This window comes from Nothobranchius furzeri, chromosome 4, assembly GCF_043380555.1.
Source record: "Nothobranchius furzeri strain GRZ-AD chromosome 4, NfurGRZ-RIMD1, whole genome shotgun sequence".
NCBI lineage: Eukaryota > Metazoa > Chordata > Actinopteri > Cyprinodontiformes > Nothobranchiidae > Nothobranchius > Nothobranchius furzeri.
In genome coordinates this window covers 18,659,774-18,731,862 of record NC_091744.1, presented here as the reverse complement: position 1 = coordinate 18,731,862, position 72,089 = coordinate 18,659,774, and the positions used below count along the sequence as shown (strand labels likewise).

At 45.1% G+C, this 72,089-nt stretch overlaps 1 protein-coding gene and 1 long non-coding RNA gene across 2 annotated transcripts; both read right to left on the bottom strand.

Annotated features, from left to right (window-relative positions):
• Positions 1-26,287: 26,287 nt before the first annotated feature.
• Positions 26,288-29,006, bottom strand: LOC129164269 (uncharacterized). Its single transcript, XM_054743799.2, has 8 exons — positions 28,905-29,006; positions 28,716-28,820; positions 28,608-28,640; positions 27,629-27,676; positions 27,425-27,516; positions 27,034-27,344; positions 26,727-26,939; positions 26,288-26,644 (listed from the first exon to the last, which is right to left on the bottom strand). Exons 2-8 carry the CDS (start codon positions 28,746-28,748, stop codon positions 26,580-26,582), a joined length of 795 nt encoding a protein of 264 aa, XP_054599774.1. The 5' UTR covers positions 28,749-28,820; positions 28,905-29,006; the 3' UTR covers positions 26,288-26,579.
• Positions 29,007-29,088: 82 nt separating this feature from the next.
• LOC139069607 (uncharacterized) lies at positions 29,089-31,236 on the bottom strand. The gene is made up of 3 exons (XR_011520279.1): positions 30,714-31,236; positions 29,379-29,501; positions 29,089-29,225 (listed from the first exon to the last, which is right to left on the bottom strand). It is a non-coding gene; the product is annotated as an uncharacterized lncRNA (long non-coding RNA).
• Between the last annotated feature and the right edge of the window lie 40,853 nt (positions 31,237-72,089).

The following is a 72,089-nucleotide window of genomic DNA, read 5'->3' as shown; positions in this document are numbered from 1 at the left end:
TGGTTAAGACAAAAAAGTGAGGAATAATCATTTACAAGTTATTTGTACAACAGGCCCATTTTAAATCCCAACAGTTTCTTAGCAGCCAATAGAAATGTGTTCTTTACTAACTTTACTTGGTTTAAAATCTTACTAAAATAAACAGAGTGCCGTATTAGCAAAACCCAATCATACTTGTTATGTAAACATTAGCTTTGTAGATATTTGTGTGCAACAAAAACCAAACGTAAGTAATTAGTCATTCTTTATTGAAAAACAACAAAATACAGGTATACAGAAAGTGTTGGAAAATGATAATGTGAAAGTATTGCTCTTTAAATGTAATCCTATTTATCTTTAAAAAGAAAAACTCTAAAAATGTCCTGTACAGCAACATGACAGAAGAATGGTGGTCTGTCTGTCAGAATGTGCTGAACAGATTTGCTCTATCAAGAGGAGCCTTAATGTGTACGAGGTTCCCCTTGAGTAATATTGGTTTGGGTTATGTATCGCCACATCAGTATGTAAATGCTGAACCAATCTGGAATAAAGACTGCTGACAGAGGATAAACAAGTAAATAAGAGAAAAATTAATACAACTAGGAAACCAACATAAAAACAGCAACCAGCAGCTGCACCTGTGAAGAAACATTTCTAAGAATCATCAAGAAAATGTGGGATGAACAACTATAAACATGTAAAGCATGAACCACAAACATCAGGAACAACAAACATCAACAAGCATGTGTTCGTACGTGTGCTGGGATGTGAAGTGTTAGACCGCCAAGGATCAGGTGCACTCTGGAATGGCCCCAACTGGAAAAAATGGCCCTCCAAAAATAAGTAAAAAAAATAAATAAAAACAAGATATTTTCCCTAGAAATAAGTAAAAAATCTGCCAATGGAACAAGTACAAATTATCTTGACAAGATTTCTTGAAATAAGATAATATAATAACCCTTACAATATCTTGAAATTAGAAAAATTGTCTCATTTTAAGCTATATTATACGTTTATTCTGAAAATGTGTGTGTCATAAGAAGTTTATGGAGCTAAAAACAAGTATTTCCTCCCCCAAAAGTAGCATTCTCTTTTAATCCTTTCATCATCACCATCCTTGTTTTAAGTGCATTTGGCTTTTTTTTTTCCAGTTTTAACACTGTGACACTGTTCTAGATTTAAGTTCAACATCACTTAAAACAAGATTAAGTTTGTGAAGCTATGGCACCACTGTTCTTGTTTTAAGTGTATATAACTTGTTGTTTTCAGTTCTAAATGTAATACTGTGCTTGTTTTAAGTGCAAAACCTTACTTGATATGAGATTAAAAATTGGAATTTTTAGTCAAAATTCTCCATTTCTAGAGCATTCACCATTCTATATGTGGCAAGGTGGAGAAATAAGGGCCTGGGTGGGATTCAATCCCCAGACTTCCGAGTGAGAGTCACGCGCGCTAACCAGTCAGCCAATGGGACATCTCCTTGGCCAAGTAGCCAGGGCACATGATCAATCGGGACACTGTGACAGGACGTTCACACTGCCACATATAGGCCATATAGCAGTAATACTGGACTGGATTCAAGTCATTTACCTGCGGCTTGGAAAACAAATAACTTGAAAACAAACCAAATTTAAGGCACATGAGGACTGCAAGAAATTTTCGCTGCCACTTTTATTTCTGACTAATCAGCGTTTCAATGCACCTGTAAAATCAATGCATTGCACAAGTACAGCCAAAACACAAGAACTGCTAGGCATAATGAAATAGCTCAACTTTTTACTTTTTCATTAAGTGCTTTTAACCTCTAAATTAAGGTTTTATGACAACATTACATGTGACCACATTCCTCACACATTTTAACATGGTAAAATTAACATTAAGGATGTAACTGGATTTTTCATCAATATCCAATATTTCACTGTGGTATCCAATAAAGCAATTCTCATAAACACATTACTTATTCAGTTTACTTTTTCACTGTAGCACTTCTGCCGAGTACACCATCTAAAGTCAATAGCAACAGAAAACTTAAAAATGAATAAAAGAAATTGGCAGTATCTTCACAAGAAAAATCAATCACAAAATATTTGCATGTTAGCAGATACTATGGTGAACCCTTAACACTTGGCAAACCTGGCCAAAACAGAAAGCAACATGGCCTGCATAGGAGCTTTGGAGTGAGGAACTGTTTACTCCACATCTGACCAGACTTGTTTTACTGGCCAATAAAGACATTCCACTCAGTCATGCTCTTTTTGTAAGAAGATGTGAGGTCTCTCTCATGAATTTCGTCCAAGAGAACCTCTGTCTGAATAACTGAAAGCAGAGTGGCTACACACTTTGGGTATGTAAGATGTAGGGTGTAATAGTATGCCATAAGATATAAAACACCGTTAATAACTTCATTTTTAGGAAACGTAGTGATTGGCACATCTCCTACCGCTAGTAGGCAGTTGGACAGACTCACGATGAGGACTGGGCAGGAGAGAGGATGTTTCATCAAGTATCCATTAGGGTCTTCTTTGTCCTTTAACACAGACATACTTTTGTAAGAACAAAGCACTTTTGTTTCAAACACAAAGATAAATTATAACAAACTTTGGATGTTATAAACTAGATAAAAAATTGTTGCTTTTATTATTCTCAATGCGTTCACTGTGCATGTGTACTCTCCCTGAAAAATTTTTAAAAACCAAGGCTATAAATAATTCACATTTGAGATGTTAAAATCTGCCACATAATGCATTAAAGTTTGTACATACTGGCCGGAGATATAAAACTCCTGATTCCAAAATCATGTTTTAGGTACTTAAGAATGCTTACAGCATAAAGTATATGAATATGAAATACTTTTGCACTCATGAAAACTCATCAGAAGAAGCACCTTGAGTTATACATTTTCTTTCAGCACTGTTGTTAAAGACTGCTCCGTTTTTGCATAGCTCACCTCAAGAACATGCACCAAAGCCTCACTCGGATCTCGTGACCTCTTTGGAGGGGCAGAGGTGGATGGGAACAAGGATGGCAGCACACATAGAATTTCAAGAGCTTGTTCAGCTGAACAGACAAAAAGGAAAAATTATTATCCCATTAACACAGTAGAAGAAAATGCACAAGGTCAAAGGTCAACAAAAAGTCAAACAATACACATATGCTTTTAAAACACATTTGGCCAGTGATGGAAACCATCGTAGATGGAACGACAAGAGGATACGTTAATTAAAGCTAAAATGTGACAGTCTGACCATGTAGGTTTTTATTTTCATGCTTTTGTACTGTTGACGGTTTTCCTTATGCGTTAACTGTAGGAGGTGTGGCTTTCAGCTTCATCCCAAAAGACAGGGGGAGTGAGCAACAATCCTTAACATTTTATAACCTCCTACTTAATGGTATCACTTTATGGACTACTGCTTAACATGCCTGAAGATCCAAACTATACTCTGATGACTAATAACACCAAAACTCATTGCTTACCTTTATCCATTCCCATTGGGGGTTTCAGCATCTTTTTCCATACACCATAAAACTGCACCTTCTGGCAGAACTCGTCCCATCTTCCATTCAGTTCATTGATGAAGTTGCAATTATCTTTATCCAAAATGCGATGAAGCTCCTCCATAACCTGTAAAATATTCAGAAAGCAAATAATACATATAAATTCATCACTAAGGAGGAAGATAAACTTTGTGTTTGGTTTTAATCTCATTCAATAACAGCTTACATGTCCTATTTCTTTGAAACAAAGATATGCTTCCAGAACCTTGTTGCATCTGTCCTCCTCACGAATAGCATCAGAATCAATAAATGCTCTTCTTGCAGAAAATTCCAAATCTAGGAGATGGGAGACATCCTGGTGGTTTGGATTTTTTCTTTTAAACAAAGTTTGTAGGGTCTTGTAGTGCTTGGCCATGGTTGCTGGACTGTTGGTATCTGGACTGTCAATATCTGCAGGCTTGTTTTCTGTAAGAGGCTATACATAACTAATGTTCCTCACTTAAAAATAAACTCATTGTTAAAATGAAATGTCAGAGGTCTGCCATCACAAAATATAGGCACTACTTTGATTTAGTTTAATCTAAAACTTCAACCCTGATCTTACCTTCAAAATAAAAGTTCATACTTCAGAATTTTAACCATTTAAATCCTAATTTACGTAATGCAAAAAGATCTAAGCTGTTATGGACACGTAATCACATACAATTGCATGTTGAACGAACTTAATAACGATCGATAACTATCAGAAAAGAAATTCCTTTAAGTGCAGTAAGGAATTATATTATTGAAACTCACCTTCTATATCACTTGTTTTACTGCCCAAGTCTTGGCTGCTACTCCCATCTGAGGACTGATCTAGAATGATTGTCGAGTCACTTGAATCCATTTCTTCACATTCACTTGGCTGCTCTAGACGGCGCTTCTTTTTAGAACTGCAAAGTAATTAGTTTTAGTCAGTTAATCGATTAGTTGTCAACTATAAAACCAACCAACGTCTTTATTTACATATTTTACCAACCTATGGCCTGCATTTGTACAGTTCTTTATCTAGTCCTTGAGGACGTCAAAGTGCTTCACACTACATTTGTACATACCGGTATGTAAAAAGTGTAACAAAAGGTTTTCTTTAAATCAAAACCAATACCCCCTCATTCAGATTATGAAAAGTAGGTCCTGGTAAACTGCTATCACAAGTGAGGAAACTTAAGGCAGGTCACCTAGTCATGACCGCTCATTTTGAACCGCTTCTTTTATGTTTATATACAAAATGTTCAAATATAATTTCAGCTTCTCAAATGATTACTTCCCAAGCTTGTTTGTCCTCCATGACAGTTAAATGAAAATCTTTAGGTTGTCTACAAAAAAAAAAAAGACATTTGAGGCAAACGTTTCACAATTTTATGAAGTCTTAAAGAGATAAAACAGCTGATTGATAAATTTGAAAAGTACAATAACGAATTGTTTTTGATCAACTAAATTATTAATTACAGTCTTACCTCTTTAAATGTCTTCCATCTGGAGTGTTTTTTTGAGGGGATCTCACATTTTGCAGTCTTTTGTTTAGCTGTGTGTACACGGTGACCTGTACAGATTGTTTAATACATTTTTACAACCACTACATAAATGCACATGAAAAACTTTGGTGAAAAACTGCATGCATTTCACTTACCCATGTATTCTTGATGCCCTGGTCCTGTAGCATGGGGTAGTACTTTACTATTCTCTTTGCCATTGCTGTGATTTCTGGTTTTGTTGGGTATTTATGTGAATCTCCATTCCCTTTTGCCCTCAGGATCGCAATCATGCTAGTCATAGTGTTTCTGATGAGACGGCATCTGAGCTCTTTGGACATTTTGCAGCTGCGTTCTTCACCTTTCTTTGCCAACTCAAAGAATTGTTTGCGGACTTGCTCAAGCTCAGTGACAGTGTGCAGTACATATTCAGGAGAGGATAACTTCACAACCTTTTCAGGGCTTGTGTAGTTTGCAGAAGTTGTCTGTCGCATCGGTGATTCAGTAATGGAGGAGCTACATGAAGATTTTGAGTCCTCTAGGCCAGACCCCTGTAAAACAAAGAACAACATTAAAATGCAACTTTGTTTTTGCCATCCGACACTGCCCATGATTGCCTCAAAACACCTGTAATTTTGACAGCCTGCATTAAAATAGATGTTCCTTGATAACCATCCCATTATTCTGTTTTTTTTTTTATTATTATTATTTTATGTTAGGCTACATCAACTTTAAAATACTTAACAGCCTACAGTAAAAGGAATGGAGATAAAAATAGTTTTAATACCTTATCTGGCATTAAAAACAAAAATTAACAGAAAAAATACAAATGGAACACAAAAATGCTGATCCCAATTTCAATTGGTGTTGAGTTAAAGCTCCTTCTCTAACCTCCAGTACACCCTGACAGGCAGACCAGACCTCTTTTCTTCGTGAAAAGTTCTCTGGGCCTGGGAATAGATCCTGCAAGTCTTCACGAGACAGGGTACCCATCATTGTCTCGCTGATGTTTGCAGCTAAGGAAGACAAACATAGCAATGCACTGTCATCGAACCAGACATGGAGAAAACAAAGGGAAAATTGCTGTAAGTTCAGCAAACTTTAAATCCTTCCTTCAGGAGGAAAGAACCACCATAAATATGGCCATATGGTATATAGCAACTACACTAGGGGAGAGGAGATTATGTGGTGATGTCACATATGCTACGTGCTGATGTAGTCATGCTAATTATGAACTTTTACAAGCTGATGAATCTCAAAGTATGTGACGTGACTAGCGTGGTCAAATCACACTTCATTACTTTTCATTTAAATTAAAAAACAACATATCCATCCAGGGCATAAGGCAAAACGGATTAGAAGATAGCTCTTTTATCCCCATTGACTAGATTATTTTTTCTTTCTTTCTTCCGGGGAACGTGGGCTGACCGGAAAGGGAGGAGACTTAGGCTCCCTATGTAACAAACCTTGTCACTGTCATGATTCTCTAGGAGACTCTGGAGCGAACACACCCGGACACAGGAGAAAGTTTAACAGTTTTATTGAAAGATCATCTCAGATGGGATGCCATGTAGTCGGACCACGTGGAGAAACAAAAGTCGAGCGGTAGTAGCAGCTGAGGGTAGTTTGGACAGCGGGACCAGGTGACATGCCTTAGAAAAACGATCCACTATAGTGAGGACGACTGACTTGCCTTTGGAGATGGGGAGACCTGTTACAAAATCCAGCGCGATGTGGGACCATGGTCAGGCTGGAACTGGAAGAGGCTGCAGGAGCCCAGCAGGTGGACGGTGAGAGTTCTTACTGCGAATGCAAGTAGTGCAGGCAGTAACATAGCTCATGACATCCTTATTCAGGCCAGGCCACCAGAAGTAACGGCGAACAAAGGCTATGGTACGACTCACCCCTGGGTGGCAGGAGAACCTGGAGCAGTGCGACCACCGGATGACCTGGGACCGGACACTTGTGGGGACATAGAGTCGGTTAGGGGGACCCCCACCCGGGTCTTGTTCAGTCTCCTGGGCCTTGTGGATCTGCCTCTCAATGTCCCAGGTGAGGCTGCCCACAAAACATGTGGCCGGTAAGATGGGTTCTGGGGCTTCAGAGGGATCGTCGGGTGAAAACTGGCATGAAAGAGCGTCTGGCTTGACATTTCGGGTGCCTGGCCTGTAAGTGATAACAAAATTAAAATGGGAGAAGAACAGTGACCAACGAAACTGTCGGGGATTTAGACGCTTGGCCGATTGTAGATATGTCAAATCTTTGTGGTCAGTCCAAACGATTACTGGTAACTCGGTACCTTCGAGCCAATGTCTCCACTCCTCAAAGGAAAGCTTGATGGCCAGAAGCTCTCGATCCCCTATGTCATACCGGCCTTCAGTGGGGGTGAAACGCTTGGAGTAGAAGGCACAGGGGTGGAGCTTCTGATCAGCAGATGATCGTTGAGACAAGACTGCCCCCACGCCAGTGTTGGAGGCATCCACCTCCAGAATGAACTGGGCCTTGCTGTCAGGTGTAACCAGAATAGGAGCATCAACAAATTTCTGCTTAAGGGACAGAAAAGCCTGGTCTGCGTCTTTGGTCCAACGGAAAATCTGCTTAGTGGAGGTGAGAGCAGTTAATGGGGCTGCCAGAATGCTGAAATTGCGAATGAACCGCCTATAAAACTTAGCAAAACCCAAAAATCGCTGCAGTTGTTTTCTCGACTCTGGAATGGGCCAATCCTTGACTGCCTTGATCTTTTCTGGATCTGTCTTCACCTGCCCACCCCTGAGGACGTAACCAAGGAAAGTGATGGAACAAGTGTGAAACTCACATTTCTCAGCTTTCACAAAGAGGTTGTTTTCCAGGAGGCGTTGTAGGACTCGGCGGACGTGGACCTGGTGGTCTGAGAATGATTTGGAGAAGATTAGAATGTCGTCCAGATAGACAAAAACAAAGATATTCAAAAAATCCCAGAGTACATCATTTATCAGATTTTGGAATATTGCTGGGGCGTTGCAAAGGCCGAAGGGCATGACCAGGTACTCAAAATGTCCAATGTGTGTTTTAAACGCTGTTTTCCACTCATCCCCTTCCTTGATCCGGACCAAATGGTAAGTGTTCCTGAGATCAAGCTTGGTAAAAAATAGAGCTTCCTGGACAGGCTCGAAAGCAGAAGCAATTAAAGGGAGGAAGTACCTGTTCTTTATGGTGATGTTGTTCAGGGCACGATAGTCAATGCAGGGCCTCAGGGTTCCATCTTTTTTCCCCACGAAGAAAAAGCCTGCTCCCATGGGGGAAGTGGAGTGTCGGATGATGCCTGCTTTTAATGATTTGTTAATGTATTCCTCCATAGTCTCACGTTCTTGTTTTGAGAGGCTAAACAGATGACCGGAGGGAAGAGGGGCCCCTGGGAGAAGGTCTATGGAACAGTCATAGGGTCGATGAGGCGGAAGGGAGAGGGCACGCTCCTTACTAAAAACCCTGTGAAGATCATGGTATTCTGTGGGGACGTTAGTGAGATCAGTGGGCTCAGAATGTTCTGGGACGGAGGAAACCTGACTGGGAACGGCAGAATGGAGGCATTCGCGAATGCAGGTAGGGCTCCAAGATTCCACACGGGCCTGGGACCAGTTGATGGAGGGGTTGTGCTGAGACAACCAGGGGTAACCTAAAACTACAGGTGAATCATTGACTGGGAAAACTAAAAATGTAATTTTTTCACAGTGGTTACCAGAAACCACTAGGTTAACTGTTTCAGTCTGATGGGTGATGGTAGTAAGAGAACAACCATCTAATACAGAAACCTGCACCGGATGATCGAGCTCTAGGATGGGAATGCAATGTTGTTGAACAAAACCAGCACTAATTAAATTTTGCTCTGAACCAGAATCTATGAGGGCGCTAGTTTGGACCTGAAGACAACTAATTTGGATGGTGGCGGAAAGCGTGAGGCGAAGATTTCTTTTGTTGAGGTCACCCGTCAGTACCCCCACTTTTACTGACGAGTGAACCCTTTTGGGCGGAGCTGGCAGGCTGCAATAAAATGATCAGGGGAACCGCAATATAGGCAACAACGAGCTTCAATACGGCACTGCCTCTCCGCCGGAGAAAGCCAAGCACGGCCGATCTGCATGGGCTCAGGGGAAGGCAAATTTGGCGGTGCGCTGGAGACAGGGGGCGGAGCCGAAAACCCGAGAGGAGACGGCGGTGCAGTTAGTTCAACCCGACGCGGAGCAGGGAATCGGGGACCCGGACCTCTAAGTTTTGCTCGCTCTCTAAGACGGTTGTCGATCCTTATAGCGAGATTGATTAATTCATCCAAGGTGTCGGGCTCGTCTCTGCTGGCCAACTCGTCTTTCAGATTCTCATTAAGCGCATGTTGAAACGCCCCTTTCAGCGTGGGACTGTTCCAACCTGATTCCGCAGCCAAAATGCGGAAATCGACTGTCATCTCAGCTACTGATCTATTACCCTGTCTTAGATTCCATAATTTCTTGGTGGCTTGTTCCTCGCTAATCTTTGAGCAGAAAGTCTGCTTAAATTGTTCGAGAAAATAGTCAAATGAGTGATCTGAAAGACTGTCGGAGCCAAGAGTAGCCTGGGCCCAAAGCAGAGCCTTGTCATTAAGGAGGGAGATGACATATGAAATTTTACTCTCATCTGTCTGAAAAGAGTGGGGACTGTGGTCAAAAGCTAAGTAACATTGCAATAGAAAGCCTTTTGCCTTACCTAACTCGCCAGAGAACGGATTAGGAGTCGGAGAAACCGCATCACGGAAACTGGACGATGCTGAAGGATCACGGCGGACCGGGACTGGTGCCGACGATTGTGGATCAGATGAGGGGAGCCTAGAACTCAGATCATGAAAGAGTTTAGTGAGATGATTCATTTCTTGGAGTAACGTATCCTGTTGCTGAGACATGTTCTGGAGAGCCGTTTCGTGTCGGCCCAGCAGGATGCCTTGTTCGGACAGAGCAGTGCGCAGGTGTGCAGCAGAGTCTGAATGGCCAGATGATTCTGTCATGATTCTCTAGGAGACTCTGGAGCGAACACACCCGGACACAGGAGAAAGTTTAACAGTTTTATTGAAAGTTCAGCGGGTTCTCAGAATGGTGGAGGAACTCTGGACGGGTTCGTAGAGGCGGTTCTGAAGGGGAAACAGAAGGTGAGTCGAGGAGCAAGGAGACTGTTCTGATAATAGAATTGAAGGGGGTGAGTGTAACCATACCAGCCCTGGTACTGGTAGGTTCAGTTCTTTATTAACTCTGCGTTGTGTTGTACAAAGAGTCTTGAGACGAAGTTTTAGCTGACACCAGCATTTAATCTGTCAACACAGGAATGCTGGTCAGAAACCTAGCTTTTGGTAGGATTGGTAGGATCAAACAGCACACTCTCGATCGGCTCCGTCTTAAAACTGACTAACGTCCGTTAAACACATAACTTTAACAATTACCTGTCAACACAGGAATGCTGGTCAGAAACCTAGCTTTTGGTAGGATTGGTAGGATCAAACAGCACACTCTGTTGGAATAAAAATACTGACATAAGTATTAAATAACTTTGAAAGTTTTCTTCACATACGTGCTCTGATAGAACCCAACCTACCTCGATCGGCTCCGTCTTAAAACTGACTAACCGCCAGCGCAGCTGGACACGTTAGTACGTAATGCACGTAAACGGTTTCAACTGTTTTACTGATGGCAAGTGGAATGACACTATTTACTCTGTTACATTGCCCCCTGCCAAATTCCACTTGCCCATGAAAACAAAAAGAGGAGAAAGAAAAAAAAAGAAAAAAAATCAAACATGACCAGCATCCTTTCACATAACCAAGACAGAAAACCAACAATGTAAAAAAAGTTTTTTACATAGAACCTTGCACCTTTTTATCACTGAGGTAACACACAGATGGGCACAGCTGCTCAGTCAAAAAGACCCCCCAAGGGATAGCATGAAGAAGAGGATGGCCAAACCCCAACCCACACATTGAGCCGAAAAATGCCGAACACATATAACATATACCATGTCCCATAAGATACCTCAGCACAACTACACAACCAGCGTGCAAGACATACATATAACAAAAAAATGAAACATCCTCCCCAAAAAAATACAATTAAAGCTTTTTTTTCTTTTTTTTTTTAGTTCAAAACAGCATTTCAACTGAAATCATTTCACATAACATACATAAATATATCTTATGATGCTATTTCCAACCTCTGATGCATCATTTCTATCAAACGATTGACTGGCTTAAACAACCTGCCCGCTCGAGACATCACACGACCCCTAGTCTCTTGAACAGTCACAGCCTCCAAGCCCATCCCAACAGCATCCTTATCCTCCATTCTGGGTCCACCTGACCCCTCCTCTGCAGATCCAACAGATCCATGACTCTGTCCAGGTTCCTCCATGGACTCCAAGCCATCAGACGCAGATGGCGTATCAGGCTGGGGGACGTCACTACCAACTCCCAATGGAACCTTAGCAGTGACTGGGTGCAGCTCTTCGGCTACAGACTGTCCAGTTGATACAGATGGCAATCCAGACACCCACATTCTGGTCCTATAATCAGACGAATCCACTGACATGTCCACAGATACCTCATCCAGATCAGTAACAGACAAGTTCTCAACCTCGTCCTCTGGGACCGGAACATCCAACGGGAGAAAGTTTACTGGCATGATCAAATTGCGGTGGACCACCTTCTCTCGGCCAGTGGATGGGTCCTGGATCCTGAACGTGTGGCTTTCCTCTTGTACTCCAGTCACCACATAGACCACATCCTCCCAGCGGTCGGCGAGTTTTCTTTTACCACGTTCTCCTTTGTTTGCCAGCAACACTCTGTCACCAGTCTCAACGGGAGCCCCCCTTATTTTTCTATTGTACAGCTCAGCATGACGCTGTAATTGCTTTGACGCCGTTGTCTGTACCACGTCAATGGCCTCTTTCAGGTCTGACCGCAACGACTGGATGTAGCGGTCATAATCTTTGACATCTGGGACATCCAGAACAGACCCAAAGATCAGATCCACAGGTAGCCTGGGGACCCGTCCGAACATCAGCAGAAAGGGTGGGTAACCTGTGGTCTCGTGAACTGTACAGTTGTAGGCGAATGTGAGGGACTTCAGCGCAGTGGGCCATCTCTGCTTGGACTTTGGTGGTAAGGTTCGAATCAAATTCCCCAGAGTTCGATTCATCCTTTCACAGGAACCATTGCCCATGTGGTGATAAGGTGTTGTGTGTGACTTCTCAACCCCAGCAACTTCCAATAGTTCAGCAATGAGGGAACTTTCAAAATTGGCTCCCTGGTCTGAACGAAGCCTCTTGGGGAACCCATAGATGGAGAAAAAGTTGTTCCACAGCTGGTACGCCACTGCTTTTGCTGACTGATTGGGGCATAGAAATGCATGAGCCATCTTAGTAAAGTGATCGGTGACCACCAACACATCCAGTGACCTATTGGAAGAGTCTTCTGCGGACCAGAAGTCTACGCAAACCAACTCCAGTGGCTCAGATGTCCTTATGCTCTCCAATGGAGCTTTGGCTTCTGGATCTGGTGACTTAGCCACAACACATCGCCTACAGCGGCGCACATACTCCACCACATCCCTGTACAGTCCAAGCCAGTAGAACCTCTGGCGTGCGAGATACACTGTTCGTTGTTGGCCCTGGTGTCCCGCCTCGTCATGAACTCCTTTCAGGACACTCAGTCGCAACGACGATGGCACCACATACAGGAATGTTTTGTTCTTTGTTATTCCACTCTTCGCCACCCGATACAGTATGCCGTCCCTGACGGTCAGTTTGTCCCAATCCTTAAGAAGTTTGTTGATCTCTGCTGGTTCCTTGGCTCGTTCTCTCCGAGAGGGTCTCCGTCCCCTCTGCACATAATATAGCAGTCTACACAACACACTGTCAGCACCTTGCTTCTCCAGCAGCTCCTCACGAGGGATTACTGTCTGTCCTGAACAATCTGGCAACTGCACTGTTTGTGGAAAATGGGGCAAGAGAAGTGCTTGCCGGCACAGCCTTGGCTCCTGCTGCTCACATGCCTGGAGGACCGCAGAGACTTCCTCAGCTGCTAGCGATCCCGTCACCACAGCAGCTACGCTCCCTGATGTTGCTGGGTCGCCCTTCTCCATGCCATTTTCTCCAGGATGGGCTGAACAACGAAAAGCTTCCTGCACCCCATAAGCACACACCGCTGCCGCTTCCGCCAAGAGATCTTTGTATGCCACCCTAATCAACTTCCGAGACATTGTTCTGTGAACAAATGGTTCCCGGCTGAGGGCATCAGCCACAATGTTTTGGGGACCGGGGATGTACCTGATGTCAAAACTGAAAGGCGCCAGCTTTGCAATCCACCGCTGTTCACAGGCATCTAGACGGGGCTTAGACAGGATATATGTCAGGGGATTATTATCTGTCCAGACTGTGAAGGGATGCCCTCTCAGCCAATGGTGGAATTTATCACACACCGCCCACTTTAGTGCAAAAAACTCCAGCCTGTGCGCTGGGTATTTAGACTGTGCGTGACTGAGGGACTTGCTTGCGAAAGCAATGGGTCTGGCAGTCGAGCCCTCTTCTGGTATTTGTGATAATACAGCCCCAAGACCGCTCGTCGATGCATCTACAGACAACAAGAAGGGCTTCTCGAAGTCTGGATGCGCCAAAATGACTTGGTCCAACAAAGTCTGCTTCAGCTTAACGAATGACTGCCGACACTCCTCTGTCCAGTCACTTGCTTGTAGTGCTTTCCGCTCTTTGCAACGTTTCCTTCGTCTTCCACGGGGACCCTTCACACCAGAAACTAACCCAATGAGCGGCTTGGCCAGGGAAGAGCACCCCTCAATAAACTGCTGGTAGAACACTACCATTCCCAAAAAGGACCTGATCTTTTGTGGCGATGGGATGCTTGATTGGCCCTCCATCACATCGGCTTCAGTCAACGATGTGATCGCAGCTACTTTCTCTGGATCTGAGGTGATGCCATCTGCAGTCACAACGTGCCCCAGAAATTTCACCGATCGCCTCAGAAAATGACATTTCTTTGGGGCTAGTTTTAAGTTGTTAATACTGAGCCGCCTGAAGACCATCTCAAGTCTTTCCAGCGCCAGAGTCTCAGTGGGGGCAAACACCAACACGTCATCCAGGTAGCACAGGAGACTAAGGAAGTTCTGATCTCCAAACACGCTCAGCATCATCCTCATAAACGTCGCCGAGCTGTTGCATAAACCCTGCGGCATCCTGTTGTACTCATACAGCCCGAAAGGAGACGTGAACGCGGTGTATTTCCTGTCATCCTCGTGCACCTCAATGTTGTAATATCCTGACGTGAGATCCATAGTTGAGAAAAAGGCGTTGCCACCCAGTGCTGCGAGGGCATCTGCAGGATGAGGTAGTGGGTGTGCATCTTTGACTGTCCTTGCATTGAGCCAACGAAAGTCATTGCAAACTCTTAGCTCCCCTGACTTTTTCCAGACCAGCACGAGCGGAGAAGCAAACTCGCTACTGGACTTCTGGATGATATCTTTCTCCTCCATTTCATCCAACACCTGCCGCAGCTTTTCATACTGTGTGGGTGGTACACGCCTGCATGGGAGCCTAAACGGCTTTCCATCCACCACTCGGATCCGGTGAAGATAGCCAGCAGCTTTCCCACAGTCGAGCTTGTCTTTTGAAAAGATTGCTTGGTACTTTGTGATGAGACCCACTAGCTCCTCACGGCCAGCTTGTGATGCCTCACACGATTCAATGTCAATGTCTGACAGACCAAGTGCATGAAGGGACACATGCAATGGATCAGTATGTTTATCCAGTCCTCTTGAGACATGACGATCAGGGAGAGTGGAGGCATCCGACACCAGACTCTGATCATCCACATCCACCTCTGAACTTGCAACTGGCATCTGCACATTTTGTCTGAAGGTAGTATCACTCGAATTTTCTGGATCGCTCAGGCTCTCTAGCGCTGCACATACACATGCGTCGGCCAGTATGGCATTTCTTTTCAGGGTCATGCATTTATTAAATGGGTTGACTACTTTTACCGGCAGCCACCCGTCACTCCTCAGTACAGTCACTGTCCTGCCCACCATTACTGATCTTGGACCCCCTCTTGTGCTGGTTGGTTCAGTCATCACGGTGCTGCCGACAATTGTGTCATTTGTCCCTTGCAGTTTACCCCACACCAGGTGTTCAGTGAGTGGCTCCAGCGTCACAGCTCTTTTTGTTCTGACAGTTCCTACTCTGTGTGATGGTTCCTCTGCACATTTCTCCACACCAGCCAACAGACAGAAAAGCTTTTCCTCTCGGCTGCATTTGTCCGCTTGGTTAGAGAGACACTCAGTCCGTCTACTCCCCTTTGCTTTCAACTGGTGAACTAAATGGCGCAGCATGTTACTCCCCAGGATGATGTCATCGTTCTGGTTGTCAACCACTAGAGTCGGGACAATCATCCTGCACCGATAGAGTTCCACCTCCAACTCACACATGCCAGCTGGAACTGTCTTGGAACCACCGCAGCCCACAAGTACCACATCAGTGGGGCTCAACACATTTTCTGGTAGAACATTACAGTTATACAGTTGGGAGAAAACTACAGAGCTTAATGTGCAGACCATGGAACCACTATCTATCATTGCTCTCACCGGTAATTTGCCCCCCACCAATACAGTTTCATAAAACAGTTCGTCTTGTGATTTCAACCTTTGCGTGTATTGGAGAGCCGGTCTATGTCCCAGATTTCTCTCCGCATACAGTCCGGTAGACCGATTCTAAATCCTCATCATTCTCAGTGCACACTGGGGGATCACTTTTCGGCCCAACACTGTCCCCCTCTGAATGTAGGCCGTTTAGTTTTCCATCTGCCGAGCCGCGGAACCCGTGGTCGTCTGGGTACTTTGCAGGGCTCCCGGACAGGCAGCACGTGTATGATCAGGTGAGTGGCATCCAAAGCACAGCCAGTTCATCTTACAGTGGTAATGGGTCGTGTGTTCTTTATCACCACAGATGACGCAGGGGGTAACAGTCCTGCCTCTCATTACTTGCGTCTGGCGAGGATGTGCTCCACCTCTTCCTGATGTCATGTCTCTCCATGGCTGCTGGTCCAGCATCCGCTCCAACAAGCACATGATGCGCTCAAGCCGGTCAGCAGAGACATCAGCAGGCTGTGCTTCTTGCAGTTGCGTTGAGGCCACCATCGACGGCACCTGCTGCATACACAACTTCACATTTGGTTGTTGGGCAGTGTGTGGGGCACACGTTTTCGCTTGAAGAAACCTTGCACCACTCCCACGGTGCTCCACTAGTCGGTCATGAACCTCCGTCACCGACCACTGAGCCAAAGGTTTGCATTTAAAAATCAATGACAGTTCTGGGTCAGGGCAGTGTCTAATAAACATGGCTGTCAGGTCGCGTGACAGGTACTCAAATGCCTTACTTTGTCTCTTAAGGCCATCCTCAGTCATGTCCATTGCTCTGTTCAGTCGCAGCCAATAATCAAAGGGGTCCTCCCTTTCCTTTGGTAAAGTTGCATAAAAATCAGCCAAGGGCATGCCAGAAGAGACTGTATCACTGAAGTGCTGCTTTAAAATCTCAAAGATGGGACCTGGGCCACTAGACAGAGATATCAGTGGTTTACTACGAATTCCCACTTTAACCACTTCCCTTGCCCTCCCCCCAAGTTTAACCAGCACTTCCTCAGCCTGTTCAGTAACTGGAACCCCTTTTCTTTTTAGAAATGCCAACATCAGCTCCTCCCACTCCTGCACAGTGAGACCATCTTGCCCATCCCCTTTAAACCCAGTGGGCTCTTTAGCTTCAGAGTGTACCACTACATTTAGTAGAGATGGATCTACAACTGTGTTAACAGCAGGGTTTCTGGAGATAGACCCTAGCCCAGTACTTAAACGAGATTCCAGACACGAGGCAATGGACTCGCCAATGGACAAGCCGATTCGGGCAGCCATATCAGCCATGTAACTTTCTGAAGCCCCTCCCTCTTGTGAAACCTGAGCTTGACACACATCATGACTAGCACACCCCGATGTATCAACACCCTCCACCAGATCCCTAACTGCAGGTCCTGGAGTGGATGACTCTTGAAAGGGCAAAAACATGGCCCTGCCCCTGCCAAACCCTGGGAGATGAGTAGATGTTGCTGTCCCCCTCCCACGACCCAAAACTCTGGTAATGTCCATCATGAGCACCAAAAAAAATAAAAATAAAAATGAACACCCAACTACTGCATACAATGAAAGATCTGAAAATTCCCCAGCAAAAAAATTGAAGTGGCTGATGAAAAATAAAAATAAATTATTTCTCTTATTAATCCACTTTCTTATTTTTATAAATCTTTCATACCATATAGTTTTTTTTTAGCCACCCAACAACAAAAAGAAAAAAATAAAATAAAAAGACAAATCAAATCTTTCTGATCATTTCAGTCAAAACACATTCAGAAACAGGTCAGCTCAGCCATCAAGAAGGATATTGCGTCACTTAGCAACCAGAGCTCTACCAAGGTCCCGGTCACCCATCCAAGATGGCGGCCGTATTCAGTCACAGATAGCTGCAGGCTGCAGTTCACCACACGGCCGCTGCGTCACCGCCACCGTCCAATGCAGCAGGCAGACGAGGCTCTGAAGGTCCCCACTGCGCCAGTAGCGGATGCCCCCCCTCCTGCAGCGTAGCTCCGTTACCACAGCGACAGCACCAGGCAATAGACGCGTCCCACTCCGGCGATGGACGAAGGATCCGGGTCACGGCGCCAGTGTAACCATACCAGCCCTGGTACTGGTAGGTTCAGTTCTTTATTAACTCTGCGTTGTGTTGTACAAAGAGTCTTGAGACGAAGTTTTAGCTGACACCAGCATTTAATCTGTCAACACAGGAATGCTGGTCAGAAACCTAGCTTTTGGTAGGATTGGTAGGATCAAACAGCACACTCTCGATCGGCTCCGTCTTAAAACTGACTAACGTCCGTTAAACACATAACTTTAACAATTACCTGTCAACACAGGAATGCTGGTCAGAAACCTAGCTTTTGGTAGGATTGGTAGGATCAAACAGCACACTCTGTTGGAATAAAAATACTGACATAAGTATTAAATAACTTTGAAAGTTTTCCTCACATACGTGCGCTGATAGAACCCGACCTACCTCGATCGGCTCCGTCTTAAAACTGACTAACCGCCAGCGCAGCTGGACACGTTAGTACGTAACGCACGTAAACGGTTTCAACTGTTTTACTGATGGCAAGTGGAATGACACTATTTACTCTGTTACATGAGCTTACTGGTCTGCGTGGCGAGGAGCAGTGGCAGCTGGCCAGTAGAGGGCGATAGGGCGCCGTCCTCCCAGTTTCCCCTGTGTTTTTAATTTTTATTTAAAAAAAGCCGGTCTCTGCCGAGCGGTGGAGGCTGTGTGCTGTTTTTCAATCGCCCAAACAAGACGGGACCAGTTGTCCAATTGCTTACAAGAAAATCAAAGGGTAGGAATGGGAATGTATGCAATCAGCGTCGACGTTGTTTCAGAACATTTCAGAAGCATGATGGGCGATGGAGCTACCGCCAAGGCTTTCGTTGGTGTTCGGTAGAACTCGGAGAGTCTCGACTCCAGCACGTTTATGGTCGTGACTCGTGACGGTCATGACGCAGACGTAGACATGGACGCCAGTGCGCCTACAACATGGATACCGGATCTCAGCAGCCACTGAATTCAGTTCGGTCTCTTCTCCAGTATCCGTTCGAGAGGAGAACTATGGTGGAAAAACTTAATGTCAAAGAGCTTGGACCAGATCAGCCCAATGTAAATATAAGCCAGCAGGACAAGGAGAAGGGTAAACTGTACACACGGCGCTTCTCCCAAAATTGGTACACCAGGAAGCAGTGGCTAGCTGGATGCAATCACGCTAATGCGTTATTTTGCTTTCTGTGTTTGTTATTCAAAATGGCTGGGATCCACAGAAGGTGGATGTGGAACTTGTGTCTCATTGGGGACTCCATTCATTCTCTGACCGAGGAATGCAGCGCATCAGTGCAGCAGCCAACAAAGAAACGGAGGACGTTTGGACAGGGAGAACAGCAGTTGGGTGCAGAGGTAAGCTGTACATTACATTTCTGTAAACAAGACAATCAGAATCAGAAATCCTTGGTTGTCCCACAAACCGGGACATTTGTTTAATAACATGTACATTGTTTAATGTGCAATAACTGTAAAAACTAATTTCAACACACATACTGTACCTATTATACATATTTAATTGTGTAAAGGTGTATTTCAAGTAAATTTGTACATACATCAATCTGATTCCATTTTACTTGTTACACTTCTGCTGCAGCAAACAAATTTCCCAGCTTTTGGGACAATAAAACATTTCTGATACTCAATGAGATGTTTTTACATTTGAAGTAAAAACATCTCATTGAGAACCAGAAATGTTTTATTGTCCCAAAAAGTGGGAAATATGACATTTGTAAGAGGATACTGATGACATTATTTCCTATGAAAGTGTTTCCACTTTCCATTAGTCCTAACAGTGTAAATTTCTGGCATTTTGTCTAAGTAGTGTTTACTACCATTACTGTAACAGTGACCTGCTCATAATTTTTCGTGTTCACTCAAATGTTGAAATTAAACAAAATGTTTTTGTTACTTGCCTCTTGCATTGCCTATTTACCATTTATTGTCATGTTATTTTATGTGCAATTTAATGCAGTATTTTTCAACCTTGGTCCGCAAGGCAGCGTGCCAATAGTCAGACACACCTGGATTAATCAGTTTGTCCAATGATGTAAGACAGGAAATAAAAGAGCTGTGCTTAATTCAGGAAATAGTGGAGTTGTGCACAAAGCTCAGAAAGCACAAGTTTGTTTAAAAAAAATAGCACAGCCCCACCAAAAATAATTTTCACCAGCCGCCACTGGCGAGGAGTGTTTGGAGAGGAGGTGAGGTCCAGTGTGGGAGTGTGGCAGGCTGAGGTTGAGATTTCGCTGGAGGCTCGAGGGTGGACAGGCAGATGGAGAAGAGGAGGATCCAACAGGGCATGGATGAAAAGGCTGAAGCACTGCAGCCAGGAGGAGCACTGGGTGAAGCAGACACCACGGTTCAGGGAAGACGCTGGGAGATCCTGGGAACTCAGAAAGTCGGGCCGGCTGCGAGACAAAACATTACTCGTGAGAAAAACACTGGGAAGCGCAAGGAAGCACAGAGCTGACCTGATTACCAAGCTGTGTGGCTTAATCATCTGGCATCTGCTTTCCTCCTCCGGCCAGCTTTAAGTGCTCCACCTTAATTGCCTCTGTTCGATGGCACCTGGTGCGGCCTGCCTGTCACACCTGAGGAGAAGAGGTGAGGAACCACACACACACACACACACACAGAACCTCACAGTCACAGACTAAAACACTGATTGCAGATACTAAAACACTGGAAAACTTTATTGGACAGAATTTTTATCAAATTTGAATAATTCATAAAGTGTGTTAGTTATTCTTAATAAGATGTATGTCACAATATCTATAGTCTTAGAAGTACCCCTCCCGCAAATTGAATTTTATGTAGAAAATAATACTGAGATGTACCCACGTCTGATGAATAAATGTGCCTGCATAGGTAACAAAGATGTTCCTAGAATCAGAGACTCACGTGCAATGTAAGGTCAAATTTGACTTAAAACTGTAGAGCATATTATTCGTAAAATACATTAATACATTTACACACTTATATAACATGTAAAAAAATAAGTCAACTGAATCAGTTCAAACGTAAAATTGGCATACATTACCTCTTAAAATTGACAATGCGACTTCGTCTAGTTCTTCCATACTGTTAGCTAACTTAGCTTTCCTATTAACTCTGCTAGCATTAGCTCGCCTCGTGCTGACTCTGGCTGTGTCCGAATCCAGGGGTAGGATGCTTGTGAGTACGGGTCCTCGCCGGTGTAGCAAGGCCTGGTCCTTGCAAGACCGCTAAAACCGGAAGTCAGCGGCTCTGAATTCGGACAGTACTAGCCTCGTTGTTATTCCCGCCCCCAGGTCAAGTTGCCTAGCTACCGTGACGGCGGCAAACAGGCTAACAAGCTAGTAGCGACGTTGAAAATGGATCCACAGCAATATTTCATTTTATTTGTGGTTTTTGAGGAGCTGCGACGGCTCAATAAACGTCACCGGCCTTTGTATTTAAAGTTTAAAAATCATTTAGTCCTGTTATCTGCTAGAGTTACAAGTATTATACTCATAATCTCCTTTTTTGCATATATCTGAATGTTAGTGATGTGACAGCCGTCGATTGAGCCAGCCCAGCAAACCCTTTTGATGGACAATGCAGTGGACAGTGAGATAAGGCATCCAGAAGCACCCTCTGCAGACCACTCTGTCTGATGTTCCACTTGCCAACCAGAAACGTTCAGCCACGGATCTCGGTTCCTGCACTCCATCCACCTCGATCCATCATGTTTAGTAGATTTAGCAACACCACCAAAGACTCCCTGCTTTCCAAGTTTACTGTATATATTTTACTTTTATCTTTACTTTTATTCCTTACAGTGTTCCCTTACAATTTATTTACTATGTTGTTACTTGTTAAAAACTGAATAATAAAACTGTTAATGATCAAAAAAGAGTTATCAATTAATAGAAATTTTATTACATTTAAACAAATAACAAAAACATTCAAACACATATATAGAACCTGAACCAGAAGAAACTAAAAGAAAAAAAAAACATTTCTCTGCCATCCTTTCCATCAATGCTAAAAATCTGTCCATCCTTCTTTCTCTCCTCTCCTCCGCTTCCCTCTGTTGTCTCATGTCCTCCCTGATCAGGTCAAGGAGCTCATCAGCCCTTCTCCTTTTTCTCCCTGATGAGGAGTCCGGCTTCCTTCCACCACTCTCCCTGTCCTCTGTCTCACCCACTGCTGCACTAAGCCCTGGAGTGTCCTCGGGAATGGAAGCAATAAGGACAGGAGGCATAGTGGAAGGCCTCTGTCCCAACACCTCGTCCATGGGGACAAACCAGGGCCAGGTTTCAGCAGTGGGCTTTCCGCTGACTCCCTCTCCTGACCCTGGATACTTGCAGTCCTACAGACAAAGGGAATTGGAATTACAAGGCTTTATTGTCATTTAACAACAGAGAACACTGTGGGCATAATGAAATTACAGATGCTCCTTAAAGGTACTGGTTCTGGATGAGAACAGAGAGGAATAGAAGAACAAAGTCAGATTATAAATCATAGTTGACAAAAACATGCAATAAACAATATTGTAATTTATCAACATGGGAGATGAAAATTGTGTTCTGTGTTTTTTTCCGCCTAAAATGAAATTAAAAACATTAAATCAGTAATGTGGTTTCTTAAAAATTAACTTAAATAAACAATAAACTTAGTATTCGTTATTTTTGGCGTTGGTTACATGATTACATAAGATGCAAGCTCTTTTACGGTGAGTTTTTTCCTATTAGACTTTCAAGCAAGTTTACGGTGGGGTGTTAACCTTAAAACAAATGATGAGAAGCATTATTCGCTAAATAAACACACACACACGGGAATTATGACGGGACCACCATACAAGCTCGTTCTCGCTGATTTCTGCTTAAAATGTACTTATACAAACGAAAAATGTCTATAAACAGAACCGCTTTCAGCTTAGTTTTCTACCGCTATTTTCTTTTAAAAAGCCTGCTGGGATCAAGCTAGTTTACGGTGGGTTTTTTCCTATTAAACATTCAAGCTGGTTTTCGGTGGGGCATGTTTTAGCCTTAAATTACATGAAAAAAAACAATTTGCGGTATTAGATCGTATATAAAAAACAAACCAAAAGTGCCCAAACACGTATTTTATTTTTTTGACCGCTATTTTTTTTAACTAACTTACATTTTAAGCTGTACTGCTGTCCCGCTCCGTCCGCCGTTGTTGCGAGTGTCGAGTCCAGCGGCCGGCGTGCAAAGCATGCTGGGATACCCTTGCTCCTGTGAGGATCCATCAGACCCATCCTCGAAATGTGGGTGGAGCGAGGACGCGTTTGAGGACGCGAGAATGAGTATTCTTGGAATTCGGACAGTACTCGTCGCTGCGCTTTGACGTCATCGACCTCAAAATGCGCACTCACAAGCATCCTACCCCTGGATTCGGACACAGCCTCTGTTTAGCTGAAATATCACACAAAACGAAGACACAGAACGTTTAAAACATTCGAAAGAAGTGTAATATATAAAAAAAGAATTAGCACCATGATATGCATTTTAACTTACTTTCAATGAAACACAGGTGGAGATAACTCTTGTAGGGGAAAAGAAAGTGGCGCGTTCATCAGCAGCGTCAACTGCGTCATTTGCGTAACCTACGACAGTCTCTCTCTGTATTTCCCTTTTCTTTTCTTTGGCCCAAGAAATCTTAAAATAAAGATTGGCTTGTTTTTGATAAAAATCGCCTCCAGGCATTGTAAACTAACGTTAATTATTCTAGACATATAGAACTTCGTGTAATTTATTATACAGTATGTTTCACAAAATATTTACGACAATTTAGCAGGGGCCTGTAACCATGGTAACGACTTTTTATTATGGCAGCCACTACAGAAGTCTGACGCTATCGACTTGAAACGGCAGACGTGTTCTTGTTGATTATACACCATATTATTATGTAAACTTTAACAACACCAAGTACATTCCAATAAAGCATGACCTCACAGACGTGCTCAAACATCATTCTTGTGTCTTATAATGTTTATAAGCACTAAATGAATTTTTTGCATTTTTATTTTATTTTATTTTTTTGCAAATGATTGTTTACTTCTGGTGTGATTTGGTGCTGGCCAAATCATACAACAGAGAAGGAAACATAGTTTCAGCTTTTCCCTATTTTTCAGTGTCACTTTAAAATGTAAGAGCAGAATAAAGAAGATTTTATGTCTAAGTTTAAGTTCTTTTCTTGAAACAAGACAATTCATCTTTTCCAAATACCACAGTAGCCAAAAAACTTCATGAAATGTCAAAAAATCTGGTTTCATGTGAGATATGACTCAAAACAATATGTTTTTAAGACTTTTTCGCTTAACAAGATATCCTAGATATATTGTCTAAAAATAAGTTCCTTTATCTCAAAGAAATTTAACTCTTTAGGCGTTTGTGTCTTATTTTAAGTATGATTAGATATTTTTACTCAAAATTAGACAAATGCACTTGACAAGATTTTGAGTTTTTGCAGTCCAGAACCGGGCTGACACAGGTCATGGGCCACATGGCACAGGGATCACACAGCATTTCCACCTGAAACAGAATCATTAAAATTAGAATCAAATACAACAGTTGTTCAGTATGACATCGAATGGATTTTTAAAGAAGGCAATTGGACTTCTTTGGTTTCATGAATATAGGAGGAATGATCTTAAGCCTGGTTCATGCTTCTCCTGCGTCAGTGCGGAGCATAGACTGTACATACTGGACAAACGGATTCCATTGGCTTCAATAACACGTTTGTTGTCTATAATGGGAGGTGGCCACCACCGCCATTTTGACCGTGTCACAGGTTCCGTCCAGCCCAGACAATTCCATAAAAGGGAAGAGAGGAGGAGATGAGGGTGGGGCTGTAAGGCTGGGCTCGAGTGACGACACCCAGGCGAACTAGCTACGAGCTAACCTGAAGCTAACCCTGGCTAACCCAAAGCTAAAGCGGAGGTGGGAGCCGAGCTAACGGATGTAGCCACCTAGCTTCAACCCAACCGGAGCTAACTGGAACACCCATCGACCTGAACCTTACACGGAGTTTAGGTGGAGGTTTTCTGCGCCTGTTCGTGAGAAGTACCTGTATTAAAAAAGTTTTAAATCGGTAAGTTTATAATTTATTTCCGTAATGAAAACATTTTGCTTTGAGCAAGTTTTCAGTACAGTTTTTTTCGGCGCTATCACTCCTGAGTCGCACCAGCCATTAAATGTATCATGAATAAGAGAAAATATATTTAAGTCGTATTTTGGGGGGACATTTTATTATCTTTCTTACAAAATCTGAGACCAAGCGTTTCACATTGCAACACAAGCACCGGTAACCATAACAGAATGAACAACAGCCAGCAGAGGAGAGGATGGCGGTGTTTCAAACCCTCCCGGCCGGCGAGGAGAGCTCATTCCTGGGCTGGAGCCGGCCCTCAGCACCCCGCCACAGGCTCTAACAGATGCTGGGGGTGTTTGAAACCCTCCCAGCGGGACAGGGGAACTCATTCTTGTGTGGGTCGGAGTCGGCCCGCAGCAGCGTGGTGTAGCCTACATATTTTGTTATATAAGTCGCTCCGGAGTATAAGTAGCAGGACCAGCCAGAAAATGTAAAAAAGTGCGAGTTATAGTCCGGAAAATATGGCAGTTATTAGTATTCGAGCTAAATTAGCAGCGTAAATACATTTCATATATTTCCAAAATGTTATACTTGTTTGTATCTTGTACAGCCAACTAGTCTTTATTCTGGACTCAGTACAATTTACCAAAAGTAAAGAGACATTCTACAGATGAAGTAAGCACAAGATAACTTACTGGAAGACACGGAATTATCATCAGAACCAGAACAAGAGAGCCTGATAACAGTCATGTGAAAATAACAGTTAAAAAGTATGTATGTATAATAGAAATAAAATATATTAGAATTAGTGTAACTCACTGTGATCCAAACAATAAATCAGCCATAGCTGATTAGTAAATATGACATGAGGTCTTGGAGTTTTTAATTTTCATTTTTTTCTTAGATCTGTTTCAATGTCACCATGGCAGCCTGTGTGTCTCCAACATCAGCTACACAACGCAGCAAGTGTAAGTTCCACATACCTGTCTCACCACTTCATGTATGGTTTTGTACTTTAAACAATTATGACAAACCTGTTATTTTTTCTCCATAGCCATTTGGATAATTGGAGACAGCTACGTGAGGCGTGGTGCCCAGAGAGCTGCAGAGACAACCTTGGCCTCCCTGACGTCTGTCTCCTGGTTCGGTTGGGGCGGACCATCGACATACATACATGTGCCGACACTTTGCGCCCTGTTTTATAAAATGTAGTGTTAAAAATAAATGTTTTTGCTCAATTACTGGAATTTCTTTGGTTAAGACAAAAGTGAGGAATAATCATTTACAAGTTATTTGTACAACAGGCCCATTTTAAATCCCAACAGTTTCTTAGCAGACAATAGAAATGTGTTCTTTACTAACTTTACTTGGTTTAAAAATCTTACTAAAATAGTGCCGTATTGCAAAACCCAATCATACTTGTTATGTAAACATTAGCTTTGTAGATATTTTTTACAGATATGTATTTGTGTGCAACAAATCCAAACTTAAATAATTTGTCATTCTTTATTGAAAAACAACAAAATACAGTTATACAGAAGTGTGGGAAAATGATAATGTGAAAGTATTGCTATTTAAATGTAATCCTATTTATCTTTAAAAAGAAAAACTCTAAAAATGTCCTGTACAGCATCATGACAGAAGAATGGTGGTCTGTCTGTCAGAATGTGCTGAACAGATTTGCTCTTTGAAGAGGAGTGTCATGTTTGGAGGAAGGTACTTAACCCAAGGCATGCAGAATACAACACTGACCAAAAACTGATGGAAAAAATGATTTATTTATAAGGAGGAACTTAAGGTGCACAGATAAGTCTGTGGTTGGAACTGCAACAACAGCTCAGCATCTGGAGGAGGAAGAACACAGGTGAGCATAGGTTCTGGTTTCAAAATCCATTGTAGGCAGGCAGAGGTGTTCAGCAGACTTACTGTGGTGGGTGTATGTGTTGGCTGGAGGAGGGAGAGGTAGAGAGCCGGGGGAAGCGCAGGAGAGGGAGCAGAGGTGGAGAGAAGCGGGGCGTCCTGGTGGATGGGGCACTGGGTGAGATGAGAGGTGGGTTATGGAGGGTGGTGATAAGGTCCGTGTGTTGAATATCCAAATCCTGGAGTAGAGTTCAGTATCCAATGAGGTCGACAGGAATCCTGAAGAATGGTAAATCCAATATAAGAGCAAAAACACTACGAAATAACATTAATCCTAGGAACACTAGAGGTAACACGAGTGGCTGGTTACTACCAAAACTGAGGCAATCTTCTGGCGTCAAATTGTGTCCTCCATCCACCTTAAATAGGAAAGCACCCCGCTGATCGCTGATCAGGAACGGCTGGGGTGGAGTCACCAGAACCATGAAGAACGTGTCTCCAGAGACAACCCGGGTCCTGGTACCGATCAGGAAGCAGACCTTATCACCCAGAGCTGCCAGGTCACGCTCAAAGCCTTCATGTTCACGCTGCAGAGCCTGAACGCTGGCCAGGTGGTGGCCGTAGTTGTCTGTGTTCAGGGCCTGGTTCTTCTCCTCGATCCACTCTTTGGTCTCATCAGCGTCTCTGAGAAGACATCAGAACTCCGTCTGAGTGTGGGTCCAAACTCTACTGACCCGTAAGCGGCGTATAAGTGTGCGGGGTACCTGTGGAAGCGCTGCACCTCATGGGCGCTGCCCAGCATGTTGCTCCGGTCTTCAGCCAGCTGTTGCAGCAAGCGCCAGCGGTTGTTCAGCTCCTGGAGAGAAACCAAACCCAGTGAGATGAAGGTGGACGCCAGCGGGCTGGACGCCGGACGAGGAAACCTGGAGACGGATCGCTCAGACAGGAAGGGAAGAGCTTCCTCTTACCTTGATGGAATTAAAGTTAGCCGTCGTCTGAACGCCCAACCGTACGGTCTGAGGTCAAAGGTCACAGGAAACACACACCAGTCAGCAGTCATACAGATGCATAAAGATAACTGTAGCCATGGCAACCAGCTGACATGTCCCCACTTTCACCAGCACCTGGTGCCTGCCGGGTCACCTGAATTCCTGTGTGATTTCAGCACGGTCGGCCGTGACTGCGGCCATCAGAGGTGACCTCTGATCAGCTGAATAAACTCACCTTCTAGGGTGACGCCGTCTTACCCCGGGTTTCCACGGGAGCCGTCAGCAGCATGTTACTGCAGCAGCACGTCTTGCTCGCGTAAGCTGCTGCTCGGCCCTTCCTACGAGACGCGAAGCAGCAGGGGAGCAGCTGTCACCGACCGAGCACGAAGTCACACGAGCGACTTCGTCAGTAAACACAACAACAAGCAGGAGAAAACTACAACATGGTTTGCGTTTTATGTTCTGTCCGTTTTATAATCGCCAATACGGACCTGAAAAACAAAGGAGACCGCTATCTAGGTGATAACTTCTCACGGGGCCGCTCAGTTAGTAACTTTTTGGAAAGTAAAGCAACCGGAAGGCAGTACGTTCTTTATTCTGAAAAGCTCGGTAGCTTCTCTCAATTTCCGCGTCCGATTTCCTGTCTTTCCTTCCCCAAAAATGTCGAACTTGACCCGTTTCAGAGGCGTCGCGCGTAGAAAATAGAACCGGCGCGTAAAGGCCGCGACATGCTGCTCCTGAGACGCGGCCGACTCGAGCTGCCGACGGCTCCAGTGGAAAAGGTTCTGTTGACCACAGCGGTTCCTATCAGCAGCTATGACGTGCTGCTGCAGTAACGTGCTGCTGACGACTCCTGTGGAAAGCCGGGGTTAGAGTCGGCTTCATCCTGTAAACAAACAAATGAGTGGTAACAAAAACACCACGTCTGGTTCTGGTGGAGGCGGAGGACAACACGCACCTTTCCAGGAGCAGAACCCAGATGTTCTTGTTGCTACAAACAGAGACGAGCAGAGTTAACAAACCAGGAAGTGAGAGGGACCAGCTGCTGCAGACAGGTGACGCTCACCTGAGCCTGAACCATAGGAGCCTCCTCAGCCATCAGACCTTCTGACTCCAGTTCACATGCCACCTTGTTGATGTCCCTCAGGCGGGACTCGTTGGCCTTCAGGTCCTGCAGGACAAAAGCACCTGCTGATTATCACCTGAGCTGATCTGACAGCTGCTGCTGGAAGACGGAGAGGAGGAAAAGTCCGACCTTCTGGAAGTCGTCAAACTTCTGCAAGACCTCGACCTGCTCCAGGTCCGACCCGTCTCTCCATCCTCATTCAGCTAAAGACGCGAGTTCAAGTAAAACAACCTAAAGTCACACAAACACAAAGCAGGTGTGGAGATGTTCGCTCTGAGCTGGAGGTCGTTCCTCGGCTGTGAAGGGCACACGAACCTTGTTGGTGCTGTTGAGCAGCGTGAGGATGTCGCCCTTCTTCATGGTGACCTCTCCAGGACTCTTCTCCTGGTAGTCGTACAGAGCCAGAACCAGCTCCTTCCCGGTCTCATCGTCAGTTGGAGCCACTTGTTGCTGTCGGGTTAACAGGTCTGGTGTTAGAACGTGGTGGATAAGAATGTTCTGACGGGCCGAGGGTTCTGAACCAGCGAAGTGACCTGGACCCAAACAAAGTGAGCCAGAACCTGCAGACACCTCAGAAACATGTCAGGACCAGGCCTGCTCTACCTTCCTCCATTATGGTCTCTCCTTTCTGGGTGACAGCCTTGATGCGAGGTTCATGACCTGTGATCTCAGCCTGCAGAGCCTCGTGCTTCTTCAGCAGGTTCTGGACACCAATCAGGTCCTTCCCTGAGGACACATGTTAGAGTTCAGCATTATGCAGTAGACAGACCAGTTTAACCCAGGGGTTTCTTTCTTCTACAATCTGCTCTTTAACTGTATTATTTCCTGCTATTTCAGCTGTTAACTTTATTTTTTCTGTAAGTGTTTTTCTCCCCAGAAGAAGCTACAACGATGTTCTGCTGAGCTGTGGTGGTCTCATGGAGGGGGCCATCGTCTAGCACACTGCTGCTAACCACTTAATCATTCTCCCTCTCCTGATAATAACATTTTACTTTCTTTGATGTAGGATGTACTACTGCTAGTTTACCCGTTTAATTATAGATTCACTAGGATAAATACAATAAAGTTTATCTCTCGCCAAATAGAATATTTACTAAGAAATCACAATGTAACGTGTGTGTGTGTGTGTGTGTGTGTGTGTGTGTGTAAAAGCCATGTGTAGTGTTTATTTATAAAGCATATGTTGTTGGATTTTATCCAGAATCGAAACTTTGAAAATATATAGTTTAATTACAGTTTGATTTATTTGACATCTGTATAATGTTTATTATTTTGGTTTTTCCCCCTAAATACCTAACGTTTTAGTTAACATGAATATTAGTCATTCATCCCAATACATGAAGTTACACATTTTAAATTTTAATAGGGGAAGACTGCAGGAGGGAGCAGTAAAATACAGGGGGTCCCCTGCAAAAACTAACTTTATGAGTCTGATGAAACTTGCTGGTATTCCCGCTGCTTCTTCGGTAAACAGCGCCAACAAAAACAAAGAAACTTAGGATCTTGTCGGCGTGGCGGTGGGATTTAAGGGAAACGCTGTATGCCCTATAGACTTCTCAACGAGCTGCAGTATTTCTCCGGTCAGATCTGTCTCCGAGTTCCACTAGCGGTCAGCCCGCAGCAGCGAGGCGCCGCATCGGTCAGCCTGCCCGGCCTGACCGCTGGAGATTACCGGATGAAAGAATGGAGCACAGAAGTGTCCCCCCAAGCGGCGCGCCCCGTCATATTTCAACCCATTTTTATCTTAAATGCACTGGGTTTTACCCTATTACCCATCTAAATATGCCGTATTAATTATTTTACCGTATTTTACATTTAAATTTCATGGTTAAACAGTACATGCTACATGTTAAACTGATAGTTAGCTAGCTACTTCGGTAAACTCAGCTAGTTTAAAGGCAGCAGTGACATAAAATACAAATATAGATTTTAACTTACCGAAAAAAATGAAGTGGAGACTCCTTGGACGCTCTATTAGTGCAATTAATACCACAGCAAGTCATTTTGTCCAACAATTGCACCAATATTATCCAAAACAGAATTCACAAGCACAGAGACTCAAAATCCCGACACAGTTTCCAGGAGAGACCGAGGCTGTACTGAGGCCTTTCCACGGAGCTAGCTCTGTGGTCACGTGGGTCTGAGGCGGCGGTCACGTGTGTCGGATGCTCATTAATTATACAGAATTTTTGGCTTTCAATACACTTAAACAGAAGAGTGAGAAAAAAATTCACCCCCCTCAGAGTTGTCATGAGTATAAACTAGATAATTTAGACAAAAAACCATTTTTTGAACCAGGCTGTAAACATGTTTATTTCTGCTGTGAAAATGGCATTTTTAACATGGGAGTCAATGAGGATTTGCTCGCTTCTGGTACCAGCCCCCAGCGGATGAGGGTGGAACTGCAATTTTTCTTACTTCCGGGTTGGGACCATTTTCTGAGCGGCATTGTGGGGGCTTGGTGCGGAGACACGCAACTCCATTATCCGTCCTTGCGTAGGGCCCCAGCAGGCACGCAAGTACGCACGGAGTCGAGCCTACTTTTTTAAACATCTGTTTAACGAGATGGACAGCGCAAGCTTCTGATTGGTCAGGATGCTGTTGTCGTCTACGGCGCCGCCATTGCGACTCAAAAACAAAGAGCCGAGAATAACAAGCGACAGACACGGAGAAACTTGAAGAACACCTCGCAAAAAAACTCTAAAAACATGAACGTTTTTATTCCCCATGACTGGAGGAGTGAAACGATGCACAGCAAGCGTTTTATTTGTAGACGGAAATGACAGGAATCATGGGTTTAGAGGTGGTGAGCCCATGAAGAGGTGTAGGAGAATGAGACAAATTTGTCTGTTAAAAAGTAGGGATGAGCCGGATACTCGTTTCAGACGAGTATCCGGTACGGATAAAGCGTTTTTGACGAGTACGAGCATGACACGAGTAAAACTGGTAAATATCTGTAATCGTGCTGAAGGAAAATCCTCATTGGGTAACTGACTGTCTTCACGCTCTGTGATTGGCCAGTCACATAGAGCGCCCGCCCCTCCCTACACACAAAACTCTCTAGCCGGCCGGGAGCGCAGTCCGTCCGGTTCATCCACGCACACACAGACAGTAACGGATCTCGCTGTGATTGCTTCATTGTTGCTCAAGTTTCTTCAGTTTTCCCAAGGTTTTCTTCAGCTCGCCTCTTTTTCGGTTGAATATTTAAAGTGACTTTTGTCGTAACTTACATGGTGCATTTGACAAGACAGAGCTTACGTGCTGCATCAGTCACTCACTACCTCCGCTCCGGTCGGGTTTTTTATTTTATTTTTTTTACTCCCTCTCTCTCCCTCTCTATCTCTCTCAGACACACACACCTTAATCAACATTGTTTTGTTTAACTTTGTGTGGCAAAATGCCAAGAACGTTAAGAAAAAAATCAGTTTAATCAAATTAAAATAAAAAATATATATATATATATATATATATATATATATATATATAAAGTTGTGTCTGGTTCTAGCATTTAATATTTCCTAGTTCCTACTGCATGAGTTCAGATGTATTAATCCATGCACTTAAATATTAATGTTCTGATTTTATTGAAACACTTGTTCTGAAATAGTTCTTTTACTATTGTGATCAAAAATATTTAATCTCTATTCTGAGGCTGCTCTGTAAATAGTTTTCAAATAAACAATACACATATCAACTTATGATCATTCCATATCAATTTCAGACTTAAAATAATGTATTGATGTAAACCACACTCACTTCCGCTTAAACCACGCCCACTTCCGGGTTATGCCACGCCCATTCCGAGTACAGATACAGATAATTTAGTTGGTTGAACAGATACAGATAGTGGTGTACTCGCTCATCCCTATTAAAAAGTCTCTTATGTACAAAAAACACAATATCATCATACTATTTTGGACCGATACATGACAGGATACCACAGAACAGCTCTCCGCCCTCTGCTGTCCAGTCCGGGAATTGCTTTGCAACGCTCCCCAGGAGACGGTGAAGTATGAGAGCTAAACGTCTCCGTCCGTGCGTGTCTCTCCCTGTTGGAGCTGGCAGAGAAGCATGAATCAGGCTTTATTGTAGCTGTCAATTGTTGCTTGATGAGCAGAAACTGTCACCTTCAAAACATCTCCTCTGCACAGGTGCTTCTTTGTAATTAGGAACAGGAATAAAGTTATAGAGGTCAGCAGGTAAAAGATCAGCTTAAATTAATTTTACCATTAGAAAAAAAGAATGTTGTGTAGGCGTGAGATCACCAAAGATGATAGGGTCTTTTAAATCTTACTTTCAGATAAGCTGATGACGTTCTTATCGTGGTGGAGGAGTTTGAGTGCCCTAATGATCCTAGGAGCTATGTTGTCTGGGGCACTTAGTGCCCCTGGTAGGGTCTCCCATGACAAATTGGTCTTAGGTGAAGGGTGAGACAAAGAACGGTTCGAAGGATCTTTCATGGCGGTTAAAACGAAGAGTCGGAGTACCCGGCCCGGAGGGTTACCGGGGTCCCACCCTGGAGCCAGGCCTGGGGTTGGGGCCCGTGAGCGAGCGCCTGGTGGCCGGGCTTTCGCCCATGGGGCCCGGCCGGGCCCAGCCCGAACCGGATACATGGGCTCGTCCAACTGTGGACCCACCACCCGCAGGAGGAACATGAAGGGTCCGGTGCAATGCGAATCGGGTGGCAGACCAAGGCGGGAGCCTTGGCGGTCCAATCCCCGGACAAGAAAACTAGTTTTTGGGACATGGAACGTCACCTCGCTGGTGGGGAAGGAGCAGGAGCTTGTGGCAGAGGTTGAGCGGTACCGGCTAGATATAGTCGGACTCACCTCGACACATTGCATTGGCTCTGGAACCCGAGACCTGGAGAGGGGTTGGACACTCTACTTTGCTGGAGTTGCTCCGGGTGAGAGGCGGAGGGCTGGGGTTGGCTTTTTGTTAGCCCCGAGACTCTCTGCCTGTGTGTTGGGTTTACCCCGGGGGACAAGAGGGTAGCTTCCTTGCGCCTTCGGGTCGGGGAACGGGTCCTGACTGTTGTTTGTGCTTATGGGCCAAATATCAGTTCAGAGTACCCACCCTTTTTGGAGTCCCTGGGACGAGTGCTAGATAGTGCTCCATCAGGGGACTCCATTGTCCTGCTGGGGGACTTCAGTGCTCACGTGGGCAATGACAGCTTGACCTGGAGGGGTGTGATTGGGAGGAACGGCCCACCTAATCTGAACTCGAGCGGTGTTTTGTTATTGGACTTCTGTGCAAGCCGCAGTTTGGCCATAACGAACACCATGTTCGAACATAAGGATGCCCACCGGTACACTTGGTACCAGGGCAGCCTAGGTCACAGGTCGATGATAGATTTTGTAGTCGTATCATCTGACCTGCGGCCGTATGTTTTGGACACCCGAGTGAAGAGAGGGGCGGAGCTGTCAACTGATCACCACCTGGTGGCGAGTTGGATCAGATGGCAAGGGAACATGCCGCGTAGACCTGGCAGACCCAAACGCATAGTGAGGGTCTGCTGGGAACGCCTGGCAGAAGAACCTGTCAAGACGGTCTTCAACTCCCACCTCCGGCAGAGCTTTGACCACGTCCCGAGAGCAGTGGGGGACATTGAGTCTGAGTGGGCCTTGTTCCACTCTGCGATTGTCGAGGCGGCTGTTGCTAGCTGTGGTCGTAAGGTGGCCGGTGCCAGTCGTGGTGGCAACCCCCGTACCCGCTGGTGGACACCAGAGGTTCGGGGAGCCGTCAGGCTGAAGAAGGAGGCCTACAGGGCGTGGCTGGTCTGTGGGTCTCCGGAGGCAGCAGACAGGTACCGGATAGCCAAGCGCGGTGCAGCAGTGGCAGTTGCCGAGGCAAAATCTCGGGCGTGGGAGGAGTTTGGTGAGGCCATGGAGAAAGACTATCGATCGGCTCCAAAGAGGTTCTGGCAAACTGTCCGGCGCCTCAGGAGAGGAAGGCAGCAACTCGCTCACACTGTTTACAGTGGGGATGGGGAGCTGCTGACGTCAACTGAGGCTATAGTCGGACGGTGGAAGGAATACTTTGAGGAGCTCCTCAATCCCACCAATGCGCATTCCGAGGAGGAACCAGAGCTGGGAGGCCTGGGGATGGACTGTCCGATCTCGGGGGCAGAAGTTGCTGAGGTAGTCAAACAACTACACAGCGGCGGAGCCCCGGGGGCGGATGAGGTTCGTCCTGGGTATCTCAAGGCTATGGATGTTGTAGGGCTGTCATGGTTGACACGTCTCTACAACATTGCGTGGTCATCGGGGGCAGTTCCTAGGGAGTGGCAGACCGGGGTGGTGGTACCCATCTTTAAGAAGGGTGACCTGAGGGTGTGTTCCAACTATAGGGGGATCACACTCCTCAGCCTCCCTGGAAAGGTCTACGCCAAGGTACTGGAGAGGAGGGTCCGATCGATAGTTGAATCTCAGATAGAGGAGGAGCAATGTGGTTTTGTCCTGGCCGTGGAACTGTGGACCAGCTCTATACCCTTGCAAGGGTGATGGAGGGGGCATGGGAGTTTGCCCAACCAATCCACATGTGCTTTGTGGATTTGGAGAAGGCTTATGACCGTGTCCCCAGGGGCACCCTGTGGGGGACACTCCAGGAGTATGGGGTGGGTGGCTTTCTGTTAAGGGCCATTCAGTCCCTTTACCAGAGGAGCGTGAGTTTGGTCCGCATAGCCGGTAGTAAGTCGGACCTGTTCCCAGTGAGGGTTGGACTCCGCCAGGGCTGCCCTTTGTCACCGGTTCTGTTCATCACTTTTATGGACAGAATTTCTAGACGCAGCCGTGGTGTGGAGTGTGTCGAGTTTGGTGGCAGGAGAATCTCGTCTCTGCTTTTTGCGGATGATGTGGTCCTCCTAGCTTCATCCAGCTCTGACCTTCAGCTCTTGCTGGGTAGGTTCGCGGCCGAATGTGAAGCGGCTGGGATGAGGATCAGCAGCTCCAAATCTGAGACCATGGTTCTCGACCGGAAAAGGGTGGCTTGCCACCTCCGGGTCGGGGGAGAGGTCCTACCTCAAGTGGAGGAGTTCAAGTATCTCGGGGTCTTGTTCACGAGTGAGGGTAGGAGGGTTCGGGAGATCGACAGGCGGATTGGTTCGGCGTCTGCAGTGATGCGGACGCTGAGCCGATCTGTCGTGGGGAAGAGGGAGCTGAGCCAGAAAGCCAGGCTCTCGATTTACCGGTCGATCTACGTCCCAATCCTCACCTATGGTCATGAGCTTTGGGTAATGACCGAAAGAACGAGATCGCGGATACAAGCGGCCGAAATGAGTTTCCTCCGTAGGGTGGCCGGGCTCAGCCTTAGAGATAGGGTGAGGAGCTCGGACATTCGGGAGGGACTCGGAGTAGAACCGCTGCTCCTCCGGATCGAAAGGAGCCAGTTGAGGTGGTTTGGGCATCTGGTCAGGATGCCTCCTGGACGCCTCCCCGGGGAGGTGTTTCGGGCATGTCCTGCCGGCAGAAGGCCCCCGGGTCGACCCAGGACACGTTGGAGAGGTTACATCTCCAATCTGGTCCGGGAACGCCTTGGGGTCCTGCCGGAGGAGCTGGTGGACAAGGCCGGGGAGAGGACAGCCTGGAGCTCCCTAGTTGGGATGCTGCCCCCGCGACCCGGACCCGGATAAGCGGAGGAAGACAAAGACGAAGACGTTCAGCAGCTGAAACTGGGGGTGAACTGGCAGGAACTCAACCGCAGAGAGAAAATGAATACCTGCTAGGAACAAAATATAACAAACAAACCAAAAACTCCATACTGCTGGGATTCAACAATACAGCTTATCTGTGCAAAAACATATCAAAATGATTTTAGTTTTAAGATATTTTACGTTTTTCTTCAATGTAACATCAACCTATCAAGAAATTTGTCATCAAATATATTTCAGAAAACTGAGAAGGTTGCATATGCATTTTGCATGTTGTAACTTTTACACTGAACTTTATCAAGTGTTCACTTACATAAATGTTAGAATATCACCTTAGGTCCCGTTCATGCAGACTCTAAGGGATAGATAGTAACATACATGTAACAGTAAATGAAACGGTGCCTGACTGTTTAAAGTCCATTTACAACTTAGTGTAGCATCCTGTATGTTGGGGGTCAAACTTCAAAGATAAAGAGCTTCGTCTGTGTATACTTAGGCCCCGTTCATGCAGGCTCTAAGTAACATTTAAATGGGTGTCCAATAAAAGGAAGGCTCTTCATGTGTTATGTTCTGTCTGCAAATATCAGAAAAATGTTCATGGTCACAACTTCTGACAAGCACAGAACAAAATGTACAGACAGACTAAAAGATATGACGAGGACAGCTTTTCTCTAATCTCCATAGAAATGGATTAATTTTGTGAGTGTCTTGCGGACAGTTTGCCTTCTTTTATCCGGTCCGTCTCCTGCCGTGCTATATGATTTAATCTAATTTTGCAATACCACGCTGAAGCCATCTTTACAAGCACATGGACATGATTACTTTCTTCTGAAGAATTTTGGTGACACTTTTCAAAGAAGAAATTCTTGCCTTCAGTCTCCTTGTCTTCCAGGATTGCAATCTAAGCTTTTTCTGAACTACGCATACCTTTTCATTTGCCGACAGAACTCTCCTTTTAAGCGTTTTGGGAGACTCTGTGATCTGATAGCAATGGTCACTCAGGATGCTATTTGGCTGTAATTGCACAGCGTTAAACTGACCAGAGTCTGAGTCATTCTGGTGTTGAACACTGTGACCAGAATGAGCAGTATAACACTCAACTGCTTGCAGAGGAATGGCATCATGTGTTACATTTTGAGTAACAAAGACTTCTTGAGGTGACTCCACACATCAATATATTGCTCAGATCAACAGCAACTTTTATGGCACTGTGTCCACCTGCATCTACATCTGCAACCTTCTCAAAACTTACCTTGTCATTCCTACTTACCTGTTCTTTCCTTCTTGGAAGAGGTTTTTTGACCTTAAAGGACGAGAAGATTGTAGGTACGGCTGTGTCCTTCAGGCAAACTCTCCCCTAAAATAAAAAAACATAATTACTTAATTAAAAAAAAAAAGAGATTCACATATACACACATCAGACAAGGAAAGCTTCTTAATCTCAAGAACATACTGGTACACCAGAGCACTGTGTGTGTGTGTCAGTGAATGTGCATGCGTGTGTGTGTGTGTGTGTGTGTGTGTGTGTGTGTGTGTGTGTGTGTGTGTGTGTGTGTAAAAGGCATGTGCAGTGTTTGTTATTTATAAAGCATATGTTGTTGGATTTTATATTTTGAAAATATATAGTTTAATTACAGTTTGATTTATTTGACATCTGTATAATGTTTATTGTTTTGTTTTTCCCCCTAAATGCCTAACGTTTTAGTTTAACATGAATATTTGTCATTCACCCAAATACATAAAGTTACACATTAAAGACTGTCCAAATTTTTAATTGTTTCTCTGAGTAATTAACCATAGAATTAGATGGAAATTAATAACGTGATTGTTTTCTATCTAAACAGCCCTAGTCACAGACAATTCAAGGGTGGGGAAGATTTTCTTCTAGTTACACAGCAATGTAACATCGGTATATTATACAGCTAATGCTTCAATTTTTAAAATCTCAACCAAAATATGAAGTAATGTGTTTGTACCCTGGAGTCCGTGGTGAAGGGATGACTCTCAAAGTGTTCACTGCACAAGCAGGAGAATGAATTGGGAGTCCAGCACTGCAGCTGGCAGAGGCAGACATTTTTTCTATTGATACACGGAATTTACAGAATCATTTTAAATTTTAATAGGGGAAGACTGCAGGAGGGAGCGGTAAAATACAGGGGGTCCCCAGCAAAAACAAACTTTACGAGTGTGATGAAACTTGCTGGTGTTCTTTCAGTAGGCCCAGTGGCAGCTCCAACAGCCCAGTGGCTATGCTTGGTCAATGTTATCGAGCTCAGTCCGGCTCGGCCGTGAACGAGCCAAGGCGACATCCTGCTCTGCTTAAGAAGTGTTATTTTCCCGCTTCAGAAGAAGCGTCCGTGTTTTTACGCTTTCTCCGAGACATGTCACGTCGCTAAGTTGTTAGCGCTGCGTGCTAGTGCAGCGTTGCCTGCTGGAGGTTTTAAGGGTTCAGATGAAAACACCCTACCTCTCAGGCTGCTCACACATTGATATTAAGTTGTCGCTGTTGCGCTCACGCCGTAATACAGTATTAGATGCGGTTAAAGTCAGACATGAAAAACTAAATTTTACATGAAGAAGTGATGATTAGCCTGGTGGGGGGAGGAAAACCTGGCCTAGTAAGCACTGGAGGAAACCCTGTCTAGATCGTCAACACTCGTTTATCTTAATGCTATTAAACAGTAAAACAGTTAAAAAAGAGAGTCAAGATGGCGCCCTTGATCGGCTGCGTGTCTGCTCGGCTCCCGACCTTTTTTGTTTTTCTTTTCTATTCTATGGTTTTTCTTTTCTATTTTATGGTTTCCTCGATATATAGTGCTCATTCTCTGCTGGCGTATGATCGGGACTTCCTGCTCTCGATCCGGTCTGGAATGGACAACCTCCAGTATTCTACTGCGGGACCCGCTTTTCCACCGCCGCTGGAGACTGACGCTAACCTAACTTTAGGGCCCCATGCGTTCCCACCGCCGCTGGAGTCTGATATTAGCCAAGCCTTCAGGCTTGTGATGCCTGTTGGTTTGCCGCTGCCTCGGAGACCGTGGAGAAGGAAACGGGGTAAGTGAGGCGGCTTCTTCGTTCAGCTCCGAAGGATCCGGCGCGGCGAGGCCATATCAGAGCGCTGCTCCGTGACTGTGATGCGGCGGATCCAGCGTTATCTCAACTGTGTTGGGCCGATCTCGCTGCTACTGGGAGCACACGGAACTGAATGTTCCATGGTTGCTTCTGAAACGAGGATGTCCTGCCGGCTGGGAGCTCTCGGAGCGGGGAGCTGCATGAGCGCGTGGGATGTGAGGATGATTCGCCGGCCGGGTGCCCACGCGCGTTTAGGCTGCTCTCGTTCTGGCCGGCTCACTCAGCGGGGAAGAAATCCCGCCAACCTGCGGTATGTCGCAAGATCTGATGGAAACGGACTTTCTCTACAATCGGATACTCAGTCGACTCGCTTTGCGCTGATCAACGCCAGATCGGTTGTAAATAAAACTTTTATTTTAAAGGAATTCTTCCAGGACAATAGCCTGGATGTTTTATGCGCCACTGTATCATGGATCACCCCTGGGGATTCAGCCTCAATAGCTGAAGTGCTACCTCCTGGATACTCCTTCATTAACATTCCAAGAGCACATCGCAGGGGCGGTGGCCTATTGACTATATTCAAATCAGATCTTATCTGCACTCCGATTACCCCTCAATCAACTCCATTATCCTTTGAATTGAGCGTATTTGAATTGGGTCGTTCTCCTACATTATTATGTGCTCTCATTTACCGCCCACCACCTTACAATAAGGATTTTCTAAATGAATTTGAAGCTTTTCTGGCTGAAGCCTCCTGTAGATATGGAAAAATACTCTTGCTTGGTGATTTTAATATTCATATCTAATGTCTTGACAAACCTTTAGTAAGGGACTTCCTAGATCTCATTGACTCTTTTAGCTTCTCCCAACGTGTTAATGGCCCCACACATGGTCATACACACACACTTGACCTGGTTTTCTGTCATGAGCTGGAAATTTGTGATCTTGGCATTTTACCTGCAACTTTTTCAGATCACTCACCAGTTTTGTTTAACTTGAAATTGGACTATGCCCCTCGTATTGAATATTTCTGTCCCAGCTTCTCTCGTGTAATCACACCCAATACTGCTGCAGATTTTGCCGCTGTTCTTACTCTGAACTCAGCTCCATATGATTCTACTGTTACGTCTTCTGTAGTTGAGGGATCACTTCATGTGCTTGATTCATCCTGCCTGGCTGCTATGGATATTGTCGCTCCATTAAAATCAAGTCGAAAGAAATCCAAGTCAGACCCATGGCTGAACGAACAAACTCGTTCCTTGAGACGAAATTGCAGGAGACTGGAACGTAAATGGATAAAAGACAGGTTTACTGTATCCTTTGAGGCCATGAGAGAGGCTTGGTCTCAGTATCAAAAAGCAGTCAGAGGAGCGAGAAATCGATTTTTTGCCAGCATTGTCACGGCTAATTCAAAAAATCAAGGTGTGTTATATAAAACCATAAATGCAGTGCTTTCCCCAGTTCGAAATCTATTTTCCTCTGTGTCCGCTGACTTGTGTAGCCAAATCCTGCAGTTTTTCTTAAATAAGATTACTGTAATCAGAGCTCAGATTCACCAAACCATCCATGTTCCAGATTCATTTATCCCCTCTCACGGGCATCTTCAAAGCTTTCAGCCCATCTCTTTGGCCTGTCTAGAAAAAACTGTTGCAGCCATGAAGCCCTCTGGCTCCCCAGATGATGTTATCCCACCTCGACTCCTGAAAGAGGTGTTTCCTTTAATTAGCAATAACGTGCTAGGCATTATAAATTGTAGCTTGACATTGGCTGAAGTTCCTCGTGCCTTTAAACACGCTGTTCTACAACCAATCTTGAAAAAACCCGGCCTCGATCCCACCGATTACTCTAATCTCCGACCAATTTCCAAATTACCATTTTTATCTAAGGTCCTTGAGAAAATAGTCTATGCACAGTTGGTGAAACATCTAAATGAATATCAGGTAATGGACACCTGTCAGTCTGGTTTTAGACAACAGCACAGCACTGAAACTGCTCACGTTCGGGTGTTTAATGACATTTTTCTGGCTTTAGATTCAGGTTTCCTTGTGGTTCTGGTACTTTTCGATCTATCTGCAGCATTCGACACGATCGATCATGACATTTTGATCACAAGACTTCACACTTGGGCTGGCATTTCAGGCACTGCCCTGGATTGGTTTAGGTCATACTTTTGTAACAGGTCTGCTGGGTCATGTTGGACGGCTGTTCATCAGAGTCACAGCCTCTACGTTGGGGTGTCCCACAAGGTTCAATTCTCGGCCCATTACTGTTCAACCTCTATATACTGCCCGTAGGAGCCATTTTCAGAAAGCACGCTGTCTCATACCATCTTTACGCTGACGACTGTCAAATCTACTTTTCATTTAAGCAAACTCAATCAACGAAAGTTCTGTCTGATTGTATCCTTGAGGTCAAGCAATGGCTAGCTGACAACTTCCTCCATCTCAATGACTCCAAAACTGACTTAATCGTTTTCAGTCCTAACAGTATCACGGCAGCTAGGTTGCTGACTGGAGCTGACAGAAGACAACACATTTCTCCAATTCTGAAATCTCTCCACTGGTTGCCCGTGCAGTTCAGGATAAACTTCAAAATTATGCTTCTGACTTACAAATCCTTGAACCATCAAGTTCCTCCATATCTGTGTGAACTTGTCCATTACTACAACCCGCCACGTGCTCTCAGGTCTGAAGATAAGCTCCTCCTAGCTGTTCCCAATGCACGTTTAAAAAGCCGTGGAGAGAGGGCTTTCTCTGTCTGTGCACCCAAGCTGTGGAACGCATTACCACTGCTAGTGAGGCAAGCACCAACAGCTAGCATTTTTAAATCACGCCTGAAAACTCACTACTTCAACCTAGCTTATACAACATAATTATAGACCTCACTGACATCTGCACTGTTTATAAATGGACTCCACAATTATCGACTTCCGTATTATTGAGGTTCTTTGTAAAATGTTTTTTTTTTCTTATTTTTATTTCACCCTGTGTCTTATTGATTTTTAGCTGTTATTTTTGGGAATTTTGTTGTATTTCCTTTTTATCTTTTATCTGTGTTCGACATGTTTATATAACGACTGTTTAATTAACCTACATTTTTAGTGTACAGCGCCTTGTTTGGTTGTAATGCCTTGTGAATGCACTTTATAAATAAAATTGGATTGGATTGGATTAAACAGTACATGCTACATGCTAAAATGATAGTTAGCTAGCTACTTCGATAAACTCAGCTAGTTTAAAGGCGGCAGTGACATAAAATACAAATATAGATTTTAACTTACTGAAAAAAATGAAGTGGAGACTCCTTGGACGATCTATTAGTGCAATTAATACCACAGCAAGTCATTTTGTCCAACAATTGCACAAATAATATCCAAAACAGAATTCACAAGCACAGAGACTCAAAATCCCGAAACAGTTTCCAGGAGAGACCGAGGCTGTACTGAGGCCTTTCCACGGAGCTAGCTCTGTGGTCACGTGGGTCTGAGGCGGCGGTCACGTGTGTCGGATGCTCATTAATTATACAGAATTTTAGGCTTTCAATACACTTAAACAGAAGAATGAGAAAAAAATTCACCCCCCTCAGAGTTGTCATGAGTGTAAACTAGATAATTTAGACAAAAAACATGTTTTGGTACCAGGCTGTAAACATGTTTATTTCTGCTGTGAAAATGGCATTTTTAACATGGGAGTCAATGAGGATTTGCTCCCCTCTGGCACCAGCCCCCAGCGGATGAGGGTGGAACTGCAATTTTTCTTACCTCCGGGTTGGGACCATTTTTAGAGCCGCATTGTGGGGGCTTGGATTAAACCGGTAAAACCATTGGCATCCACTATGACTGAATTTAGGAGGGGAAAATATCTGGAATTTGTTAAATATCTTATTGAAAAAGAATATGCTGCATTTGTCATCTGGATTAGATCTTTTGTTATATTACGCATTTTAGAAAGGTGCTCTTTTTTCTCCTAAAAAATTTTACTTTCCTTCTCCCCTTTTCAGTTAGAGTTTAAGGAGCTTTGTTTATTTTGTATGTAATTGAAACTGGGTAAATTGAAAAGTTGAAACATTTTAAAGCAACTTCAAAATTGCTTGAATTTGAATACCTGACCTGGTTCTATGACTGCTCACTTCTGGAAATAAGCCTTCAGGTCACACGTATTGACATAATCTACATTGGAAATTGCATCTCTACAATAGCTTTTTATTGAAAAAAAATTACCAGATGTGTTACACTGAAATTGTTTGTCATTTCTTATCTAGCCTTATGTTAAAGGGATACTTTGCAGCTTTTTTCATATTGTTAAATAATTTTCTTGAGCCAGCATGTGTTAAAATGACCCCTTACAGGGTTAATGAAATGTCACTCAGATCCACTGTCCTCTGTGGCCAAAATATCACACTTTTGGACTTAAAACATTTCTGCTGACATACCTGGCACAGCAATCTGCTTCCAGCCCAATTATTGCATGTTTTAGACAAGACAAGACAAGCTGTATGTATAGCACATTTCCTACACAAAGGTAACGCAGTGTGGTTTACAGCAGTAAGAACAGGCAAGACAAACACAAAATTGAACAATGGAATTACAGATTCTAAAACTAGAAGACTAACATAATATTAATAAAATAATTAGAAGAGAACTATATGTGGTCAGCTGGGAATTACAGTACTAAGTAAGTGAAACAAAGATTAAGCTGAAGGTGTAAGGAGACAAAAACTAAGGCAGTGAAAACTGGTACAATGAACCACAGAAAAATATTTTTGAAAACTAACAGAATGTCAGTGCTGAAGGCTAACCAGGAATGACAAAGAACTACAAAAACATAAAAATATACATAAAAATATAGGGTTGCAGGGAATTACTAAAACTTGGGAGCATTGAAGCAGACCAGAACTAAAGCAGTGAAACTGGTACAATGAGCTAAAGAAACAATGAGGACTTGAAGTAGAAAACTAACAGAAACTCAATATTTTGAGTAGATTCTACCATACCCATACCATACCATTTTATTTATAAAGCGCATTCAACAAGGCATTACAACCAAACAAGGCACTGTACACTAAAAAAGTTAGTTAATTAAACCGGCATCAGACCGTCATGTAGAACAGAGATAAAAGATAAAAAGGAAAAACAAAAAATTCCTAGAACTAACAGTTAAAAATCAATAAAACACAGGGAGAATATAAAAAATAAGAAAAACATTTTAAAAAGAACCCCAATAATACGGAAGTTGATATTGTGCATTCCATTTTTAAACTATGTAGTTGTAAGTGAGGTTCATAATTATGTGTATACACTAGGTTGAAGTAGTGAGTTTTCATGCGTGATTTAAAAATGCTAGCTGTTGGTGCTTGCCTCACTAGTAGTGGTAATGCGTTCCATAGCTTGGGTGCACAGACAGAGAAGGCCTTTCTCCACGGCTTTTTAAACGTGTATTCGGAACAGCTAGGAGGAGCTTATCTTCGGACCTGAGAGCACGCGGCGGATTGTAGTAATAGACAAGTTCACACAGATATGGAGGAGCTTGATGGTTCAAGGATTTGTAAGTCAGAAGCAAAATTTTGAAATTTATCCTGAACTGCATGGGCAACCAGTGCAGAGATTTCAGAATTGGTGAAATGTGTTGTCTTCTGTCAGCTCCAGTCAGGAACCTAGCCGCTGAATTCTGGACCAGCTGAAGTCTAGAAAGAGCTGCTTTACCAATGCCGTATAAGCAGGAGTTAGAGTAATCCAGCCTTGAAGTGATGAAAGTGTGGACCACAGATTTCAGAAGACGGACACTCAGGATGTGCTTTAGTTTCGAGATGCGTCTTAGGTGGTAAAAACATGATTTAACTGTGTTATTGACCTGGGCATCCATCTTCAGAGCCTGGTCCATTTTTACTCCAAGGTTGGAAATTACAGAGGATACATTAGGTGAGAGATAGTTGAGGTCAGGTTGATGAGTAGCCGTGATACTGTAAGGACTAAAAACGATTAACTCAGTCTTGGAGTCATTAAGATGGAGGAAGTTATCACTAAGCCATAGCTTGACCTCAAGGATACAATCAGACAGAACTTTCGTTGATTGAGTTTGCTTAAATGAAAAGTAGATTTGACAGTCGTCAGCGTAAAGATGGTATGAGACAGCGTGCTTTCTGAAAATGGCTCCTAAGGGCAGTATATAGAGGTTGAACAGTAACGGGCCGAGTATTGAACCTTGTGGGACACCCCAACGTAGTGGTTGTGACTCGGATGAACAGCCATCCAACATGACTCTAGCGGACCTGTTACAAAAGTATGACCTAAACCAATCTAGGGCTGAGCCTGAAATGCCAGCCCAAGTGTGAAGTCTTGTGATCAAAATGCCATGATCGATCGTGTCGAATGCTGCGGATAGATCCAAAAGTACCAGAAACACATGGAAACCTGAATCTAAAGCCAGAAAAATGTCATTAAACACCCGAACGTGAGCAGTTTCAGTGCTGTGCTGTTTTCTGAAACCAGACTGACAGATGTCCATTACCTGAATTTCATTTAGATGTTTCAGCAACTGTTCATACACTATTTTCTCAAGGACCTTAGATAAAAACGGTAATTTGGAAATTGGTCGGAGATTAGAGTAATCGGTGGGATCAAGGCCAGGTTTTTTCAAGATTGGCTGTAGAACAGCGTGTTTAAAGGCACGAGGAACTTCAGCCAATGTCAAGCTACTATTTATAATGCCTTGCACGCTATGGCTAATGAAAGGAAACACCTCTTTCAGGAGATGAGGTGGGATAACATCATCTGGGGAGCCAGAGGGTTTCATGGCTGCAACAGTTTTTTTCTAGATAGGGCAAAGAGATGGGCTGAAAGCTTTGAAGTTGCATATGAGAGGGGATAAATGAATCAGGAACATGGTTGGTTTGGTGAATCTGAGCTCTGATTACAGTAATCTTATTTAAGAAAAACTGCAGGATTTGGCTACACAAGTCAGCGGACGCAGAGGAAAATAGTTTTTCAACTGGGGAAAGCACTGCATTTATAGTTTTATATAACACACCTTGATTATTTGAATTAGCCGTGACAATGCTAGCAAAAAATCGATTTCTCGCGCCTCTGACTGCTCTTTGGTACTGAGACCAAGCCTCTCTCATGGCCTCAAAGGATACAGTAAGCCTTTCTTTTATCCATTTACGTTCCAGTCTTCTGCAATTTTGTCTCATGGAACGAGTTTGTTCGTTCAGCCATGGGTCTGGCTTGGATGTCTTTCGACGTGATTTTAATGGAGCGACAATATCCATAGCAGCCAGGCAGGATGAATCAAGCGCACAGAGTGATCCCTCAACTACAGTAAATGCATCAGTAGAATCATATGGAGCTGAATTCAGAGTAAGAACAGCGGCAAAATCTGCAGCAGTATTGGGTCTGATTATACGAGAGAGGCTGGGACGGAAATATTCAATACGAGAGGCATAGTCTAATTTGAAATTAAACAAAACTGGTGAGTGATCTGAAAAAGTCGCAGGTAGAATGCCAAAATCACTAATTTCCAGCCCATGACAGAAAACCAAGTGTGTGTGTATGCCCATGTGTGGGCCCACTAACACGTTGGTCTTCGTCTTCGTCTTCCTCCGCTTATCCGGGTCCGGGTCGCGGGGACAGCATCCCAACTAGGGAGCTCCAGGCCGTCCTCTCCCCGGCCTTGTCCACCAGCTCCTCCGGCAGGACCCCAAGGCGTTCCCGGACCAGATTGGAGATGTAACCTCTCCAACGTGTCCTGGGTCGACCCGGGGGCCTTCTGCCGGCAGGACATGCCCGAAACACCTCCCCGGGGAGGCGTCCAGGAGGCATCCTGACCAGATGCCCAAACCACCTCAACTGGCTCCTTTCGATCCGGAGGAGCAGCGGTTCTACTCCGAGTCCCTCCCGAATGTCCGAGCTCCTCACCCTATCTCTAAGGCTGAGCCCGGCCACCCTACGGAGGAAACTCATTTCGGCTGCTTGTATCCGCGATCTCGTTCTTTCGGTCATTACCCAAAGCTCATGACCATAGGTGAGGATTGGGACGTAGATCGACCGGTAAATCGAGAGCCTGGCTTTCTGGCTCAGCTCCCTCTTCCCCACGACAGATCGGCTCAGCGTCCGCATCACTGCAGACGCCGAACCAATCCGCCTGTCGATCTCCCGATCCCTCCTACCCTCACTCGTGAACAAGACCCCGAGATACTTAAACTCCTCCACTTGAGGTAGGACCTCTCCCCCGACCCGGAGGTGGCAAGCCACCCTTTTCCGGTCGAGAACCATGGTCTCAGATTTGGAGGTGCTGATCCTCATCCCAGCCGCTTCACATTCGGCCGCGAACCTACCCAGCACGAGCTGAAGGTCAGAGCTGGATGAAGCTAGGAGGACCACATCATCCGCAAAAAGCAGAGACGAGATTCTCCTGCCACCAAACTCGACACACTCCACACCACGGCTGCGTCTAGAAATTCTGTCCATAAAAGTGATGAACAGAACCGGTGACAAAGGGCAGCCCTGGCGGAGTCCAACCCTCACTGGGAACAGGTCCGACTTACTACCGGCTATGCGGACCAAACTCACGCTCCTCTGGTAAAGGGACTGAATGGCCCTTAACAGAAAGCCACCCACCCCATACTCCTGGAGCGTCCCCCACAGGGTGCCCCTGGGGACACGGTCATAAGCCTTCTCCAAATCCACAAAGCACATGTGGATTGGTTGGGCAAACTCCCATGCCCCCTCCATCACCCTTGCAAGGGTATAGAGCTGGTCCACAGTTCCACGGCCAGGACGAAAACCACATTGCTCCTCCTCTATCTGAGATTCAACTATCGATCGGACCCTCCTCTCCAGTACCTTGGAGTAGACCTTTCCAGGGAGGCTGAGGAGTGTGATCCCCCTATAGTTGGAACACACCCTCAGGTCACCCTTCTTAAAGATGGGGACCACCACCCCGGTCTGCCACTCCCTAGGAACTGCCCCCGATGACCACGCAATGTTGTAGAGACGTGTCAACCATGACAGCCCTACAACATCCATAGCCTTGAGATACCCAGGACGAACCTCATCCGCCCCCGGGGCTCCGCCGCTGTGTAGTTGTTTGACTACCTCAGCAACTTCTGCCCCCGAGATCGGACAGTCCATCCCCAGGCCTCCCAGCTCTGGTTCCTCCTCGGAATGCGCATTGGTGGGATTGAGGAGCTCCTCAAAGTATTCCTTCCACCGTCCGACTATAGCCTCAGTTGACGTCAGCAGCTCCCCATCCCCACTGTAAACAGTGTGAGCGAGTTGCTGCCTTCCTCTCCTGAGGCGCCGGACAGTTTGCCAGAACCTCTTTGGAGCCGATCGATAGTCTTTCTCCATGGCCTCACCAAACTCCTCCCACGCCCGAGATTTTGCCTCGGCAACTGCCACTGCTGCACCGCGCTTGGCTATCCGGTACCTGTCTGCTGCCTCCGGAGACCCACAGACCAGCCACGCCCTGTAGGCCTCCTTCTTCAGCCTGACGGCTCCCCGAACCTCTGGTGTCCACCAGCGGGTACGGGGGTTGCCACCACGACTGGCACCGGCCACCTTACGACCACAGCTAGCAACAGCCGCCTCGACAATCGCAGAGTGGAACAAGGCCCACTCGGACTCAATGTCCCCCACTGCTCTCGGGACGTGGTCAAAGCTCTGCCGGAGGTGGGAGTTGAAGACCGTCTTGACAGGTTCTTCTGCCAGGCGTTCCCAGCAGACCCTCACTATGCGTTTGGGTCTGCCAGGTCTACGCGGCATGTTCCCTTGCCATCTGATCCAACTCACCACCAGGTGGTGATCAGTTGACAGCTCCGCCCCTCTCTTCACTCGGGTGTCCAAAACATATGGCCGCAGGTCAGATGATACGACAACAAAATCTATCATCGACCTGTGACCTATGCTGCCCTGGTATCAAGTGTACCGGTGGGCATCCTTATGTTCGAACATGGTGTTCGTTATGGCCAAACTGTGGCTTGCACAGAAGTCCAATAACAAAACACCGCTCGAGTTCTGATTAGGTGGGCCGTTCCTCCCAATCACACCCCTCCAGGTCAAGCTGTCATTGCCCACGTGAGCATTGAAGTCCCCCAGCAGGACAATGGAGTCCCCTGATGGAGCACTATCTAGCACTCGTCCCAGGGACTCCAAAAAGGGTGGGTACTCTGAACTGATATTTGGCCCATAAGCACAAACAACAGTCAGGACCCGTTCCCCGACCCGAAGGCACAAGGAAGCTACCCTCTTGTCCCCCGGGGTAAACCCCAACACACAGGCAGAGAGTCTCGGGGCTAACAAAAAGCCAACCCCAGCCCTCCGGCTCTCACCCGGAGCAACTCCAGCAAAGTAGAGTGTCCAACCCCTCTCCAGGTCTCGGGTTCCAGAGCCAATGCAATGTGTCGAGGTGAGTCCGACTATATCTAGCCGGTACCGCTCAACCTCTGCCACAAGCTCCGGCTCCTTCCCCGCCAGCGAGGTGACGTTCCATGTCCCAAAAACTAGTTTTCTTGTCCGGGGATTGGACCGCCAAGGCTCCCGCCTTGGTCTGCCACCCGATTCGCATTGCACCGGACCCTTCATGTTCCTCCTGCGGGTGGTGGGTCCACAGTTGGACGAGCCCATGTATCCGGTTCGGGCTGGGCCCGGCCGGGCCCCATGGGCGAAAGCCCGGCCACCAGGCGCTCGCTCACGGGCCCCAACCCCAGGCCTGGCTCCAGGGTGGGACCCCGGTAACCCTCCGGGCCGGGTACTCCGACTCTTCGTTTTAACCGCCATGAAAGATCCTTCGAACCGTTCTTTGTCTCACCCTTCACCTAAGACCATTTTGTCATGGGAGACCCTACCAGGGGCACTAAGTGCCCCAGACAACATAGCTCCTAGGATTATTAGGGCACTCAAACTCCTCCACCACGATAAGGTGACGGTTCAAGGAGGAGCACTAACACGTTGGGACAAGCTAAATGAGTCAATAAGATCTAGGAAGTCCCTTACCAAAGGTTTGTCAGGACAGCAGACATGAATATTAAAATCACCAAGCAAGAGTATTTTTCCGTATCTACAGGAGATTTCAGCCAGAAAAGCTGCAAATTCATTTTGAAAATCCTTATTATATTGTTGTGGATGGTAAATGAGAGCACATAACAGTGTAGGCGAACGTCCCAATTCAAACACGCTTAATTCAAAGGACAATGGTGTTGATTGAGGGGTAATCGGTGTGCAGATAAGATCTGATTTAAATATAGTCAATAGACCTCCGCCCCGGCACTGTGCTCTTGGAATGTTAATGAAGGAGCATCCAGGAGGTAACATTTCGACTATTGCGGCCGAATCCCCATGGGTGATCCATGGTTAACATCAGTCTCCAGCGGCGGTGGGAAAGCATGGGGCAACGAAGGCCCTAAAGCTAGGTTAGCGTCAGTCTCCAGCGGCGGCGGAAAAGGCGGAAAAGGGTGTCCCACATTAGAGTACTGGAGGTTGTCCATTCTAGACTGGATCAAGAGTAGGAAGTCCCGATCATACGCCAGCAGAAAATCATCACTATATATTGAAGAAACCATAAAATAGAATAGAAAAACAAAAAAGGCCGGGAGCCGAGCAGACACGCAGCCGACCAATGGCGCCATCTTGCTCTCACTCTTCTAAGGCTAACCAGGAATTCCTAAGTGTGAAACGACTACAAAAATAGCAGTAAAAACTGGTAAAAATAACTACAGGCTTCATTCATTCACTCACAATGCAATTACCATGTCTTCAACTGATTCCTGTTGGTTTTGTAAGAGGAATATGCGCATAAAGGCAGGGTTTCCACCAGCTATTTTTTTATCCTGGTGGACCGCCAGGCTTTGCTTGGTCACCCGCCACGCTACGTGTGGTCCCCACCGCGGTCATTACCTTCTCCGCTGACATGGAAGACGCACGGCAGCGAAAAGAACTGCAGGCCCCCCATCCACATACTGATGAGAAACAGTAGCGGAGCACAGCAAAAACTCTTGATTTCCCTGCCACTAACATGTTATCAGTTAAAAACCCAGGAAGTGTGCCCACTGTCTGAGTGCTGGTGTTTACCTCGGTCTGGGTTGGCCTGGAGTAGTGTTCGGGATATCAGCCGATGGCCTGTACGGGCCCGGTCCTTCTTGGGAAGGAAGGCTGCAGGGGGTACTGGGTTGACCACGCCTGCTCCAGCGGTGGAGGGTGGAGGTTCATCTAAAAGAGATCGCCGTGTTCTGAGCGACTCGTCGCCGGAAGGCATGGGCATGGATGGAGTGGGTGCAGCAGAGGATTCCTGTTCTTGGTGTCGGGAATGTAACAGCTATGAAAGATGAGGACAAGGCAGATATGCTGGTGTCTTACTTTCAGGGGGTTCATAGTTTGACTAATGTATCCTTGGCGGACCGTGCTCGTTGGGATGAGATGTTGGCAGGTAACACTATCAACTTGTGGGGGGATGGGGTGGAGGTCGATGCTCTCAACCGGTTTTTTAGCCTGGGTGAGTTGGAACGGGCCATTGGGTGTAACGTCCAAAAGGGTCAATTTTCTCCTATTTTGATCAACATAATAACCTTTCATCTACAGAAATAAATCCACTTTCTAGCTGACCTTCTAAATCCAGAAGGTTCTGCTCAGCCCGTGTTGACAAAACATTCAAACAAACGTTCTCACCCAAGGTTCTTGCACTCACTGTGTGAATGCCAGATGTCAACATTCTTCACTGTGAATAAGTGAATAATCATATTTGATGAATTAATGAACGAACGAACGAATGAACGAACGAACGAACGAACGAATGAATGACGGGTTGCATCTCATGGCCGGGGAAGCTGAACTCAGAGGAAGCTACTTATCTCTGAGTATCGTGGTTTTGACATCCGGTGACCTCACCACCTTGACTACAACCCTCCGGACCGCTGGGAGCAACTCATACAAGGGTATCGTAAGACTGCATACTGGTGTCTGATGAGATTTATTTTTATCAATAATGAACTCTAGTTTATAACAAACAACAAATTCTTTTACACCCAGATTTCATAATTTCTCTCAGAAACAAAGAACGGTTGCTACAATCATCACAACACCTCACAACAAAGGTCTGTTGCTGGCCCTTCATGGTGCTGGGATAAGGGGTTGGATGTTGCGTTGGATTGGGGACTTCATGAGCGGTTGAGAATGGCGTCCCTCAGGGTAGTGTTATCATCCTGGTCCTTTTAAAAGTTTAAATTAATGGATTGTTTGGTATGTTGAGTGACGGTGTGGGTAGATCCTTGTTGGCAGACGACAGGGCCTTTTGGGGAAGGGGGCTGAACTTGCCTCATGTGCTATGTAAATGCAGGACAATCTGGACAGGGTTGGGAGGTGGGCGAGTTGTTGGGGTTTAAAGTTGTCGGATTCTAAAATGAAGTACATGATATTTGGGTACAAGAGAAAATCGCCGGTGGAGGGTCTGAGGTTGGGACCGCGGTGTCTGGAAAGGGTGGCCTCGTATAAGTATTTGGGCATGTGTTTCGATGAACGGTTGACATGGGGGGTTCACGTGGCAAATCTGGTGAACAGGTGTACTAAGGTGCTAAATGTAATGCGGTGTTTGGCTGGGACGGATTGGGGAGCTGATAGGCCCACTCTTCTGTTGATTTACAGAGGTGTGGTGCGTTCAATCCTTGATTATGGATGTTTTGTGTACAGCTCTGCGGCCCCCTCGACTTTGCGGAGGCTGGATGTGGTGCAGGCAGCTGCATTGAGAGTGTGCAGTGGGGCCTTTCGTCCAACTTCTGTGGCGGCACTTCAGGTGGAGGTGGGTGAGATGCCCCTGGGGTGTTGTCGGGTCATGCTGGGGCTACGATTCTTGTTGAGCGTGCGGGGCATGGGGGCAGCGGCTGTGGCGTCGGGTTTACTGGTGGAGCATTGGAAGTTTGGTGGCGTGAAAAGGCGTGGTGTATTTTTGGAAGCACTCAGGGGACATGCAGGTAGGTTGGGCCTCCTGGGTTGGCCAGTGGTCTCTCATTTGGTCAGGTCGGGGGTTCCGCCATGGCAGTTGCCTGACCCAGAGGTGGACCAGTCTTTTTTGGGACAGGGAAGAAGAAGAGGAAGAAGAAGAGGAAGAAGAAGAAGAAGAAGAAGAAGAAGAAGAAGAAGAAAATATCATTTCTATAGCGCCTCTCAAGATAAAAATCACGAGGCGCTTCACAAAAACAATAAATGTAAAAATATAAAAAAGCTTTTAGAAAATGTTTAAAAATATATTTAAAATGAGCAAAAATAGACAATTGTGATTTTAAAAAAGTTAAGAAAGAGAGAGAGTGAATAGGAAATAGGGAAATCAGTGCAGGGCAAGGGGAGTGGGCTGGCGGAGGTCATTGAGGCGTATTTGGGGACTGGATGGACCTCGTATTTGCCACTATTTACAGATGGCTCCAGGGACCCTGAGAGTGGCAGGGCTGAGGTGGGATTTGTGATTCCTAGCCTAGGTCATGTTTGGTTGCCGGCTATGTGACCACAGCTCTGTGTTCACAACAGAAGTGCTGGCTATACTGTGCACCTTGCGGTGGGTGGGGGAGCATGGACCGATGTGGGTAGTCGTCTGCTCCGACTCTGTAGCAGCGTTGAGGGCGCTGTCGGCCATGGGCTCGTATTCTAGGCCGGATCTGCTGGTCTCTGTATGGCAGTTGCTTTATTAGCTGCAGAAAAAGGGGCAGTTTTGTTTGGGTTCCTGCTCATGTGGGTGTGGGTGGAAATAAGGATGTGATGTAACCCAAGCTTTATAGCACCTATAAGTGGTTGGTTTTGGAACTGCATTTGATTAGGTTCACTGTGTCTTTAAATCTCATAATTTCCTGTTGGAATCACATGGGCAGTCATAGGTCAGGTCAACCATTTTGTTTGGAGAAAGCATGCAATGAAGGACAAAGTGAAATCCATTTGCTTCCAGCTGTGTTGAGATTTGAAGAAGCTTTGTTTGTAAGTTTATATTTCATATTATATGTGGATCAGGATTTATGTATATATTGTGACTCCTAACTTTACATTTGAGTAAATTTAGAGATGATTGCTTTAGCCTCATACAGCTATGTGCAAACTTAGATATTAATGGCGCAACAATAATGTTTGTTTTATTTACAGTTTCACAATTTTGTTCTGGAAATATTGATAGAAAGCATGTCAATGAAGATGAAGATAAACAAGTAAACAGCGTTCAACTTTACTTCCACATCTGACTCATCATTTAATTCTTTCAATATTCCGGACATCTGTTTAGCTATCTGTCATACATGTGATCCTACACGTAGTGACAGAATAGAGGAGGCGGACCTGGTGGCGAAGGGTTCCACTGGGAGCGATACAGTGGGATTGGAACTGGGTATGGGGTCGCCGGAATATCGTGCGGTGATCTGCCGGGAGGTCAGACACTTGTGGCAGGACTCCTGGCATTTGGGGCAGAAGGGCAGTTTTTATGATCTGCAGAGGGTAGTGGGAGAAGGGAGGTTGGACTTAGGAGGAGGGATGATGTCGTGCGGACCCGTTTGAGGCTGGGACAATGCGGTCTGGGGTGTGGCCTGTTCTTGGTGGACAAGCATCCAGATGGGAGATGTGTTTGTGGGGAAACGGAAACGGTCTCCCATGTTCTGCTAAGCTTTCGGATATAGCGAGTGGGCATCGCTATTGTGTGTGACGGTGGCAGCAATATGCCTAATGGGCTTCTAAGCTGTTGTTTTCCCACAAAGAAGAAGAGTCCAAAAGACACACCCTGGACAGTGATGTCTCTGGCATGGACACGGGTGCCCGACCCCCAGAATACAGATTGGTACCTGGAGCACAGTCCCGGGAGGTGGACAAGCGGCCAAGTGCAAATAATCGTGGATCTCCCCACGCAAGTGAGTGGCGCAATGTTGGTGCAGGTGACTTGATGTGTTCTGAGGGCCTTGGGCCGAGGAGGGCGTGTCGTGTCCAATGAGCGGAGCTGTGCCAGGGGGCTGCGAAGACGAGAGACCGACGGTGCGCGCAGCAGTCAGCAGGCAAGGGGACGAAACTGGGGTTTGGCAGCAGTAGACAGGTTGCTGCCGGGGTACGGCTCTGTGCCTGAACAAAGTGGAGCATACTGGGTCCCAGCTATGTGGGTCAACACTGTGAGCTGGAGCCAGGGGTGGACTGGCCTATCTAGCATTCTGGCACTGTCCCGGTGGGCCGCTTGCTCAGCTTGGGCTGACATAATCGTCCCGCTCTCACATTCTGATGCATAGAGACTAGTCTGCAAGCAGCTCACACAACAACAAACCAATTCCTCCCGCTCTCACATTCGACGGCATCCCCCCCCCCAGATCCCCGACCCGCTATGAGGGCCGACGGTTCATAAAAATGCCTGGGCCGATTCTTGGTCCTAGCCCACCCCTGGCTAGAGCCAAGAGGTGGCTCCTCGTACTGGGCACCGTCCCTCCCCTGGTGATGTACAGGAGGCTTTTTACACAGTTTTAGGACATTTTATCAGACTTTATTGTTGAGGACAACTTAGAGATGCCGGGGGGTTGTTTTTAGGACTGCTTTTATGTTTTTAACTCATTTAGCCTTTGAAGATTGGAATTTTTAGCATCGTCCTTGCTTCTCCTCCCAATAAATGATCTATTTTGGTCTTCAGTGGTTCTCCTGTCTGTTCTTTGAATCACCTTATTTGCTTGTTCCCCCTTGTATCCAGAACCCAGCTGTGTTAAGCTGCAGCATGTGACAAATGCAAAGACTCACTATCAGAAAAGATAGGACAAAGACAGGACCAAGAGCCTTGGGAAGATAAGGGGCAGGTGCAAAAAGAAAAGCGTCTGCTCACTTTGAGTGCCAGGATCAAACACAGTTTGTTTGTTTCGTTTAGTGATAAATCACTCCTGTAGACGTTAATGAAGGCTGAGGAGACATTTCAGCTGTTAGATTAAGGCGTTAAAAAACAAACGCACAGAGAAGAGATAAGTTTCACTTTCGGTTTAACCACAATTAATTATTTATGAACACTAAGAGGTGCTAAAAGCAAGCAAAAAAGTGTGCCTTTAATTGCGGAAACTGATGTGTCCCAGAAGCGAAAAATAGAACCCAATCCTATCTTTAGCGGCACTGCGCACCGAGCAACTTCTGAGATGCGTTTGAAATGTTCCATGCCACGGCCAGTGCGGATCAACCCAGACTGTAATGGATTTAATTTTAGATGGTAAATTTCAAAATCTCTTCCTCTTCTTGATGACATGACTCTCTATGGACCACAGCTTTAACATAAGAAAAAAACTCTCAACCAGATTAAAGATGGCTGCCTCAGCTAATTAACATCAACAACCACAATATTGTATAGATTTACTGAGATCTGTTGTCAAAACACCCTGACTGCCAATAGATTTCATGAGATCATACTTTCTAAATTTGACCAAAACAGTTCCATCTTTTATCCATTTCATAGCCTTTATCAGCCTTATCAACTATTGTAGGCCACGCCAATGTTTACTCTGGTTTCAGCTCCTCGCTTCACCTCCAAAAACATTACTGTCTTACTTTTACTTCCAGGCTCTGACATTATGCCAATAGAAAAAGCAAACATCTTCTTTTCCTTCTTCTTGCACCTTTTTTTAATTGATGATCAGCAAACTGATAAAACTGACTGCACAGAAAATAGCTAACAGCCATACCCCCTAGAGCACCTACCAGCTCCACAAAACTGCTAAGTGCAGTATCTGGCCAGCAGAGGCCTGCAGAGTGGTGTCAAATATGAAACTGATCAAGTCAAGCAATCACTGTGATCAATGTTAAAGCTCTAGCTTAAAGTAAAAAAAAATACACACACACACACACATATATGTGTATATATATATATATATATATATATATATATATATATATATATGTTACTTCACAGAACGGTTATTTATTCACCAGCTATGTAGAATAATATTCCCCAGATTTGTTCTCCAGAGTTATTGCGGGGCAGAGATAAAAAGAGCCAGCTGTTGAAACAGGTTATCATGTGATTTATCTCCAAGTTTTTGGCCCCTGAAAACAGTTGTTTGTTTTTGCAGTGAAAGGTTGTACTCCGACGAGTCTTTAATTCCATAAAGGTGTTTTTGTATGTGCTGCTCAGCACTACCTCAAATCTTTCTGAAGGTCTGCTGCATTAAATAAAAATGCTTTTGGTTTGCTGTAGTAGCAGTCCTTAAATGTTTTTTGTTCTTTCAGACCTCAAAGCTGACCTTCATTTTTCCTCATAAAAGTAATTTTCCAATTCAATCCCAGGTTCTGAGAAGAGCTCAGGCGTCACGTAACCTTCTTCTGGTTTCCTACAAATATAAAACCATTTCTGCCATCAATATATAATTTTGTATCCTTCTGTGTGGATCCTGGAGGTAGTAACAGAAAATGTGTGACCAATCATTTAAGATTGAGGTGTCTTTCACTACTTGAAGTTAAATAAAAGGGTAAGAAAGATATTTTTAAATTAAGTTTCCCACCAGCTTTTAGAAAATCTGGTTATTTTCTGCTCTCGGTTCACAATGAGAGAAAGTTAAGTCTAAATATTGTGACTAAACCTTTGCAGGTCAATTTCACTTAATAATTTCTTTTAAATCCTTCAATTAAAATGTCAGCAACAAGTTTCCTGCATTTCCAATATTTTCTACCTTATAATCTACATCAAAAGCACAATTATCTCCTCTTTATTATTCACTTCTTGGAATTTTGTTAAAAAATACCAAAGTTATATTATATCCCACCTTCTCCATCATGCCTTTCAGAGGAAAATTGGTACTTATCCCAGAGACAAATACGACTCACTGCAATTCACAGCTCAGCCAGTCATTGAAAAGGAGATCAAGGTTTCTCAAAAGAGTAGAAAGTAGCAGCCTACTTTCAATCAGAACCAAGTTAAGTCCCTGGAGCCATCATAACTTCCATTATATGTAACCCTGTAGTCTTCAGTGAGAAAGGGTGAGATGAAGAGGAAGATTGAGCAGAAGGGATGTCATTGGAGGGTGATCAAACTCAACAGCAGGTTAGTGGGTAGAAAATTATGTTTAACAGACCAATGAAGCCAAAATCAGACCTTCAGAGAGCTTTACGACTGGCTGGTACTGTTCTGGTGTCTCTACGTTCTACGCTTTTATCGTTATTGTTGCCTACACAAAAATCTTCTAGGCTTCTGCATCGGCTACCCTTGACCGCTCGCTGTGTTTCATGATGGAGGGAAAATCTATTCAAACATACTGTAGTCATGATCTGTTATAGATCTGGCTCAGAAATGCGTTAGTCAGTGCAAACTGAGCTGTCATGAGCCGGGGTGAGTACTCTGCCCATCATTTACCATCTTTGAGTTTTTGCCTGCAGGAGAGGGAGCGCAGCTGATTCTCATCAGCCTGATCAGCGGGGCAGCTTTAAAAGGAGGACGGTTATCCTGACTCAACGCCGGATGATTAACTACTGACTGGTAGTCTCTAGCCCTTCGTAACTTTGAACCTCATCTTTGACTTTGTAAGATTTTTTGAACTTGTTTTAACTTGAACTTGTTTCTTGGATACTTACCCTCAGGCTTGCTTCACCTCTGGATCCTCTCCCGTCTTGGAGAGAAAGGATTATTCACCGGTTCGCTGCCTGGACTCCTACTCCTCTCTGCCGTCCCGCTCTCCACCATGATCACGCTCTCTCTCCGTTTCCTCGTAATCATCATCCTCGTCCATTCCACTCACCCACTTGGATTACTACAATTCTCCTCTGGATATCACCCCGGCTCATCTCCCCTCCACATTCATCCTGAACTTCCGCATCGTAAGTTCTGCCTACAAACATTCACTCTGGACTACAATTCCCAGTACTCACCTCTGGGTTTCCTCTAGTTGCCACTTCCTGTTTTCACCTTCCGCTGGATCGCCAGTGCGCCCTCAGTTGGAGCACAGAGGAAGCTATGTGAGAATGCTCTTCCTGGACTTCAGCTCAGCATTCAATCACATAATCCCTGAGATCTTGGTCCAGAAAATGTCTCACCTGGGACTCTCCACCCCCATCTGCCTCTGTATTAAGGACTTTGTGACAAATAGATCACAGTCTGTCAGACTCGGGCCACACCAGTCCAGCACCATCACACTCAGCACCGGGGCTCCACAAGGATGTGTTTTGAGTCCACTCCTGTTTACAATCTACACATCCGACTGCTCCCCTTTCCATCTCTCGAACACCATTATAAAGTTTACGGATGATACCACCGTGGTCGTACTCATCTCGAAGGAGGATGAGACGGACTACAGAGATGAGGTCAACAGACTGACGGAGTGGTGTTCAGTAAATAACCTCCAACTGAACACCACGAAAACTAAAGAAATTATCTTCGACTTCAGGAAGGGCAGAGCAGACCCGGCCCCACTGTACATTCATGGGAACTGTGTGGAGAGGGTGCACTCCATGAGGTTTCTGGGCGTGCAGATCTCTGAGGATCTCTCCTGGACAGCAAATACCACGGCAGTGGTAAAAAAGGCCCAGCAGCGTCTCCACTTTCTGAGAGTGCTCAGGAGGAACAACCTGGAGGAGAGGCTGCTGGTTACTTTCTACAGAGCCACCATAGAAAGCATCATAACATACTGCATAACAGCATGGTACGCAGGGTGCTCAGCTGCAGACAGGAAAGTACTGCAGAGGGTCATCAACACAGCCCAGAAGATCACTGGCTGCTCTCTGTCCAGCCTGGAGGTCATTGCAAACTCTCAGTACCTCAGCAGAGCGAGCAATATCATCAAGGACCAATCTCACCCCAACAATCACGTCTTTCAACTATTAACATCAGGTCGACGGTACAGGTCACATAAAACCAGGTCAAACAGATTCAGGGATAGCTTCTTTCCCAGGGCGATCTCTTTAGTGAATAAGCATAAAAACAATTAAAACTGCTTAGCGACTGTCAAGGTCACCGTCAACTATTATGCTGCTATTCTAATGCCATTTTTTTTTACATGATATGGTAGCTGCTATTCTGTATATAGTGTGCAAGTCGGCATATATTACTTACTACTGTTTTGTTACTTACTATTGTTTTGTTACTTACTATTGTTTTGCTACTTACTATTGTTTTGTTACTTACTATTGTTTTGTTTCAGGGGACCTTTATATTTAGAAGTATTATTGTATTGTGCACCAAGGGAGTGGCACTCCAATTTCGTTGTATCCTGTACAATGACAATAAAGGCTATTATTATTATTATTATTAGTTCTCCTCATCATTTAATAAAATTATTGTTTTACCTTTTACCTCGCCTCCGAGTTTGATTCTGTATGTCTTGGGTTAGACACTTACCCCAAAACATGACAGAATCATCCGGCCAAAACTCTAATCCTACAGAATCAGTGCTCACTAACATTTCCCACAGACTGACCCAACAGGAACAGACTCTACCTATGTTAATGGAACAACTTACAGCAACAAATCAACGTTACCAACAGTTGGAAACCGTGGTTCATCAGATACATGACTCTCTGTCCCAGACTCACCAACCACCTCCACCAGCAGAACCACCATCTGCTGCCTCTGTAGCCGCAGGACCCCCGAGACCGGAGGGGGCATCCCCCATGGAGGGTACCCACTTCCGCGTTGCTCCATCACCACCATCTTTGATCTTTGGGGGTGAGTTTGAGGAATGTCACAGTTTCATTCTACAATGTAAATTGGCTTTCGAACAATGCCCTACAGCCTTCTCCTCTGATTCAGCCAAAATATCCTACGTTGTGGGCCTTCTGCGAGGAAGGGCTCTTAGGTGGGCAGAAGCAAAGAGCCATGATGACTCTTTTTTACATGGCTCATTTAATGACTTTTTAACTGACTTTAAACTCACTTTTGGCTGTTATGAGTCCTCCTCGAATATCAGGAAAACACTTTGGAAACTCTCCCAGAGAAGAAAGACAGTGGCAGACTTGGCGTTGGACTTCCGCATTTTGGCAGCCCGGACTACCTGGAACGAGGACGCCCTCATTGGAGCCTTCACCAAGGTGCTTAACGATGAGGTGAGGGAGCAGTTAGCCTGGTGTCCAGAACCTAACTCCTTGGAGGAGCTCATCAGGCTAGCCATAACAATTGATAAATGCCATCGGGAGTTAAAGAGACCTGAATCCGAGCCCGTAGCCGAAGCTGCTCCGGAACGCAATATTAGATCCTCAGGACGCCTTTCTCCTGAACCCTCCTCCTCAGAGGAACCCATGCAGATGGGAAGAACTCGTCTCTCCCCAGAGGAAAGGGAGCACCGTCAGAGGTCTGGACTGTGTATGTACTGTGGAACCGCTGGACATTTTGTAAACAGTTGTCCGGCTCTGTTAAAAGGCAAAGTCCGCCGATAAAACTGGGACTATTGGTGGGCGGTAATTCAACTTCTGTTAGTTCCTGGTGTTTTTTCCCGTGTATCCTATCTGTTCTTTCCAGACAGTTTACCATTGAAGCCCTGTTGGATTCTGGATGTGAACAATCTCTTCTGAACCCCCATCTAGTGGAAAGATGGAAAATACCCACCACCAAGTTGTCTACACCACTCTCAGTATCCCCACTTGATAATCACAACCTGTCCACCATCACCCACCAGACTGTTCCGCTTCACCTGTTGGTTTCAGGTAACCACACAGAGACATTAACCTTTTATGCGTTTCCTTCTCCTCAGTCCCCCTTAGTATTGGGACATTCCTGGTTGGTCCGTCATAACCCCTCGGTGGACTGGAAGGAGAACAAGATTCTTGGTTGGAGTTCAGAATGCTCTCTACTCTGCTTACGATCAGCCTCACCTGCGCTCGAGATCCTCCTACTCGGAAAACATAGACCTGTCCACTGTTCCACCGGTTTACCATGACCTAAAGTAGGTATTCAGTAAAGACTGTGCGTCCTCTCTGCCTCCCCACAGGCCGTTTGACTGTGCAATAGACCTCCTGCCTGGAGCCCCCTTACCATCAAGGCGTCTTTACCACCTGTCTAAACCTGAAAGTGAAAGCATGGAGAGCTACATACAAGACTGTCTGGCGGCTGACACTATTCGTCCATCTTCATCTAATCTGGGCGCGGGCTTCTTCTTTGTACCTAAAAAAGAAGGAACCCTCAGACCATGCATAGATTACAGAGGTTTGAATCAGATCACTGTCCGCAATAAATATCCTCTGTGTTTACTCTCCTCCACTTTTGAACCCATCCAGGACTCTACCATTTTCAGCCGTCTGGACCTCTGCAACGCCTATCACTTGGTGAGGATAAGAGAAGGAGATGAGTGGAAAACAGCATTCACAACACCCCTGGACACTTTGAATATCTGGTAATGCCCTTCGGACTAACTAATGCTCCAGCCGTCTTCCAATCCCTGGTTAATTCTGTACTAGGTGATTTCCTAAACCGGTTTGTGACAGTGTATTTGGACGATATATTGATCTTCTCCCAGAACCAGGAACAGCACATCCAGCACGTGTTACAACGGTTGCTGGAGAACCGTCTCTACGTAAAGGCGGAAAAATGTGAGTTTCATGTTTCCACTGTCAAGTTCTTGGGTTTTGTTATTGAGAGCGGGCGGCTGAAGGCAGATCCAGAAAAGGTTCAGGCAGTCACCGAATGGCCCACACCCACCACCAGAAAGCAACGATTCTTTGGTTTTTCTAATTTCTATCGCCACTTTATCAGAAACTACAGTCAGACTGCAGCTCCTTTAACCAACTTAACATCTATAAACAAACCTACATAAACACAACATAAACACACCAACAAAGCCATACACAACAGTTAGAAACAGACTAGTACACCCAAAAGACAAAATATCAGCTGGACAAAAATGTGGAGTCATCTACGAAATCACATGCAAAATATGCAATAAAACATACATAGGAGAAACCGGACGCCAACTCAATACACGGACAATAGAACACAGAAAGGAGTGCGAGAAAGAGGCAAATCGTAAACACACAAGAGCAGCAAAAGAAGAAGCAGAAAGTACAATAAAAAAGTCAGCCGTAACAGATCATTGCTTAAGAGAAAACCATATAATGGACTGGGACAGCACATGGATCATAACCACCGAACAACAAAAATACAAAAGATGGATCAAGGAAGCAATAGAGATAAGGAGACGTGGATGTGGGACCATGAACAGGGACGACGGAGTTTACACGCTGGACCACGCATGGGACTGCATCGTCGGAGAGGGGAGAGCGGGCAGTAGAGGGCAACAACGTCCTCTGCTGCCCGCAGATAAACGGAGAAGGAAGTGACACGCCACCATCAGCGTCAGCCTGAAGAAGCCGGTAGCCGTCGGCGAAACTGTAGCTACAAACAGGTTAACAAAACTGTTTCTGTGTTTAAAAAAGAACGAAAGCATGGATTTAGAAAGACACAGCAAGAACACACCTAAGATATAAACAAACCTTTTGTGTGGTCTTCCAAAGCTGAGTCAGCCTTCAAAGAACTCAAAAACAAGTTCACTAATGCCACGGTACTCCACCATCCTGACCCGCAGTGCCAGTTCATTCTGGAGGTCGATGCCTCTGACACCGGGGTTGGAGCAGTACTTTCACAAGTGGCCGAAAAGGATAGAGAGCTCCACCCTTGTGCATTCTTTTCCCGTCGTTTAACCCCAGCAGAGAGCAGGTATGACGTTGGAGACCGCGAGTTACTGGCGGTTAAACTGGCCATTGAAGAGTGGAGGCATTGGCTAGAAGGAGCAGAGACCCCCTTTCTTATATGGACAGATCATAAAAACCTGATTTACCTAAAAGAGGCAAAACAGTTGAACACCGTCAGTACCGCTGGTCCCTTTTCTTTTCCCGGTTTAATTTTCAACTTTCATACTGACCAGGTTCCAAAAACATGAAACCCGATGCCCTCTCCAGGTAATATGCCTCAGATCTGGAGGTCAAACCAGCCACAATTCTTCCCCCAAACTGTGCCGTAGGGGGAGTCATGTGGGAGATACGAGATCTAGTCTTGAAGGGTCTCAAGACCGACCTCGGACCCGACAACGGCCCCCCGGGTAGATTGTACGTACCCCAACCACTGAGGAGCAAGGTAATCCACTGGGCACACACAGGCAGGTTTTCCCTTCATCCAGGGGTGGGGAGAACGGTGGCACTCATTACGAGATTGTTTTGGTGGCCATCCATGTATAGAGATACCAAGGACTATGTTTCTGGATGTCATATGTGTTCTCAGCAGAAGGGGGACCATCGTCCTCCAGTGGGGCTTTTGCAGCCTCTACCCATTCCCTCTCGTCCCTGGTCCCACATCGCCCTGGATTTTGTTTATGGTCTCCCCAATTCACACGGTCTCACGGTTATCCTCACTATTATTGATCGCTTCTCAAAAGCATGCCACCTTGTCCCTCTTAAATCTCTCCCCTCTGCAGACACAGCGCAGCTCCTGGTAAAAAATGTCTTTTGCCTCCATGGAATACCTGAGGAGATCCTGTCCGATCGTGGTCCTCAATTTGTGTCTCATGTATGGAAGGAGTTCACAGAGACCCTTGGAGCTCAGGTGGCACTCACCTCCGGACACCATCCACAAACAAATGGACAATGCGAGCGCATGAACCAGGAGCTCGGAGCCATGCTGCGCTGTAACTGCTCTACACATCCTTCCTCCTGGAGCACACATCTACCATGGGTTGAATATGCACACAACAGCCACGTTTCCACAGCTACAGGTCAGTCACCCTTTGAATCATCCCTTGGCTATCCACCGTCACTTTTTACCCAGCAATCCCTGGTGTCATCCTCCGTGGGGCCCGTAGAGCCTGGATCTCCACCAGAGCAGCTCTCGACGGCACGGCCAGGCGAAATAAGCAACTGGCGGATCGCCGGCGGGGCCTGGCACCCATCTACTCACCTGGACAGACTGTGTGGCTGTCCTCCAAGGACATACCACTTAAGGCCTCCGCCCGCAAACTGTCCCCACGGTTTATAGGACCGTTTAAGATCTGCCACTGTTGCAAGCCCGAGCAACCAGTCAAGGCTTAGAAACAGTGGTCAGAGACAAGGGTCACACAAGGGTCAAGAGGACAGGAGTTCAGGACTTGCTGGTGAGGACAGAACTAGGCAAAGGGTCAAAAGACAAGCTGTCTCCTCTGGATCCACCCATGGACACACCCCTGGGCCCGCCCCTAACTCCACCTCTGGCGGGAAAAGAAGGAATGGCATGGAGTGAGGAGAAGTCCAGCTGGACCCAGGAGCTCTCAGGAATGCTGGAAGAAGATCTACAATTTGCTACCAATATGAAGATTTATGACCTGTGCTCTCATTCCAGGAGTGCAGCATGTAACTTTTGTGCCCTCATGTGAATACTGCATGTAGTGAAATGATACTAAATGTCTTATGTAGAGTTAAAAAAGTGTATTTGGTAAATGACCCCTTGACCTAAACTGTCAGGAGAGAATGACTTGTGACTCTTGCATTGTTTAGAGCAGTCTCAGAAATGATATAAAAGGATGCAGCTCAGATCGAGCAGGGGTCTTTGGTCTTTGGGCTTCGGCTTCGCTTCATTCTTGGGGAGATTCTGAGAAGACAAGAGCTGGTGTAAACTGACTCTTATTTAATCATTTTGAACTAATTCCTCCGTGGGGGATAGTAGTTGTTTTTCACTTTACCCATTTTTGTATTTTGATTTTGTAATAAACCTTTTTTGAAAAAGAAACATAATCCTGATTCTTTCAGGTTTTCTCTAAAGCTTCACGTTTGGAGCCCTGGCCATAATTGCACAGAGGTAAGCATGTCGAAGATCGGTCTCTGAATTATCAGGACTTACTTTACAGTTTATAACAGAATAATATAAAGAAACCTTAAGATAAGGGAAGTTTTAACTTCCCCCTCCTTGCGAGTAACGAGTTGTCTTAAGGGTGATAAAAGCAAAATATTCGAGGTTATTTTGGCTCTGATTGCAGGTTGAAAAAGTCTCTAATCAGCTGGAAGGTTGGATTAATAAATAAATTGATAAACTTATGTTAGCCTGATCAACTAGCATAAATCATTTTATAGTTACCAACCTCCCACATAAGCTGTTAGAGGCGCAATTAATTCCGGGTAGCCCAAACAATTGCTGAGAGGCTTGGCTTGCCTCCAGACTTCTCTCTAGTATCTTAACCAAAAGGTAACGAGTTTAAAAGAAGTGTAGCACTCTGGGGCTGGCTATTCGTGCAAGTCATTTCACCTTTAAAATAAAAGACAAGATTCTAATTAGATAGTCCAAACCCGGATCTAGTACAATTATACTCGTCGATACACCCCCGAACCCTGATGGATGCACCGTCTCATAAGTTCTAACGGAACTAGGTTTTAAAGGAACCGGTAAATGGGACGGGCACACGACATGGCGCCTGCAACGTGGGGCTAATCGGCGAAGGTTCAAATATTAGATACCGGACTATTCGACGTAGAACTATGTCTTTTAGGCTGATAAAAGCTTACGCACTATGGACCTGATACGCTTATAACCTTGGAGCGAAAACCGCACCAATTTCTCGAAAAGGAAGGAAATTTGGGAGAACGGACGATTAACTCAAAGAGGTATAAAGAAATCACGGCTTTCCGACGTAAGAAAAGCCAAGGATAAAAGCTAGGCAAAAAATAAAAAGGAATAAAGAGTAAAAATAAAGAACAAGACGTGAAAACGAATAAAAATAAAACAAATAATAAAAAAGAGAAACTTTCAACCAGCCATGGCAGATAGATCTTTAACGGTAAAACCGGAAAATGTTCTCCTTAATGTGAGATTTGTCACCGGAGAAATAGCGACATTTCAAGGTGAACCACAAAGCGTTTTGGCAGTATCCTGTAACCGGAATTTTCATAACAAGGCCGGAACGGCTCAAGCCGCAGCGGAGCGCTGTCCGAATGCTGAAACTCAAGTAAAGAATAATCATGTATTTCCGTTAGTGGGTGATTTGGTGATTCTAGCAGAACAACAAAATGATCCTGTTTTTAATCAGATAGCGTGGTGTTGTTGGGAAAATCCAGCGAAACTCCCCACGGGCGAGCAGTATGAGATCCTTCTGGGATTACTTGAGCAAATACCAATTGGACCGGAACCTTTAGTTCTCACTCCATTTGGAGTCGGGCAGTACCGATGTGATCAGGGAGCGATGTACTCTGCTATGGCGGAGTTCGTGGTTCAACGGGCTAATAGTAGAATGAATGGTGCGTTTTACCAATGAGATCGGAAACGCAGAAGTGGATGAATTAGTACAAGCTCGCGCTTTGTTTCTACCCACAGCGTTTTTACAGAACAGGAGCGCTGCAGCTGATGAAGAGCTGGTGACATTTGCGCATAAAAATTACGGACACGTAGGAGTATTACGGTTGCGTGAGATTTTCAAAAAAGAAAATATTTCTGTACCAAAGCTGAAAGAACTGACAGCACGAGTAAAAGCGACGTGTGAGTTGTGTAAAGTAAAAGGAGGGGCTCAACCCGTGATTTATGACCATCTGCCCATCATGTGTGATGTGCCGGGGGTGCATTTCAGCACAGATGTTGGTGAATGTGCCTCTAGAGGAGTGAACGGACATAAGTTCTTTTTGGTAATCAAAGATAATGGACCAGGTGATCAGAGCAAGATAATACCGCTGAAACGTGTCACAGGAAATACGGTCAGCATGGCCTTATCTCTACACCTGCCCCTCACGTGTGAGTCACTCCGTTCGGATGGAGGACCTGAATTTAAGAATGACAAAGTTTCTTGTCTGCTTGAATCAAGGGGGATAAGACACATTTTTTCTATCCCATACGAGTCCCACACTAACGGAATAGCAGAAAGAGCAGTTAGGACGATAAAAAATCACATCCTGACTAACCTGAGTTCCCGATGGGATACACCGGAGGGAGTTTCAGAACTAAATGTGATCCTTAATAGGACAAAGCTGAAAAGAACTGAGAAAAAAACTAACCCGGAACACGTCTCTGTGTTACAGAAAGGTGAAAGAATTTGGGTCAAAAGAGGACCGGTTCGAAAAGGAGATTGCATTAAGCATAACGTAAGTGGTCCCTTTATAATAAAAGACGTAACTGGGAACGTGGTTTTAACTGACACTGGTTTGCGCGTTCACCCTCATCAAGTTATAAAATAACTCTGAAAAATAAAAGTAATTAATTGAAAAAATAAATAAATAAATAAATAAAAAAATTTTTTTTAAATTACTTGATTAAAGGTCATGGCTGGGCCAAAATCTAGTGAAGAAATGACTTGTAAGATCTCAGGTGCTACGGGCCTAATTTTGCTAACGAAGGGGGATTGTGTTAAAGATTGTAAAGTGGCTATGTTTCCGGGCTTCATAGAATCTGCAAATGCGTATCGTTACGCGCAATGGGGAGGCTTGAAGCCGGGCACATGCGTGATATGCGGATATCTGTGCACCCTAATTAAATGGTCGGGGCTCCGGGAGCAGAAGCCCACTCACCTGGAGAGAGGAACAGACTTGCATACAGGTGCAGTGGAGCTGTCTGCTCCCATTAAAATATGTTTTTGCGGAACCTGCTTGAGGAATAATCCAGGCATCATCTCCTGGCAGGTCTGTGAATGCACCCACAGAGGTGAAATCAAAGATGGGTGCTGTTTCACGAAGAATGGTGTTTTGACTACCTGCTTACCGACAAGCCAGCCAAGTATGTTTTTTGTAGGAGAGCTGCTCAGGAATCCTAGCCTGGTGAAGCCGGTTAGAGACTTATGGGTGGAAGCTTATCCATTTGTGTTCAAGCTCAAGACCAGAGAAAAAGGACTGGAAGAGCTTCAGGCTCGGTCCAAATTTGAGTCTATTAAGAGCTTGATATTAGGACAGCAATTTGGTACGCTGGCTGATGCATGGGAAACAGGTACACAGATTGGGGTAACTCAAGAGTATAAAGATGACAGATGGGGAACTTATCTGTCAGGGACTCTGGACTGGCATACAGGATTGTCTGTTCAGGAGCCCCCAGGAATGCGTAAGCGTGTTACATCATACCTGGTTGAGCTGAAGAGTCTTGGACCAGGGGCGGAGCGTAAGTTCATGCCTTATCAGTTAACTTTGCTAGAGGTAATAGACCTGTCGGGTCGCGTTTGCAGCTCGGCTGTTAACATAGTGACCACCCGGGGTGGAGAGGCATATTGGCCTAAGATTTATGGGACTGCTCACACTAGAATGTCTCGTAGAAGGCTGGTCTCCGATCTGACTCTAACTAACTAGAGCAGGGCGCTTTCATTTCCTGCTGATTTTTATGCTTCTGTCTTACAGATGTTATCTACGCAGAAGCATAAGAGGGAAAGCAGCAGAAAACGAAAAGTGGTCAGGTATGCAACTCCAGCGGGTGTTGACCCCAAAGTTAAAAAGAAAAATGTAAATATTCCGAAAGGAAAGGATTGGATAATAAAATGGATTAAATGGGCCTTTTTTATCCTTTTCGAATTTAGCCTTATAGGATTAAGTATAGCGATTGCATATGGGGTACATGTATATCTCCGAACGTATCATGTGTCCTCGGTGACATATAACATAACTCACGGAGGACCGCAACAATTAATAGGGAATTGGAATGTATCCAAAATTAAGCTGTTATGGCCCAAAGAAGATTTTAATGAGAATATAACCACCTGCATGATAGCAACACAGATGGGATTCAAGATTTGTAGTGTAACAGGGAACAAAACTGGCTGCCTGCGCTTGCCCTGTGGAGAAAATGGATTTGACCGGATCATGGCTACACCCTCCGTGACATCATTTTCTGCAGCAGAGCAGGAGGAGAAGAATGACACGGAGTGTGGTGAGACCGGCCCATGGGCGGAGTATATGGCAGTCTTAATGGATCAGACAGGATCCACAGAGCTTGATCGATCTTGTAAGATAATATTAAGGAAAAAGAAAATCTTAAATCAAACTTCAGGTGAAGTAGAGTTGTGGGTTTACAAATATTGCCTTAGAAATGATTTAGAATGGGGACACAACTTTACCACTTTCAAAGTGATAAAGATAGAAAGGTGGTGGCCTCGTAGAATCGAATTTGGGTGTTTTCAGACCAAAGACAGTAGTTTAAGTTCCTGGCAAACAGGAAATATTACGCATTGGTATCAAAGATTATCAAGAGGGAGGGAACGAAGAGATGTTTGCCCGACCCCCCCTCCTAACACAACACTAAAATATGATTCCTTGTCCATGATAGGAGAGAGTCACATGTGGCAGAAAGTAAAGGATAATGTGATTAAATGGTTATCAAAAGTACCCCCTGCAATGTCTGATCCCCTGGCTGAGGCAGAGGAAGGTGAAGAGACCGTTCCTCTCTTTCTAGAGCCCGGTGTGCGGGGTAAGAGATCTACTTCAGACTTAAATCGACTCTTACGTAAAGGTCATAGTGAATATGCAAATTATACAGGATATCAGAATTATATACTTCCCACTAATAGTACATATTTTAACTGGACATTTTTCTGCCTCCATAATGAGGTAGGCCTTCAGCCTCAAGGATGGGAACTGCATCCAATAAGACACACTCTTTATACAGAATGGGTTTATGAGGTTCCTAATTTTAAACACCCAAAAGTAGTGCAATGGATGAAAAAGGATCAATCTGATCCCAATAACTTAGATACAGGATTTCATGCATGGAATGAGGAAACTAGACTCTGTTTAACCAGGAAAGCGAATAATAGCGCTGTATGGCAAGGAGGCGAGCCACTTAGAATAAGGATCGCAGGAGCATATTATCAAAAAGGTACAGCTACTCCTGATAGTATAATTGAGGCAGACTCCATCTTCGAAGCAGTAAATGAAATGATTAGACCAACCCATAAGAAAGATTTTTATCACAGTCCCACATGGGCTAGAAATTACACCTTAATGCTTGAAGGATGTCAGGTGGAAGTCTGTAATAATACTAAAGGGTTAACTAGAAGGATGTGTATTTTTTGGTATTCACAACTATATGGATTAACAGTTGGAGGTCTGCGTCCAGACACATTAGGAGATCGAGAGTTTTTTAAACCTAGGCCTCCTTATCTAAACATAGCTACTTTAGGAACTGGAGAATTATGCTATAAAGTCTTACGTGGTTATATGCAAAGAGATATTCCAGAAGATTATAGATATTATAGAAAAGGAATGTACGAGACATATCCTATGACATACTGGTATGGAGAGGGATATAATAAGCAAAAATATGATTATTACCCCCAGGACACAAGGATTGAAGCAGAAACCTTTGAAAGAAAATTAGTGGGAACTAAAACTCTTGTGATGGAACATGGTCAACTTCGAGTTAAAACAAATTGGTTTTCTATTGATAAAACAAATACTTGGGAAGTAAATGATACAAAAACAGGAAATGGTCTTTTAGATCGTATAATGATTATGAATGATAAAGTTGGAGACTTAGTGCCACCTGGATTTACAGCGCCAGGAACGACGAAATGGGGAGCGTTTAGTCTGGTCAATTTCAATTACCTTAACGGGTTAGGCATAGACCATCATGTGTGTTTTAATGAACCGAGAATAGGGAAAAATCCTCAACCTGAAAGATTCACAATTGACCCTGATGCACCCAAAGAGTTTCCTAACTTCAGAAATTTCCCAAATTGGGATCTGAGAAGTGGTTTTTGCTCACCATTTCGAAGATCGTTAGATCAGCAAAAAGCTGACT

Bases quoted from the DNA above. Each gene is read 5' to 3' on its own strand.
- LOC129164269 (XM_054743799.2), bottom strand. From the start codon at position 28,748: ATGGCTGAGGAGGCTCCTATGGTTCAGGCTCAG. The intron at 27,677-28,607 runs GTGCGTGTTGTC...CTTTGACCTCAG, and splicing joins TGGGTTCTGCTCCTGGAAAG to ACCGTACGGTTGGGCGTTCA. The intron at 26,940-27,033 runs GTAGTAACCAGC...ACCATTCTTCAG, and splicing joins AGAAGATTGCCTCAGTTTTG to GATTCCTGTCGACCTCATTG.